Consider the following 72,089-nt stretch of genomic DNA (forward strand, 5'->3'; position numbering starts at 1 on the left):
CTCTTACTATGAGCTTGAGAAAGTGAAGAAACCCTAGCTATGGCTTCCTTCAAGTTTTGGCAGCAATCAAGGATGATGAACACAATTTTTACATCTTTTTCCCTTTTAATTATATTTATTTACTAAATGACTAAAATGCCGTTACTTAAAAAAAATCCTATTTCACTTATCTCATGTCCATTTTTGTCCATCACTAACTAATGGTATAATTACCATATAAGGACCCCTAATTTATAGTTCCATAATAATTAAATACCTTTAACATATAAAACTCAACTTTTTCACTTTTTACAATTTAGTCCTTTTGACTAAATTGAGTGCCCAAACGTCAAAATTTTTGAACGAAATTTTCACGAAATCTTTCCGTGAAATTGTAGGCCATAAAAATATAGTAAAAAAATTTTTCCTCATTGAATTTGTGGTCCCAAAACCACTGTTCCGACTAAGCCTAAATCGGGATGTTACACCTTTAGTCTCACAGGTGGAGATAGATTAAGTGAGCTCCTTGTTTTGGTGAATAGTGTCCTCGTGAATTTTGCAGAGCTAGGCAAGTGATTCCTTATATGAACCTATGGCCCTTTCAAACTCAACTCATTTTACTTTGTTTACATTGAAAGCTTCAATCAGGGCTCAACCAAGGAGTATGCACTCCGTCCCTACAATTTAGAAAGAGTCCATTAATTTTTCAAGTGTAGGTTTTTAGGAATTTTTCTAGGAAGAAGAAGGGTAGGCACATTCTCTCAAGTCTTGAGGCAAGTCCCTCTCCCATTTTTGTCTGACCTTGTAAGGAGAGAAGGGATACTACTCTACACGAATGAGATCTCTCCAAGGGAAGAAAGTATTTACCTCACCAGTTGGAGAAGTTAATTGCAGGAAATTGAAAGGAGAAGTCCGTGGGATGGAGTGGGTTGTACCAAAGCTTGGCTCCGTAGGAAGTGGAGCAGTAGTAGGAATAGGCAGGTGTGCAGGGATGGCAGATTCTGTCTCAGACTGAAGAATTTGAGGGAAATCAGGAGAAGTGGTTCCTCCCTCAGATGTAACTGATTCTTTTTCTTATCCATGGTGAATTAACCTCTCACCACTGCTATCGTTGATACTATGGGAACTTTCCTCCATTCGAGGCCTATTGCGACCACTGCTACTAGCCCTTACCTTTGAGGTAGCAGCTCCTTCACTTACTTGCAAATTGTCTACCATTTCATCTATATCCATTTCGTGTTTGAAGGAGCTGGAAGAACTGGAGAAATTAGAAGAGCCTATAACAAGAACAACAACAATAACCTTATCAACACCACTAATTACTAAAGCAGTAGTTTTTGACTCACCTCTATCACTCGCTGGTAAGGAGGACCAACGGCGGGGATGCATAGACTATGTAGAAAAAAATATTAGGCTCCCTCATCTTCCCTGTTAGAACTATGGCCAAATCATTGTCAACCCTATATGGCCACGCCTGATCTACGGACATCAGCCTCCTAGGATTCACACCAAACATAAGGTTCGCTACTCGAAAACCATTGGGGCTCTTTCCTTCAAAACAATATTGGAAAATGTTTCTAGTGGTTAGAAGTTTCTCTAGCACCAGGGTGTGGCCCATCTTTACTAGATTGTATTGCGCATTGAAAATCTCTGAATTGAATAATTGATGCTGACGACATGTAGATTCCCTTGGGATGAACCACTTTATTGGGAAATCTAGATCACCCTCAGCTTGCTCCTCACCCAAATATCTTCTTGCAGTTGAGGTGGATATTCGAAGCCCAATTCTTGATTATGGGTTCGCCACCCATGCGGGCACTAAAGTGTACCATTCCTATTGAAGCCCCTTAAGTGATGACCATTAATTGATAAAAATATTGGAAGACGTTGAACATGGGTGGCTCTTCCCAAATACAGCAACCTATGAAGTAGGCTACCAAAGTCCAAGATAGGCCAACAAGTTGCTTCTGTGCAATCCCATACTCCTTTAGTTCTATGCAAAAAAAGGGAGATGAAAACCGACCTTCAACAAATAAAGAGGAGTATGAAATCCCATTATGTATCACTTAATCATCTCTCTCCCTGGACGATTTCGAAGTTGTAAGAGAAGTTCACTAGTCGGATTGCTCGAATGGCCAGCTGTAGCACCATTTCAGGGCTCCTCACCACCCTCATTGGTCAAAGTACTTCTATGACCCCGATTAATCCATCCACCATGACCTCGTACTCTACCTTCTATCGCTAAGCATTATGGCTATAGTATTTAAAGAAAGGAAAAATGAAGAGCAAAAAGTTACCTTTGGAAATGATTTAAGACTAGAAAGAAAGCAAAAGATACACTCCAACAGTAAGAATATAAAAAAGTAGAAGAAAATGATTAGACTGAAAAAGAGATTAGGGAATTAAATTTTTGCAAGAGAGAAATTTTAGGAATAAAAGTAAATGGGGTAAGTAATGATTCCACTTCCTTAAATTCAAGTTTTAAACTGAACGTCCTCTCGAATTTTTAGGTTATTAAAATTTGTAAGAAAATCATCCAATGAGTCCAATCTGTGTGTAACACGTGTTAGCATCTCAAACGAGTTATTCTGAAAACCTTTGATATTCTGTTAAGAAAGAGGGGAAAGTATCCATCAAGCGAAGTTCGCAAATCAAGTATCCGCCAAGTGAAATCCACAAGTCACGTATCCGCCAAATGCGCCTATGGCATGGCAGTTGAATGCCTATAAACGTGTTTTTTTATAGTTAAATATCACATCAAAAATATATTAAATTAAATCGGCAGTGTCCGCAAGCGTACGAGTCTAATTGTAATATAGTAAATTTTACAACGAAACACTAATAAGTATTCCGAGGATCGTACCCAAGGGGTTGTAGATTGGAGAAATTAATATTAAATTAATTATATAAAATAATTACTAATATAATCGAGTCACGAATTAATAGTGTTAATCCAAATCAATATTTTAATTAAACTAATTAAATTAACAAACCTAAATTAACCTAATGGACTTTCCTATTCCTAGTGTCAAGAACGCGAGCCTCTAGCCTATGATGATTAAATCCCTAATTAATAAATAGAAGATTAACTAATTTCATAATTTGGGTTTTAATATGAATTAGTTATTAATTAACTAGTATTACCTCCCAGCCTCTACTAATTAATTAATCGGTGAATACTCACTTATCTCCTGACCTTACTTTCTCTGCCAGGATCAACTATGATTTACTCGATTCAACTTATCTCACGATCTCGTTTCTCCTATAATAACTTCCTAGGGTTATCAAGCCTAGGGTTTAGGAACACATATAATATATACCCACTAATCCTATTATGAACCCTTATTCTTTTGTTAATTAATGACATGATTAATTAATTAGTTCAATGATCAAAACATGCAAGATATGAATAAAGCACAAGATTTATTCTAATATTTATACAAACATTAGTTGATCAGGCTAACAAAATACAAATAAAAGAATAAAATAGAAAAGTAGAGAGAATGCTCATGAATATATATATTGAAGCACGAATCTAGAGCAATCTTTGTTCGCTATTGTCTACAAATCGAAATAGAAAATTTTCGACTAAAACACAAAAGACAAGAAAACTAAAAATTGTGTTTGATAGATGGGTTGATGGATTGATTAATAAGATCCCCCCTAATTTGTGTACAGAAGCCTCTTATTTATAGGCTAAATTACTTTGGGTGCATGTAAGAAATAAAATCTCTAAAAATTTTCCAAAATACGATTGTCGATGTCATCATTTTTGTAGCCCACGTTTAGGTTATGGCTCAACACAGGCTACTATGGCTCAACACACATGGTGTGTGTTGCAACATAGACATTGCGTGTTGTGCCACGCAAGGCATTTTGTGGCTTTGGACGTTTTTGTCATGCTTTCACACCCGAGAAGCTTGTGCATCACTCATCCCAAGTTCATACATCATGTGGGCCTAAAATTAAGCCTCATGCACACTTAAATACACAAATTAACCTTACCTAAGGCCCATGTCGACCTAATAGGTCATCAACACTCATAAAATTTGTTAAAAATACTTATTTTTATTAAATTTTAATCTTAAGTCCTAAATACTAAAAATGCAATATTAAATACTAAAATTGCCTAGAAAACAAGCTCCTTAAGTGCGAAATTGACTCGACTTAACTACTACATTTGACGTTAGGTCAAATACCCCCACACTTAAGTCTTTGCTTGTCCTTAAGCAAACTAAACAAAAACAAAATAAAAAGTATAACTAAACAGTGTATTTAAGCCGACTTGATACATGAGTTTAGATCGGAGCACCGACAATAGGAAAATTTGTCTAAATATATAACTCTAGCTAAAAATTTAAACAATTTACAACTATTTACATTTAAATAGATTAGTTCAGTAAATTACAAAGTAAAAAAGTTAAAGAAAATTAAATATAGATCTCCATCAACATGTATATACGAATATAATATTTATTTTTTGCAGGGTATAGTCAGTTCAAATATTTTTTTCAATTTTTTTATCCATGCTTTGAACTCCAATGCAATAATATTTCCCCGATAATCCCTTATGATTATTTTCCTTTATTTGTGCCAATACGATTGAGATTTTTCTCTGGCACTTTTTTATAAGGGTTATACTAGTCATACTGTACTGTTTCAATAACCATGGATTTTAATAAGTATTTTCTTCTTAATTCGAACATCCTATACTTCTACAAATATAAGTACCTATTTGTATCTACATTTATCACGTAATATATTTAATCTCTTTTTCCTATTTACAGTTTAATATACTGAACTAATTAGTCTAAATATAAACAACCTAAATTATTTAATTTTAGGCTAAATTTACAGTTTATACAAACAACCTAGGTATATACTTCTAACTAATCACTTGTATTTCTACAAGCTCAAGCACATAGGAAACATGCAATTAAAAATAAAAAAAACTAAAGAAATAAAATAATATAATATAATGGAAAAAATTGAAAATTTTTCCTAAGTCACTCCCACCACTTTATCGACACATTGTCCTTAATATGTAATTAAAAATATTAAGGAATGAGGTTACTCGATTGGCATGATATGTGCGATACAATTGGCGGGACTAATCCTTTCGATTTTGGCTCACAATCGTAGTGCCGTAACTATGGGGTTCCTACAAAGAAAAAATAAACACAAATTATACATATAATAAAATAAAATCCTAATTAATCTAAAAAATAAAGAGCATCCATAATTAAAATAAGTCTTAAAAATATAAACCCAAAATAAAAATTAAAAATTTTTAGATTTCGACTCCTCCATAATTGGTGCTTTGCCTCATTCACCCCCGTCGACGCTTCAGTACCCCACCTTCTCGAAGTCTAGGCCTGATTGTGATAGCTCGGGTCATGGATCACCACGCCCTTCGTCGATGACAGTCTGGTCGAAATACTCGCTCACAATCTAGTGGCACAAGCAGGGCCTCCTCCTCATCTTCTTTTTCTTCTTTGTTGGCGCCCTCCTCGCCCGGCAGTGGGAATCGCTTGAACATGTCTGAGAGTGGTGTAAGTGTTGGCCATCTATTATGTTCCGCAAAGTGAATCAGAATGTCTCCCATATCTTACATCCATCATGTCTGCCACTTCGAGACGGGCATGCCCATGAGTCCCGTCATCTTTGACATGTGAGCTTTACTTTTTCTCTTTGTCGGCCCTTGATGATCGCTCCTATGTTTAGTTCATTGCTCATTATCCTGGTTTTGTTTTTGTTGGAGCTCAACGAATTGGTCGTAAAGGTTGTCCCCAATCATGCTCCTAGTAGGTCTTGTGAATGACTCGATTGGAGACATAGAAGCTTTAGCTTAGTGGCGTAGAGCGGTAATCAAATGCATAAAATACATACTTTGCTTGCAGCTCCGTATGCACTTTAGCATTTCTTTGTAAATCTAGTGGCTGATAAAAATTTAGTCCTGCTTGAGTTGTTGCTAACAAAGATAGTTCATTAACCGATGTGGAATATAGGTTTGGAATAATAGAAGAGAAATAAATGATGCCTCAAGGAAGAAGAGAAAGAGGGAGAGGTTATTTATAGGATTTGAAGATTGGAAAAACATCATCTCTTATGTTAATGAAGTTTTCTCTCACTAAAACCCATGAAACCCTAGATTAAAAATTAGTGGTTTAAAGGTGGAAGAGGGTTCATGATATGGTTCTCCATGTGTTTTTTTAGAAAAATTAAAGAAAAAGTAAGGGAAAGTGAGAGGAGAAGATGAAAGCCTTTATGGAAGGGATGGCCGGCTAGGGGAAAGATGAATGGGGTTTTTCCCCCCTATTTCCTCTTTAAAGATATCCATCAAGTTGGCCAAAAGCCTAACTCCACATGTTTAAGTCCAAATTTAACAAGTTGTAGGCCATTTCATTAGTACAATATAATGATCTATAACAATTCTAATTATCAAATATTTTATCTAATTAATATTTTCATCATGAAATCTTCAAAAAAAGATTAAAATGTCCTTTTGTGGTAAAATTACCATTTTACCCCTTTTACCTAAAAACTCAATTTCTTCATAATAATAGTATTTATCATATCCAAATCTAATAATTCACATTTATATCTTAATATGGATGCATGGATATAAAAAATTACATATTTACCCTTTTCTAGGTAAAGTTGTTAATTTTTCCATCTAGCTTTTGAATGTCTTCCAATTTTGTCCAAAAGTGATTTTTATCTTACTAACTTACAAGCCAATACATTCCCTACCAAATAATCAATAATAAGTCATTTTCTCATTTTGGTTAAATGTGTATTTTAGTCCTCAAATTTTTTAAAATTTGTGATTTGATCCTTTTGGTCACATTCTCAACTTTAAAAAATTCTTTTCATTAATTTCCATATCAAATATTAACTTTTCCTTCATAAGAATCATTTATCTAACTCATTTTTCAATTTTCTAGTCAATTCACTATATCCGCTTCAATTTCCATATCAAATATTAACTTTGCCTTCAAAAGAATCATTTATCTAACTCATTTTTTAAATTTCTAGTCAATTCACTATATCTGCTTCTTGAATAATGTCATGTGTCTAATAAAAATTTTTAGGTGTTACAATCAATTTACTAGTTAATCTACCCTACAAATTAATTTGTCTAACAATTTTACCCCCTTTAATCCAATAAGAGTCGCGTAAAAGAAAAAAAGAAAACCAAATTGAATGAGATCGAACGGAGCGAATAGCCGGCCAAAGTCTAATCCAATCCCGCACTTTGGAACCTCACTTTCTACTATCGTCTCTCTTCAATTTCATCGACTAACTCATCCAGTTTCCTCCTCTCTTCCCCTCCTCGACGGATTCCCCAAAACCCTTTCCTTTTATTTCTTCTCTGTAACTCTTTTAAATCCTCTTTCTCATTTCCTTTCAAGTTCTTCTCTCTTACAAATCCAATCTCATTTCTTATTCTCTCTGTCGATTGAAAAATAAATGGCCTCTTCACTCTCAACAACACCCTCCGCTGCCTTCGCTTCCGTTGCTAAAACAACCACTGCCTTGCCTAATTCCACTAACCTTCAGCTCTCCACCGTCTCCTTTCGCTTTTCTTCGAGGCTAAACCTTCGATTCTTCTCCAAGGTAACTACATCCTTCTAAATTTTCTCCCTTTTTGTAATTTTATTTCTTTAGTATGCATTTTTAGCTGCTTTCAATCTGTTAATGCCAAATTCCATACTAGGAAGAGATAATATATTTATTCTGTGAATCTTTGCTTAGATTTTTCTCTTTTTTGTTGTTGCTATGAGAGAAGCAGAGTGTAAATTGGTGATGTCCATTGTTTGAGCAAATTTAAGCTTGAATCCTTGCCTTTTTGTTGTTAAATTTAGTAGCAAAGAGAGGAGAAGATGTTTGTTTATCTTTGCATTTAAATTTTCTTGCTTTTATAAATGTGTTCAATGCTGTTTTATTTGCATATTGGCCTCGTATTTTAGGCTTTTTTTTTGTTATTATTGGATACAGAAACTTATTTACATTAACGAATTACAAATTATTTTACCCGTTGTGAAATTGAAAATTGTTTATGTGTGCGACATTTTAGTTATCTCCATGGTTAAACCAAACATGAATTTTCTTTCAGCAACTTTTGGAAAAGTAAAAGCAAGTGTCCAGAAGGAAGATGGAATGCTTGTTTCTCTTTGAGTTTGTAATTAGATGGGTTTTTTTTTCTTGGTCATTTCTCTTCCATGTATTGTGCTAGAAATAAAAAATTAGTTTATCCGATATTATAGGAATAGATAGGAAGCTAGGGGTAGGGGGAGGAAAGCAAGGAAATTCGTTCCTTTTTTTTTTCTTAAAATATTTATACAACAATAAGTAATTTTTGCCATGTCACAGCATGGTCTGATCTTTCTGTCATCATTCACTGAAAGAGCAAAAGACTTGAATGTTTGATGCCTGTGCTTTCATTTGCATGAGTCTCTTATTTGTGAAACAATATGTTTCTTGCGCTAGAAGTGCAGTTTTCTTCATTGCTGGTCAACTGTGCACCTTTTTGTGATAGAAGAGTTTTATGAATAAGTAGAGGAATGAAGGGTTATGTTCTACTGATTCCATTTTAGGCTGAACCTCTGGACCATAACATTTACAACCATAAACTAAGTATTTCTTAGTGTTCTCTCATATATCATATGTTAAAAATATTATCTTGTTATTTTCTGTTTTCTTTTTGTTTTTGGATAATACAACTTGTAAGTTTCAGGTTTTCTTTGGGATAATAGTAAATTGTAATTTAAGCCAAATACGTTTTGTAAGAGTTTATATGAAACTAAATAAAGATTGGAAACTAGCTCTGTGCATGGGAGTTAAAGGAAATATACAAGCTAGGAAATTGACAATTTATAGATATGCAACTGGCTTTGATGCTTCAGATAAACTGAGGTATCATGTGTGGAAATCCAAAGGATGGAAACCAAAGCTTTACTAAGCAAAAATTCATTCTAAAGGATAAAAGCTTTTCTGATTAGTAGGATTAATGGAATTTTCTTTTTTCCGGCAGCTAGGAAATGAGCCTCATTGCCTTCTTAGTTATAACTAATACTAGTTTTAAAATAATTTTAATCTTTTTCATTCTTGGAAGTTTGACCAAAATCTGAGTTATATGTTAAGTGCTAAATCCCATAACAAGGTAAAATGCTTGATGACCTATTTTAGAATACTATGCCGTAGTGGAAATTACTGTTAGAGTATAATGTCCTTTAGGCCCTGCTGACAATGAAAAACAATCATGCAACTTTTTTGTGGAAAGGAGCTGCCCTTTAGAATCACGAGATTATTTGTTGGGTTGCTATTTAGGATTACAATCCCAAATTCAGTAGGCCACTACAGATTGTAAAAAGCTATTGCTATGTATTATTAACCAATTGTTGACATCTAAATCTGATAAATGTTTTAGCCCTTTTTAATAAAGTCTATTGTGTCAGATTCATCATAAATTTGTTCTATCATCTATTCTACCAGATTAACTTATTGTGATGTAGGGATAAATGACATACAAAATATTCCAATCTCAATATTTTCCTTTATGAATTGCCTATAAATCTCAACATGCTTTCTTTTGACATGTTGGATTGGAGTGTAGGCAATACTAATGGCTGCTTTTGTTGTTACAATATAGCTTCTCATAGTCACAAGTCTTCGTCCTCCAAAATATGTTTAAGCCACATCATGTTGCAATCTATGTGCCATGGATCTATAAATTGCTTCAGCATTACTACAGGTCTCCACATTTTGTTTTTTACTTATCAAAGTTGCCAGTGTCCCCAGACGGACGTACGATAACCTGATTTTTTCGATATGTAATGGGTCTTGCTGTGGACTTCATGCTTTGTTGATTGTTCTTTCCGAAAAATAATCCATTCCCGGAAGGGTTTTTTTAGTATCTCAAGATGCAGTAGATAGCTTGAAGATGTTCTTCGGGGGAAATGCTTGAATTGGCTTACAAAGCATACGAAAAATGCAATGTTTGGTTGTGTGATAAATAAATCAACTTTCCAACTAGTTTATGGTATTTAGATGTGTTCATTAGGGCTCCCCTATTGATTTGGGTCAATCAAGCTCTCCAAGTTTTTGATTTGGGTCAATAAGGGTCTTAGTAGGGCAACCACTCATACCAGTTTCTTGAAGTAGATGCATCACATATTTTTCTTTTTGTGGCATTGCAATCTCTTTCCTTGATCGAGCGACCTCCATACCAGGAAAATATTTTAGTAATCCCAAGTATTTGATTTCAACCTCAAAAGCTAGGTAAAAATACCATGGAGGCCTCTGCATTAGGAGTTAGATTGCATTTTACCTCTTCTACTTAAAAAATGGGCAAATTAGTCCATGTATGTTAGACCAAAGAGCTAATTGGTCTTTACTATAAAAAATTTCATCCATTTGTACTGTTAAAAATTGGTGTCGTTGATGGAATAACTAGACAGTGACATGTATCGCATGTATCTTATGCTGCTATACAATGATCAGTTTTTAGCAGTAGAAATAGATGAAATTTTTAATAGGACCAGTTTGCTCTTTGATCTAACATATAGGGACTAATTTGTCCATTTTTTGAGTAGAGAGGGCAAAATGCAATCCGACACCTAATACAAGGGCCTCCATGATACTTTTACCCAAAAGCTTAGCACTTCGTCAATCTCTTCATTTCACTTGTCATCTCCTATGAGAATAATATCATCAACATACAGTATCAAAGCTGCTATCTTCCCATTAATTGAATGCTTTGTGAACATGTGATCTTTTTATCCTTAAGTATAGCCTTGTTTCTTCACAAACTGAGTAAATCTTCTCAACTAAGCACTTGGTAATTGCTTCAACCATAAAGGCCTTTTTTAGTTTACATACCTTTGATCTATATTTCCATTCAAAACTTGGGAGTGGATCCATGTTAATTTCTTCCTTTAAATTACCATTGAGGAATGCATTCTTTACATCTAGTTGTTGGAGCGACCAATCAAAGTCAGTTGCAATTGTTAGTAGCACTCTTGTTGTATTTAGTTTTGCTACGGGTGCGAAGGTTTCAAGATAAGAAGTGCCATAGGTTTGGGTAAACCCTTTAACTACTAATTGTGTATTGTAAATATTTTGGACACTAGATGAATGTGAGGAAAACACAAAGAACATTCATGACAGATTTTTGTAGGAAACAAATTTTGAGATAGGATACTTAACACAATTTCATGCTAGACTCAAAATGAACTAACTTAGAACTAGGGAAACTCATGTGGATAGATTTAACATGAGGATTACCTAGAACTTCAATGAGGTTTGAACAACGAAGTATATACTTTTGATAGTGTTGAGAAGTTCCAGTCCACTTTCTTTGCCTCTGGTATGTAGCAGTCGAAGGAGCTTCTCCCCATAGATATTTAGGAACCCTATTAGTAAACGACAATGCCCTAGTGACTTCAAGAAGGTATTTTTCTTTTAGTTATGCCATTTTGTTGGGGTGTGTTAATGCATGAGCTTTGATGTACTATACCATTTTCTGAGAAGAAATCCCCTAATACCTTATTAAAATACTCTTTACCATTATCACTTCTAAATAATTTTATTTTTTCTTCAAATTGTGTCATTATCATTGTATGAAAAAGCTTAAATACATATTTTACTTAAGATTTATCCCTTAATAAGTGTACCCAACTAAACCAATTATGATCACCAATAAAAGTAATAAACCATTTTTTACCAGACATGGTAAAAATCCTATATGGTCTCAAAACATATCGTTATGAATTAGCATAACTTGTTGTGAGGATTTATAAGGTCTAGGGGGAAAGGATGATTGGTAATGTTTAGCCAATTCACTGATCTCACACTGATATGAAGGCACCCTTTTAGTGTTTAATAAATTAGGAAGAATGTGTTTTAAATAATAAAAATTTGGATGTCCTAATCTGTAATGCTAAAGTGTAACATCATCAGAAATGGACAAAAGGTCTCCACTTTCCCTAGCACTGCCAGTTGTTCTCCTTGAGGCCATGTCCTGAAACTCATGTCGAGAAGGGTAAAACTTAACACCACACCTGAGATCATTAGTTATTTTAGTAATGGACAGAAGATTACAAGAGGATTTAGGGATGTGAAGGACATGATGCAAGGTTATAGATGGGGATATCACAATGGATTTGGTCCTAGCAATTGTCAAGAGAGACCCATCAACAATCTTGACTTTTTTATTCCCTACTCAGGGAATGTAAGTGGAAAACAATTCGGAGTAGCTTGTCGTATGATCAGTTGCTCCAGAATCTATGATCCAAGAACTTGTTTAGCTAGGATTAACACTGAGTGCATAAACAAAATTACCTTTCTGAGCAAAAAAATATAAGGAATTTGGGGAATTTACTTGGAATTGTGGAGATTGGAAAGTATTGTACAGGTCCTATTGTTGTTCCTTTGTACAATGAGACAATTTTGGAGTATTTTGCTGCCCTTGCTCTTCATTTGGTGCTTCAAAGGCACAGCCACACTAGGGTTTTCTCTTGCTGCTAATTTAAGCTTCATTTTCCTTTGAAACATGGGCTGAATTTTCACTTTTGTGAAATATGGTGGTTCTGTATATTCTACCAAGAGTGGAGCTTTCTGCCTCAAGTATTTTTCTCTCCACGATGGTTGTTTCAACCATAAAAGAAAATTAAGCTAGCTTTGATACCATGCGGATTTAAGGGAAAAAAAGTTGTGGACAAAAGTTAGGTTTTAGACTAGAAACTTTAGGACAAAATAAGAGAGTTTGGAACAAATGGTTGTAATTTTCAGAATAATTTATTCTGAAAAAGTTCAACATAATATATAGGGAAGCATACCACACCACTGATTAGGTATGAAATTCCCTTAATTGATAGAGATCATTGATTCTAGGCTAGGGATCTCTTTATTAAGACTTTACATAGCAAAAAAAACCTAACCTCCTAAATTATCTCCAAATCCCTATTTGAAATCCCCAAATCTCTTATTGACAGATTATATTAATCATCCAGGTCTATCATATTTTATTCCATAATTCTATAAAGTTATAAGTTAGTGTTTGTTGTAGTTTTTACTAGATGAAACTATAATATGGTTCTTGTTTAACATAAGGACATGTCTAAGAGACAAGAAACTACTGCAATTTTAATTGCATAGAGCTGACACTTTTTGCATAATTCGGAGGAGGATAGTTTTGTTAGAAGGACCAGGCCCGAACATTTAGAATAATCTGTCACCTCCACTTGCAGACATGGTGATCATACATTACAATGCAAAGTTAAATGAATTCCTTTAGGACATTCTTAATGCTTTCATGAATGCAATTAAGTTCACTCCTCAGTGGTGATTTAACACTTTCCGATGATTGGCTAAACTATGTGAAGAAAATTCATGCAGTTATACATATCATGGTTGACTGGTGGTTACCAGATTCTTCATTGCTTGCAAAATAATGTGGCCAAGGTTTTCATTAAGTCTAAAAAGAATTTTTTTCTCTCACCTCACTATTAATGGAGTTATTTGGATATAAACAGTTGGTTTTTTAGTCTCATTATTTATTATGGTTGTCATCCATGCAATGTAATATGAGAGTGTGAGGCTCATCAATGGTTGAAAATTGACATCTTTCTACTTGTGCAGCTCTCAAACATTTTGTTTTTTGCTATGAATTATAGACATATAATAAAAAGAAAAACTGAAATTTTATGTTTTTCTGTCAAGTGCACTTTAACTGCTGATTTTCTTTGTTGAATTGAAAATGTTTCTAGTCTTTACATTGCAGAGTTTGCAACATGGTCAGAACTCTAAAGCAGTGGTGAAAGCCCAACTTAATGAGGTAAACCTCTTTTAAATGATTTTGGTTAGAGTATCAGTTTCCAAGTTTTGATTCAATCCTAAACATGCTTTTGGAATCATCTGTTGCCTTCAAAGGTTGCCATAGATGGATCATCAAATGCTTCTGCTGCACCTACAATCAAATCAGGGGCACCAACAGCAGAAGCAAAGGATGCTAAGACATCAAGCGATGTATCTCCTCCAGCTATGGCCACAGAAGAGTCAATTGCAGAATTCCTTAATCAAGTTTCAAGTCTAGTAAAGTATGTTTCTTTAAGAGGTTTTTGGCTGTTTTTCATTTCCCCTAAGGTTGATCAATTTCATGGTTATTATATGTTTTCTTCTAGGCTAGTTGATTCACGAGATATTGTGGAGTTGCAGCTTAAACAACTTGACTGTGAACTGGTAATTCGGAAAAAGGAGGCCTTGCCGCAACCACCATCTGCAGCTCCAGTTGTGATGATGCAGTCACCCTCTCAACCACCAGTAATGCCTCCTGTCCCATCTGTCCCTGCACTTCCTCCTGGTCAAGCATCTGCTGCCCCAACTCCAGCACCTTCCCTAGCTGCTTCTAAGTCAGCCAAATCATCACTTCCGCCTTTTAAATGTCCAATGGCCGGTACATTCTACAGAAGTCCGGCTCCTGGTGAACCACCATTTGTGAAGGTTTGTATTCCATGTTAGGTTTTATTGTTTTAATGCCATTGGTATTATGTCTATCCTGCAGTTGATTCTCTTTGGCTCTTTGGACTTATGCAATCTGTAGGTTGGAGACAAGGTGCAGAAGGGTCAAGTTTTATGCATCATTGAGGCAATGAAGTTGATGAATGAAATAGAGGTAAGTTCTTATTCTTTCTGCCTAGAAAAGATATAATGATTTTAGTCATACAAATGTTAGTGTTCCTTTACATTTTTTCTCATTATTTTAGAACTTCGATATTCCTGATGTAGAATAATATTGATATATTTAAGTCTGAACTTTTAAAGAAAGTTTGAAATAAACTCTGAAGCTCTTAGAGACTTGAAGTGTCTTTTAATAAACTTGAGTGTTCCAAGCAACACAGACTGGAATTTGATAACAAATGTGCTCATGAAGGTTTCTAGGTATCTTTTGGCTTATGAGGCAGAGATCACCCTAAACTCATCATATGCTTGACGGTCCAAACTATTGGGATACCAAGTCCCTTGCAGAGCCCCTTAGGCCTGCTTGCAGCATGTCTGCACGCAGGTTTTTGTGCTGCTAGCTTAGAAAATCAATTCCCTGCTAACTAACAGCTGTAGCATTTGGTCTAGTGGTTGAGACTTGATCCTTAGAGATGTTATTAGAGCTAGGTTGCAGGTTCAGTCTCTCGGGTGTCACCAGGGGATTTGGGTGGACTGAGATTGTTGCCTTATGGGGGCCAGTGGTCACTTTAGTCTCATCAGGTGCTTGACATCCCAACCTGTTGAGGTAGTAAGTGTTCCTTGCAAAATTTCTTAGGCCCACCTGTATCACGTAAATTTCATGGGGTTCTGTGCTACAAAGTACAAGCTTAAAAGGAAATAAAGTTCCTGCTAACTTACATCTATAATTTTTGGTCTATGGGTTGGGGCTTGATCCTAACATTATCTGCACAGTTGTTGTGCTAATAATCTTTTTAATCAGATGGAATAAAGGTTTCCATCTTCCAAATGTCAAATAATGTCTTGCAACAATCCAAGAACCTTCATATAAAAGAAAGTTATAATCGTCCTGGTTATTAACTGTTACCAGAAAGAAATCATTTCCAACATATACAAGAGGAAATTCTCCACCATTCTCCAGATTTGCCTTAGTCCGTTCAATAAAAATTTGAAAACCACCTCCATAGTTCAAACTGTTCAATTCTTCTGAGACTGGTTGTTTTGGCTGCAAGGGAGTTGATGAAATCGGCGCTTCTCAATCTTCCTCAGTACTATCATTGTACCATTCTCGAGAACATCCTCCCATGTCAGCTTAGAAGGATACCTCTCATTCAAAATGGGATCTTTGAAGCTGCAGGATTCCCCACACAAAAGTGGTTATTTGCTCTTCTCCATTTGGCTTCACCCTTCATCATTTTCATTCTCAATTCTCCTCCATATGTCGTGTACTTTTCGCTGCTGGTTAGCATAGAGGTAGCAAGCCCAAATGATAATAGGAGTTCTAATCTGCACCTAAGGTTCCTGTATCGTGTGCCTTGGTAAATTTACGAGTCAATTGCTCTTTTCATGTTTTTAAGAGTATGCTTTTAACATTGGCAAAATGGGAGGAAAAGATTCATTTAGTTGACATCAAGAGTTTTGTTTCTAATTCTGGTTAGGATATTTGAATGTGAAAGGCATAAAGGTTCAATACTCCAACTAAAACGGCTAGTTTGACGAGTACTTTCTGGTTATTAGTGTTTGACGCTGCTGTAGGTTTTCATTTAGATGGCCAGTTATGTTTCCATTTTTTGAATTGACCGCTTATGCTTCCTTGATAATAGTTTAACCTTAACAAAACTTTGATATTTACCCATCAAAGGTAAAATGTTCCAAACCATGTTTATGAATATGTAAACAGTTTTTATAATAGATGGGTAGTGGTTGAGGTTCATTGCATGCATTTTTGTGTTCTCTGTTGTATCATATATTGGGAAAAATTTGTGAGTAGCTATTGCCTTAACTACTTGGTTAATTAAAGCTGATGTAGCCAAATATAGGCAAATTGAGATTCAGCCAGTGGAAGGCATGGGTACCTATTAGTTTTTTGTATCGGAGCACTCTCAACAACTAACCAGAAAGCTGCATTTTGATTCCCTTTGGTGATTACAGCCCATAATTGCAGCTGTTGTAGTGGCAGACTGTAATGTGTTATATGGCCCCATAATCAAGAGAATGTTTTGTTATATTCACCATCTATGAAATTGTCAAACTGTCTCATAACTGAAAAATGCTTATTGCTTTAGGCTGATCAGTCGGGAACCATAGTTGAGATCCTTGCAGAAGATGGCAAAGCAGTCAGCGTTGATATGGTGAGTATTCTGGACTTCCTGGATTCCAAGTAATATATATTGTAAATTTGAAGCAATTTGATTCTATTTCACCCTGTTGCTCTGACATTTTGTTTGTTATCCTTTAACAGCCTCTATTTGTGATTGAACCTTGAAACTGAGTAGGCAAAGCCAAAACGATGGAGTAAAATCTAGGGAGGGCATGTTGAGTTTGTGTTTTTTTTTGGTAAACGTTGTGAGGCATTGTTTTGTTGTGAGATAGTGATTTGGTAGAGATGCAAATAACCTGTTATCATAATGATAATGAAATAGTTGCGTGTGATGAGAATTTATCGCTGCAGTTGGGAATAGTAGTTTTTACCTTTTTTACGCATTTAAAGTTTTGGATCGGTTCAAAAAAAAGAAAGTTCTGGATTGGTTAAATTCTGAGGATGGTCCCTGTACTTATCGATTTGTGCGGATTTAGTCCTCTACTTTTATTTGCTCCAAATTGGCCCCTCTACTTTTTGATTTGCTCATTCAGCCCCTCTGTTCCCTCTGTTAACTTTGTTAAAAATTTTGGTATAATCATAAATTTAGCCCTCAACCTTTGGAATTGTTATCAGTTTGATCCTTACTCTTTTATTATATTATAAAAAATTTAAAAAATATTTTTAAAATTATAAAATTGTGTTAAAAAATTACAGACTAGTTAAAAACTTTTATAAAGCTTTCTGAAGTGTGAACAAATAAACGATAAAAAAACACTGAAATTTAATAACTAGATTAAAAATCATTATTCAATTATGAGTTTATTCTTACTCAAATAGAAAAAAATAGTTTTCTTAATAATAAGCTTTGAAAAAAAATTCCTCTCTTCAACTCCTCACGTTCTTTCATATTTCTTCAACTCTCATAGCTTTTCCTAGCAACCAAAACTAACAAAACTTCCTCATTTAGGAAAAAAAAAAAGAATCTCATAAAGAAGGAAAGGAAGTTTCATGTCCCTTTTTTTTATTATTTTTGCATGATTTCTTTTGATTTTTCAAAGACCACAACCTTCCTTGGTGCAAGGGTCTTGAACTTGATGAAACACCATTTTCATTGAAGATTATCATTCGATTTTTGTGGAAAATATAAAATTTAACTTTTGTTTATGATTTTTCAAAATTTTTTTCAAGAACTTTATTTTAAAAAAAATTGTACTCAATGAAATAACGACATGCAAACCAAAAAAGAAAAATAAGTGAAAAAAAGGTGTATCCATTTCGAATGTCCTTGTACATATTTTTAACTGTTCATCCCCTCTTATAAATCAAATTCAGAGTCACTTTTAAAAGCAAAATTTTCAGATTTACTTCCCAACTCATCCAATCCAAATTCTCACCCAAATCTAACTCCTGCTTCAATTCATACTTCTGATTTTTTTTTCATTTTAAATTTGTTCATTTTTTTAGTTATTTACCTTTTTATTTATTTTAAAATATGTATAATAATCACCTATATGCAAAAGTTGGCAAGATTGTATATTTCAGAAATAGTGAGACTGCATGGAGTACCAGTATCTATCATTCCAAATCGGGATTCTCGTTTTACATCTTGGTTTTGGAAGAAGTTGCATGAGGCTTTTGATACTCGACTAGACTTGTAACAGCCCAATTTTGACCCTAATCGGAATAGTGGTTTCGGGACCACAAATCCGAGTCTAAAAAATATTTTAATATTATTTTGTGTGTTTATGATGTGTGAATTTAAATTTGTGAAAGTTTCGTGAATTAATTTTGTTGTTTATGTGTTTAATTGACAAAAGTATCAAATTGCATAAAATGTGAAATTTGATTATTAAGGTGTAAAGTGCTTATTTGATGGTGGCTTTTAAATATGAGGTTCTTAAAGGGCAATTAGCCCATTTTAAAAGATAGTGGACGGCAATGATAGTTAATATATAGTTTTTATATATTAAATATAAAAGTTATAATAGTAATAGTATAATATTATATTATTATATCATTAAAACATAAAAGAAATAAGTTTTTTTTTCTTCATTGTTTGTATCACCGAAAACAAAAAGAAAGAAACTTTGTTCTTCAAGCTTTAGCATTCGGCCATCTTAGGGATTTCAATTCAAGGTTAGTTTGATTTTAGTTTTTGATAATTTTTACGTTTTTGTGATCGTTGCTTTGAATACTTCAAAACCCATGTCTTAATTTTGTGAATTGTTGATGATTTGAGAAATGCCATTGATGAATGCTTGAGCTTGTGATAGCTGATGATGAAATATGAAATATATGTGAAAGATTAACATGCTTTTTGTCTTTGAATTTTTGATGAATTTGAGTAATTAGGGTTAAGTTGTAAAAATAAAATTTTTGAGGGACTAAAATGTGAAATAAATGAAATGTGTGGGTTTGTATGGACACTAGGAATATTCGGCCCTTAAGGAGTGTAGTCAAATTTTGTGTATCTTGTATTTTCAGCAAAAAGGACTAAATTGTGAAAATGTGAAATATTAGGGGTAAAAATGTAATTTGCTCATTTATGTGTTCTTAGACTAAATTGAATGAAAATATGTTTAAATGAGATTTATTTGAATATGTTTAGATCAAGAAACCAAGAAATCGGATTTAGATCGGGGGAAATCAAAGGTAGTTGAGTAGCCGATTTATTAGTCGACGATATCCGAGGTAAGTTATTAAGCACACATATTTGTGTCGTTTTAAATTATCTTAACATCTACGTAATTATGTTGAATTGAATTGATATATATGTAGTGATACGATTTTTGAAATATATCGTATTGAGTTGTTGACCTCCAACACTAAGTGTGCGAGTATAAAAATAAACGATAATGAGATTAGCACTAAGTGTGCGAGTTTAATTGAAATGCACTAAGTGTGCGAGTATAATGTAAAGCACTAAGTGTGCGAGTTTGATTATTAAGCACTAAGTGTGCGTACTTATTAAATATTTTCGAAAGATTATTAATATCGAGTATTTGACTTATCGAGAAATCATGAGTAACAAAGTGAGTAATAATTATTTTGGTGGTATTCAAGATTAATTTTTGTAAGTATCAAACCTAAGTGGTGATTATAATTGGAATCATATTTATTTAAGATGATTCATTATATTTTATGATAGTAAAATGCATAATATACTTGGCCTTGTACTTAAAGTTGAAGAAATGCTTATAGTTGTGTTATTATATTGATTTTTGTTAAATCATAGTATGAAGTGAATAATTATATTATGCTATGGTAAGCTAAAGGTAAGATGATTTAGAAGTATGAATTGGTTAAATATTATTCTAGATGTTAAGTTAAATTGTAGAGTTTATTTGCTTGTAACTTACTAAGCTAAATTAGCTTACAATGTGTTGGATTATTGTTTTGATGTATAGATTTTGGTGATCGCTACGTGTTCGGGGATCGTCAGCTAAGTTCATCACACTATCGGTGTCTCCTTTTGGTATTTTGCTAAATTGTTTTCAAGTATATGGCATGTATAGCATAGTTAAAAATGTTGATTTTGAAACCAATGTGTTAGTGTAATTAAAAGCCATGCGAAAATGGCTTATCTCTTTTTATTTGAATTTGATTTTGATACATATAGTTAATGGACAACTTGGGGTATATGCTTATGTATCATGTGCATGATTAATTAGATTTAGATAATGTATATTTTTGGCTTAGATATAAGTTCAATAATTATTTTCTTTTTAAAGATGTGATGACCGATTGTGTGGTACAGGTTTGATTTAGTGTATGCATATTAAGCATGTAAATTAGGTACAAAATTAAAGGTTAATAGTGTATAATATGGTGCAAGTTGTCAAGGTCATATGAGCACATAACGGTAGTGAGAAAGTAGGTACATTTTTGTGTTATAATTTGATGTATAATGCTATTCAATTAAAGCAATTTAAAGCTGCCAAATTTGATGTCCATTTTGAGTATATTGATGCTGTCCATTTTAATGTATAATGCTGTCCAATTTTGAATGTATTGATGCTGTCCATTTTAATGTATAATGCTGTCCAATTTTGAGTGTATTGATGCTGTCCATTTTAATGTATAATGCTGTCCGATTATGAGTATATTTAAGCTGTCTAATTTGATGTATAATGCTGTCCAATTTTGAGTATATTTAAGCTGTCTAATTTGATGTATAATGCTGTCCATTTTGAGCAGATTATTGCTGTCCAATTTGTTGAATAATTGCTGTCCAAAACAGGGTTGGTTCTTTATGGCTGTAGTATGTTACATAGTTAATCATTTATTAATGAAATAAATGTATGCAAATAGTAGTTTTAATATTGGCTCGGCATATGATATGTAATGATAAATGTTAATTCTTAAAATGTTTTAAGTGTTTGAATGATATAAAATTATTAATTAATAAAGCATGATTGATACTTAGTGTGGATTGTTAATTACTTATATTTTTGGCGAATAAATTGTTTTTGATAATTAGGTGAAATAAATTAGGGTCTTAAATATATATATTTACATATTCAAGACACATATTTATATACAGCTTGATATTTGGTTCATTCTGTTAAGTGTAATGTTTCAATATTTAGTATCACTCCTTAATCCTAATCCGACGGCGGATATGGGTTAGGGGTATTACAAGACTTTAGCATGACTTTTCATCTGCAGTTTGATAGGTAGTCTATGTGGGTTATACAGATCCTTGAGGATATGCTGAGGGGTTGTGTAATCGATTTTCGTGGTAGTTGGGAGGAACATTTATCGCTATTAGAGTTTGTGTATAATAATAACTTTCAATTGAGCATTCAGATGGCACCCTATGAGGCACTGTATGGTTGATAACTCTTGAAAAGAGTTATATTTCAGGCCTCGAAACTGAAGTATTTGCTTGTAATTAAGAAAATATGTTTGTATTTTAGACTTATTACTAGAGACTTACGTACTAAAGCTTGGATTGTGTTTTAACTGTAAATTTATGTTACTTTTAATTACTGAAAAGAGGTTTGGTAGTCTTTGGTAGTAGGTGCAGGTAAGATGAAATAGGCAAGAAGAAGGAAAAGAGGAAGAAGGAAAAGAGAACGAAGGAGGTGAAAGATTGCCATGGCAAATGGTGGGATAGATTGCCAACAGAAATGCCATGGAAATTCTAAGAAGATGATGTAGCACTCAATCCACATCACTCTCAGCCAACTTTAAGTGTACTAGACAAATTACCCTAAAAAAGAGGAGCAAAATATGTGTGATGAGAGGGCCAGATCTACCCTATAAAAGGAGAGAGAAGAGAAGAAAAGAGATACTGATTGTGAGGAGAAAAGAAAAAGAAAGAGAGCGGTTACTCTCTCTGAAACAAAATTGTATGGAAAAACTATGTGGAAAATTCAGAAGAGAAGAAGGGGGTAAAAGCTAAAAAGAGGAGATCATAGATGCAAAGAAGGGGAAGAGAAATCTGCCTTGAGTTTTGCGTAAAATCTTGAGAAGAAGTTGGAGTGCAGTGAGAACTTCCTGCAGTTCTACCTCTGTTTTTCTTGGTTTTTAATTTTTGTGATTCATAAAATTGGAAGAATGTTGATGAATGATTTAATTTCAGATTTCATTGGCCAAACCATGTGCTAATTATCTTTGGGTTGGAATTATTTAGGTGAATATTGAATTATCTGTAATGCCCATGATATTGTTCTGATTAAAATCATTGTTTCATTCGATTCATGTTTATTTTGCATGCATGCATGCAAGCTCTAGACATAGTTGACTGCATGATATGTTCCTAGATGGATTTGAATCTGAAATGATTAAATACATCATTTTATTAATCGATTGATATAGGCGAGTACTCGAAAGAATATTCGTAGCACTCTAGACATAGAAGCTGCAATCTGTACAGGTGAAGAACGTTAGTGTGGTTATCATTCGTAAGTCTTATATACATACACAAACTCAAAATAATAACTAAAATCTAACTCTCGAAAGAAGTAGACTGTAGTAGTAATTTTCTGGGCACTAGTTTAGTCAAAATTTTGCCATTGCATTATTATGTTTTGAAAATATTTCATTAGTAGTTCCAACTTTTATCATTCAACAACAGAAATACTTTCTACTTATTCTTTGTGAATTGCCACGACGTTTAGATTACTTTGTCATTTTTTAGTTATAATTGATATTATTAGTTCATTCATTAACCCCTTTCATCAATTTATACTCTGTTTCTTTTGTATAGTTTCATTAGTTAAATCTATAGTAATAATACTTACTAATTCTAATCAATTTTCGATTCCTGTGGAGACGATACTCATTTTTATTATATTACTTGAATCGACGTGTACACTTGCACATTTGCATTACATATTTACACGCAACAAGTTTTTGGCGCCATATCCGGGAATCGACAATATTAGTTAAAAATTAGTTTGTTATTATCTGTTTAATTTTTGTTAGTTTAGTTTAATTAGTTGTTTTGAATTTTCTTTTTCAGGTCTGTGCTAGAGAATACAAAGTATTTTTTTTTTGGAAGTCTACGATTCATTCAGGTAGCAAGGTGTTCCTGAAGATGCCTTGCGATTGAAGTTATTCCCTTACTCATTGCGTGATCGTGCCAGAGTATGGTTAAATGCATTGCCGTCAGGTACGATGGTGTTGTGGAATGTGCTGTGTTAGAGGTTTATGCTAAGATATAATCCTCCTAACATGAATGTGAAGTTGAGGAGCGGCATTACATCGTTTAGACAATCAGAGGATGAAACATTATATGAAGCATGAGAGCGATTCAAGGAGCTACTGAGAAAATGTCCGATGCATGGTTTCCAACATTGGACGTAAATGGAAATGTTTACAATGGATTGAATGCTTATAAAAGAATGATTGTTGATGCATCTGCCATTGGAACTTTACTTGATAAATCATACAACGAGGCTTATGAAATTCTGGAAAGGATAGAAGTTAACGATTATCAATACCCCACTACTAAAATTGGAACTGGCAGAAGAGTTGCAAAAGTAATGGAGCTTGATGCAATTACATCTCTAATAGCTCAGGTATCATCTTTAACAAATATGATTAAAACATTGAAAAGGTTATCTGCAGTGCAAAAAATGAAAGCAACAGAGTTAGCATGTGTTTACGGTCGAGAAGATCATGTTTTTGATGAATGCCCGTCGATCCCAGCCTTATTTTATTACATGGGGAATTTGAATCTCAACAACAACAACCCATACTCCAACACATACAATCTGGGGGGGGGGGAACAACATCCTAATTTCAGTTGGAGTACTCAAGGGGTGGGAAATGCCAGTAATGACATTCGACAGAATGCCATGAGTGTACGACATGAGTACAATCAATCTTTGCCACAAAAAAATGCCCAACAAAATTTAGCTTCAAGTTCTTCATCTATGAAAGCTTTATTGAAAGAGTATATGGCCAAGAATGATGTTATCATTCAGATCCAGGCTACATTTTTAAGAGTTTTGGAAAACCAAGTAGGGCAAATTGCCACTACATTGAATTCCAGACAACAAGGAGCATTGCTGAGTGACACTAAGAGTTCTTGATCTCAAGGGAAGGAACAGTGCAAAGCCATTACATTGCGAAGTGGTACTCAACAACTAGGAGTTGCGAATGACACCATTATTGACGAAGGAATTTCAACTTTTGCAAATGACAAGAATTTAGAATTAGTAGGGGAGCAAGCGAAAAAGGAAAAGAGCAACCAGAAAAAGTCTGAAGTGGATGCAACTTTTATTGCCGATAAAAATGCCATGGTAAAACAATCTCGACAAATAGAAGAAAGGCCACCACCACCTTTTCTTCAGCATTTCCAAAAATCGAAGACGTGTTGGTAAGAGTTGACAAATTTATTTTTTCAGTAGATTTTATTATTTTGAAATGTGAGGCTGATAAAGAGGTACCAATCATACTTGGGAGACCTTTCTTAGCAACTAGTAGATCATTAATTGATGTCCAAAAAGGTGAATTAACTATGAGAGTTAATGATCAACAATTAACTTTTAATGTCTTTGATGCTATGAAGTGTGCAGATACTGATGAAGAAAACCATGCTATTGAGATTATTGATACAACAATACAAGAAAAAAATGAAGATTTTTGTTCTAACAATTTAGAAAATGATACAGATGTATGTGAGTTAATTGACACAAAGATGATTGCAGATCTTGATAAACTGATGGAAGTTCAGCAAATTGGAAATGGATCAAGGAGAAGTTTCGAATTATTAAATCTATCCGACCGTTCGTTTAAACCTCCTCAACCATCCATAGAAGATCCCCCTATGCTGGAATTGAAGCCTTTTCTAGTACACTTGAAGTACACGTATCTGGGAGATAACAACACATTGCCAGTAGTTATCTCTACTGAGTTAACAACAGATCAAGAAGTTCAATTGTTGGAAGTTTTAAGGAAAAATTTGAAAGCCTTGGGGTGGTCAATTGTAGATATCAAAGGAATGAATCCAAAAATTTGCATGCACAAGATAATACTAAAGGATTGCCATGGAAAATCTATTGAGCAGTAGAGGAGACTGAATCCCATCATGAAGGAAGTGGTGAAAAATGAGATTATTTGTAACAACCCGTTTTCAATAAAATTAGAATAGTGGTGTTGGGACCACAAATTTGATGTTGAAATATTTATTTTATTATTATTTTATTGTCTACAGCATGATAGTTGTACCGTATAAAAATTTCGTTAAGAAATTTTATCGTTAACATGCTTAATTTGATAAAAAGGACTAAATTGCATAAGGTGCAAAATTAGAGTTCTACAAGTAAAAGTGTCAAATTGCTATGAAATTGGAATATGAGTGGCCTTAAATGGTAATTAAACCATTAATGTATTTAGTGGACAAAGATGGACATCATTAATGTAATTTATAAAGGTTAAAAGTAAGGTTAAATTAGTAATTAAGTAAAATAAAACAAAAAAAAATAAAGGTGTCATCTTTCTTAATGTGAAACACCACCGAAAATTGAAGGATAGGAACCCATAGTTAGGGCTTGAAGCATTTGACCAACCTTGGTGTGTGCATGTAAGTGCATTTTGTTCAATTTTTAATGATTTCTATGTTTTTGGAGTCGTTGTAGCTTAATCTATTAGCTTGGGGACTAATTTACAAAACTGTTAAAAGTATAGGGTTTTACCATGAATGTATATTAGTTTTTTTGATGTTTGATGGATGAAAATGAATGTTAAATGATAGTTGAACAACTTTTGTAAAGGGAATTTTTATGAATTTGTCAATTAGGGATTAAATTGAAAAATAAAAAAATTATTCGTGGTGAAATTGTGAAATAAATGAAATGCAGGACTTGTGAGGGGCCTAAAAAAATCAACTATAGTGGGTTGGTACCAAATTGCATGAATTTCATTTTATAAACATAAGGACTAAATTGTAATGAATCCAAAATTATAGGGGCAAAAGCGTAATTTTTCCAAAATATGATTTTTGGTTTTAATTGAATAGAATGAAGTTTGAATGAATTAAATTTTATTATTTAGATCAAGAAAAGCAGCGTACGAATTTAGATCGGGGAAAGGAAAAAGTGTTAGATTACTCGATCGTATTTCTTTGGTTGTGATTGAGGTAAGTTCGTACATTTAATTCAAGTTGTATTACACTCGATTTACATGATTTTAATTTATATTATGGTATTACATCTCTACGGAAAAATCCAACAAAGTTTCGGTGACTTTCGGATCCCATTTGAACCTTAGGAATATATAGGATACAAATGACATGTCATTAGGGGTTATCGTATTTCGGGTGTTGGTCTTGTACGTCCTACCGATGGCTGAGTTTTTGACATGTGTTGCGGTTACTTGACAGCATGTGTGAGAAACACTGTGTAGGTACGTCCTAACTGATAGCTTGTGTGAGCAGACCCACTTATGGCTCGAGAGAGAACATTTATATGAGATAAGAGAAAGTAATGGTTTTGATCATATGTTAGCGCATAGTGTGTGAGATTTCCACATATCTGATATTATTCTAGTGGTTCAACGGGTATACAGAAAATAAGGATCGACAGATATTGCGATAAGTAATACTATGAAAGTATGAAACATGTATGAAATGATGATGCTTTAAATATGCTTAGCCATACTCATGAAAGCAGGAATGATTATAAGATATGTGGATAAAAGCTATTATGTTTTGCAATGAGTTGCTAAGTTATGTGGTTATCTAACTTGAAAGGTTGTTCTTGCTTAGGCTTGTGTTAAGCTATATTGGATTATCTCATAAATTGCTTTTAAGCTTATATATATTGAAATGGTAAGCTTTGTTTATGAATTATGAGCTTACTAAGCATTATATGCTTACTTCGTGTATTTCTCTTACGTTTTTAGATAATTGGAAGCTCGTTTGGTTAGAAAGCTTGTCAGAGATCCATCACACTATCCATCGGCTATCTCGGTAGATTTTGATGATTTTGAGTCATGGTTATAATGGCATGTATAGGTGTCTTTGTTTGATGAAATTAGCCATTATGTGTGGCTTGTATATATGTTATTTTGGTTAATGATATAGTTGATATGATATCATATATATATATGGTATTTAAAGTGGTTGTCATTTGGCATCTAAGTACTTAGTGATGATAATTGAATGGATGAACATTAATGTAAGCTATGAGATGTTGTTTTGGAATGAGATAGATAGTGCCTTGAAGTGTTAATGGTTAGTTTTGGTAGCCTTGAATGTATATTGGCATTTGGTATAGTTATTAATATTAATAGTATATGTGGAAATGACCATAATGGTATTTGTTGTGCATGTAATTTGTATATGAACATTATGGCAAATGTGGAATTAAAGTTGTTCAATTGGTGGTTTGAATTATGAATGAATTTAGTAGGTGTTTAGTCAAGTTTGATTGTTGAATTTGAGGTGCCATTTTGGCATATTGGTTGAATGGTTAGTTTCTACGATGATCTAGTTTGTGTACATTTATATTAAGTGCCATTTTAATGCATGAAAATAGGTACATTTGGTTTGTGGAAGTGGCTCGTTTTTGGGTGACACAAATGGCTTGAAAATGACCTATTTTTCGTCCACACGGCCAGAGACATGGGCGTGTGTCTTAGTTGTGTGTGAAAGACGGCCTCGCACACATGTCTGAGGCCATCTTGAAGGGTACACGGCTTAGCACAAGAGCATGTGGCTTGGCCGTGTGACCCAAGTCAGTGAGTTACACGGGTATGGACATGAGCTAGGACACGGCCGTGTGTCCCTGCTTCAAATGTCCACACGGCCTGGCCACATGGCCGTGTGACCCCTGCAGTTTGAAATTTTGCATCTTTTTCCATATGATCCCATATGTTTCTAATTTAGTCCGGATTCATTTCTAATGTTTTGAGGGCCTCGAAGGCTCGTAAAAGGGATTATAAGCATGAGTTTGGATATTATTGCTATGATTTATGATGTGATTTGATTATGAGAAATAAATGTTTGTTGTATGATGTTACCTTTTGGTAATGCTTCGTAGGCCCAATCCGGTGATGAATGCGGGCTAGGGGTGTTACATTATCAAATGGCTAGATGCTGGAATCATATACCCAATTTTTGATAGTTCTTGGGCGAGCCTTGTTCAATGTGTACCCAAAAAAAGGGTGTGACTATGGTAAGCAATGATAACAATGAACTTATTCCCACTCGTACTGTCACGGGATGGAGGGTTTGTATGGATTATCTAAAACTCAATGAAGTAACAAGGGAGGATCATTTTCCTTTGCCATTTATCGATAAAATGTTGGATAGACTAGCAGGGAAAGCCTTCTACTACTTTCTGGATGGGTACTCCGGGTACAATTAGATTACCATACCTCCTGCTGATCAAGAGAAGACCACATTCACATGTCTGTATGGAACTTTTTCATTTTGAAGAATGCCATTTGGATTTTGTAATGCCCCTGCATCTTTTCAGCGTTGCATGATGACACTATTTTCAAACATGGTGGAAAAATTCTTAGAAATCTTTATGGATGATTTCTTGGTGCTTGGCGATACATTTGAAGAATGTTTGCAAAATTTGGAGTTAGTTCTTTGTCGATGTCAAGAAACCAATCTTGTTCTAAATTGGAAAGAAATGTGACTTCATGGTTTGTGAAGGTATTGTTTTGGGACATAAGATTTCACGGCAAGGAATTGTCATTGGCAATGAAAAAATTGAGGTTATTAAGAAATTGCCACCACCTACTTCAGTAAAAGGTATATGGTGCTACCTTAGTCACACAGGATTCTATCCTCGATTTATCAAGGATTTTTCCAAAATATGTAAACCTCTTTGCACTTTATTGGAACAAAATAGATCTTTTAATTTTGATGGGCCATGCTTGTATACATTTGAAGAATTGAAGAAGCGATTGATCACAGCACCAATAGTTACTGCACTAGACTGGACCTTATCGTTGAAATTCATGTGTGATGCAAGTGACTTTGTCGTAGGAGCAGTCTTGGGACAAAGAAAAGCCAAGGTATTTCATGCTGTATATTATGCCAGCCGTACGTTGACAGATTCATAGCTAAATTACACCACCACTAAGAAGAAGCTGTTAGCTATAGTATTTTCCTTCGACAAATTCAGAGCTTATCTCGTGGGCACTAAAGTCACAATGTATACAGACCACTCTGCTATTAAGTACTTGGTGACCAAGAAAGATGCTAAACCCAGATTAATTCGATGGATATTGCTACTGCAAGAATTTGATCTAGAGACTAGAGATAGGAAGGGCACAAAAATCAAGTGGCTGATCATTTATCACGCCTGGAAGCAAGAAATGAAGATGGTAAATTTCAGATGATTGAAGATGAATTCCTTGATGAGCAGTTGCTAGTTTCCATGGCATTACCATGGTATGTTGATATTGTTAATTTTCTGGTTAGTGGATTGCTGCCACCCGAGCTCTCTAGTCAAGAAAGAAGGAAATTCCACCACAATGTTAAGCAGCACTACTGGGATGAGCCATTCTTATTCAAGCAGTGTGTAGACCAAATCATTTGAAGATGTATTCTGGATGATGAAATCCAGAATGTTCTGCATCACTGTCATTCAGCACCATATGGAGGCCACTTTGGCAGTATACGAACTGCTGCAAAAGTTCTCTAGTTTGGTTTTTATTGGCCGAGCATGTTTAAAAACGCTCATGAATTTTGTAAGGCCTATGATCGCTACCAAAATACTTGAAATCTATCCAGGAGATATGAAATTCCCTTCCAAAATATTTTATAAGTGGAACTATTTGATGTTTAGGGAATTGATTTTATGGGGTCATTTCCACCATCTTGGGGCAATATCTATATACCGGTCGCTGCTGATTACGTCTCAAAGTGGGTTGAAGCTGCTACTCTACCAAAAATGATGCCAACTCATTCTGAAATTTCTTTATAAAAATACTTTTATGCGATTTGGTACCCCTCGTGCTCTAATCAGTGTTGAAGGTTCACACTTCAATTGCAAGTTAGTTGCCAATGCTCTTAACAAATATAGGGTGTGACATAAAATTGCCATGGCATCTCATCCTTAGACGAATGGACAAGCAGAAATCTCTAATAGAGAGATTAAACAAATTCTGGAGAAGGTAGTCAACCCCAACCGAAAAGATTGGTCAGCAAGACTGGATGAAGCTTTGTGGGCATATCGAACAACTTTCACGACACCATTGGGTATATCACCTCTCCAGCTTGTTATGGTAAACCATGCCACTTGCCTGTTGAACTGGAACAAAAGGCATTTTGGGTAACAAGAAACTGAGTATGGATTGGAAATCTACTGGAAAGAATTGCTTACTGGAGCTGAATCAGATGGACGAATTTCGAACTCAAGCCTATGAAAATGCCAAGTTGTACAAAGAAAAGACTAAACGATGGCATGATAACAAAATTTTTCCATGGTAAAGTGTTCTTGGATAACAAGTCTTGTTTTTCACTTCCAGGCTTAAATTGTTTCCTAGCAAATTAAAGTCTCGGTGGTCGGGTCCATTCAAAGTTATCTAGGTATATTCTCATGGAGCGGTAGACGTCAAAGATGAAAAAACGGGTTTACTTCCAAAGTCAATGGCTAGCGGTTAAATAATTTCTTTGGTGCTTCTATACTTTGTGATAAAACTTCCATCATTTTTTCAAACTGATTAATATTTCTCTCCTACACAGTTTATTCAATTATTTTATTTTTAATTTCTTTGTTTCAGTTGATTCAATAAATTTAATTAACTTTTATTTTCTTTTTGTTACTGGTACGGTGCGACCTATATTTGTAGGCCTCAACCCACTCATTTTATTAGCCATTTTTGTAACAACCCTTACCCGAGACCGTTGCCAGAGTCGAGCACGAGGCGTTATCTGGTTTAACTTACCAGTTCGGAGCATAAAAATTTTATTTTAAAATTAATTCGCTCACGTTCAATCAATATGCCCCTAAAAATGACCCTCGAGACCCTAAAACATGCAATGGAAATAATTAGGGTCCAAACTAGAAACACTATTCACAGTAAAACTGTCCACTCGCATGATAGTCACTAATTTAATTATAACTTGAGTTACGAAACTCAAAATTTAGATGCGCTAATTTTACCTAAAACTAGACTCATATATTATCTTACCATAAAATTTTCAGAATTTTTGGTTTAGCCAATTAGTATATTTTATTCATTAAATTCTCCTCTGTTTCACTGCCTGATGGTTCTGACCTTTATTCACTAAAAATAAGTTTTCTCATTGTATGATTTTCATATGGTGTTATCACTTATTTATATAGAAAATAGACTCACTAAGGAATCTATACATATAAATTATATCTCATAATTATTTTTTTTACAATTTTTAATGATTTTCTAAAGTCAGAACAGGGGACTCCAAAAACCATTCTTACCTTGTCTAACCAAAATTCAAATATCTTAGAATATAAAATTCCTTTACCCACACCGTTATTTTTCTATGAAAATAGACTCAATAAAATTTAATTATATATATCATTCACTCTCTAATTAATTTTATACTATCCTTGGTGATTTTTCAAATTCAAGTCACTGTTGCTGTCCCAAAACTGTTTCATTGCAAATTTTTACTCTTTGATAATTTCTAGGTATAAACTATCACCTAGGCATTCATATTACCAAACATATTCTTACTTAGCCATTTTAATAGCTAAAATTTATCCCATATTTACATATCGTCCTTTAGCAATATCATAAGGACATACATTCAAAATGACTAAGTCCCTATACGTGCCATAGCTCAATCATTGATCATCATAAAATACCGAGTTGTTGTTGTTGATAGTGTGAGCACTCTCCGACGTCTTTAAAATTCCCGACTTTGCTTGTAATAATATAAAAGAAGGGAAATAAAGGAAGTAAGCATAAATCTTAGTAAGTTTACAAGCAAATAAATAACAACATTTAATACAAATAAATATACTCAAGTGTCATGATCTCTAATTTCCTCTTTACTTAATCTCTTACTCGTTCACTTACTTGTTTACTTAGATAACTAATGATTATAACTTACTTTTCTCTTGCTAAAATGTTAGCTCTCAATTGATAACGTAATATGTTCTTAAATCTTATAACTCACCTAAATTTTCTATTTATTCTTTTACCTGAACATTGATGGAACATAATTTGTTTACTAGCCCGTTGAGCCACATTGGAATAATAAGGATACTTGGGTCTCTTTTCTGATAATAACATGCCAAAGCCATGTCCTATACATGGTCTTATATGGGATGTTTCTTATACTACCAACGCCATATCCCAGATATGGTCTTACATGGGAGTTCTCATATCGGTGCCCATGCCATGTCCCAGACATGGTCTTACGTGGGACCTCTCATCTCGGTGCCAACACCATGTCCCAGACATGGTCTTATGTGGGACCTCTCATAATCTCAAAGATGCCAATGCCATGTCCCAGACATGGTCTTACATGAGATCTCTTTACCCAAATGTCATGACCTTTGTATCCGATACATTCCTTATGTTTCAACGGGACTTTTTAACACTAATTCTCTATCATCTCATATTTGAGTCAACATTAAATAATTTCATAAAATAAATGCATAATTGCTGGAAAATAGAAACATTAATAATAATTATTGAAATATTGTATTTATTTACCGTAAACTTACCTCAGTACAAAATATGGCCAAATCTATCAACTTAGCCTTCAACATTTTTCTTTCCTCGGTCTAACCCCAGATTTCGTTCTTCTTGATCTATAATAGAAAATTTAGTTTATTTAATACTCACATTTATCAAAACAGCCCTCGACTCTAACTTTGGCAAAATTACAATTTTGCCCTTAAACTTTTGCATATGTACAAATTTTCCCCAAAGCTCGGAAATTAAACTTCATCCCATATTCTTATGTTTTATAACATGCTGGACATTTTTCCCTTCTATGGCAACATCGAATTCCCACTCTAACACTTACTTATGAACATTAGGTGTTTTTATCGATTATGTCTTTTACTCGTTTTCACTTAAAATCGCTTAGCAAAAGTTGTTTAACGTAATTTAAAGCTTCATATTCTACCATAAAACATAAAAATAAATACATTTCACCTATGAGTATATTTCCAAATATAAACCCTAGGTTAAATTATTGCTAGAATAAGCTAAATCAAGTTACCGGGACTCAAAAAACGTAAAAAACATTAAAAACGGGGCTTGGAATCACTTACTATGGAGCTTGGAAGCTTGAAAACCCTAACTACGCTTCCCCCTTGCTAATTTCGGCAAAATGAAGAAGATGAGCATATTTTGCCATCTTTTTCCCTTTTAATTCATTTTAATTACCAAATTTCCAAAATACCCCTAACTTAAAAATTTCCTATTTCACTTATCTCATGTCCATTTTTTCCATAACTTAACCAATGGTCTAATTACCATATAAAGAACTCCAATTTAAAATTTCATAACAATTGGACACCTCTAACATGTAGAACTCAACTTTTACAGTTTTTACAATTTAGTCATTTTGACTAAATTGAGAGCCCAAACGTCGAAATTTTTGAACGAAATTTTCACAAAATCATTCCGTAAAATTGTAGGCCATAAAAATATAGTAAAAATAAAATTTTCCTCATCGAATTTGTGGTCCCGAAACCACTGTTCCGACTAGGCCCGAAATCAAGATGTTACAACTTTTTAGTTTATTAAATTTACTAAACGGGCCGATGGATAGTGTGATATAACTCCGATTTTATCACCCACATCACAGATTCTTTCCCCTCAAGTTTTTACCCTAGTCGATTCAGTTTCCTCTTCACTGTTACCTTTGCTTTATTTCTCTGTTATTTTTCTCTCTGTTTTCATCCTAAACTTTTAAAGGTTTCAGCTTTTTCACTCTTATAGTTGCCATATTCGTTGCAATGGCTCGTCAAGCACCATCTACTTCGATTGCTGCACAGTCGTGAACATTCTTCAATAAGGCAGCGAAAACCAAATACCACCAAAACATATCTAAACACCCTCTATGCATGGAAAATAGATTCCTTTTTCAAGATGCCCCTTTAATGGGCTATACTGAAGCCATTTCCTCAGTTGTGGAGCAACATGGATGGCCAATTTTTCATCTCTGTAACACCCCTAACCCGTATTCGTCGTTGGAATAGGGTTTGGAGCATTACCGAATTTTACAATTCAAATGGACAGAAATTTATAACATTTAATATCATATCAATGAACATATTAAAACCAAGTCAAATAATACGTATTGTCTCTTATACGAGCCTTCGAGGCCTTAAATATGCGTTAGAAGCAACTTGGGACTAAATTAGAAATTTAGAGAATTTTTCAGGAAAGAAGGAAAATTTTTAACACTGCAGGGGTCACACGGCCGTGTGACACGCTCGTGTCTTAGGCCATGTGGGCATGTGAAGTAGGGACACACGGCTGTGTCCTTGCTTCTATCCGTGCTCGTGTAATTCACTAACTTGGTCACACGGCCAAACCAAACGCTCGTTTGCTAGGCCGTGTACCCTTAAAAGTAACCCCTCACGCCTATGCACTAGGCTGTGTAACAGCCTGACTTGCAACCCTTAGAAAGCTACAGGGGACACACAGCTGTGTCATTTGGTCGTGTGTCACACAAGGTTGAGAGACACATTTGTGTGGATGAAAATATGCCATTTTATAGGCCATTTTCTCACCTAATTTGGCATTTACCTGCACTCAACATTTCACATACTTATTCATGTGGTATAACTTCATACAACCAATATACCCTCAGGCACCTCAAATGAAAATATGCAAACATGTCCCTATAAATTATGCATAATATATGCATATTCACCTATCATTTCATCTTCCATCATTCAACTATATTAAGTCATTCATCAACCATTTTAAGGCTACTTATAAACATATCAAAATAAGCCAAAACACAAGCCAAATCAAATGGTCATATTCACAACAAAACATGTAGGCCAACATTAGCCAAAACACCTATATATGCCATTATAACCAAAATTAAACAACCGAATGTACCAAAAGAGCCGATGGATAGTGTGATATAACTCCGACAAGCTTCCAACTCGAACGAGCTTTTGATTCACTATAAGACACGAAAAATAGCACAAAGTAAACATTTAAGCTTAGTAGGTTCGTATAACATAGAATTTAACTTACCATTTAGTCATATAATAGGTAAGTAAACAAATCATATCTCAATACAACTTAGCCAAATGCCTAAGCACATATACACCAATCATGTTAGCCATGTAAATACATATATAAGCCAATAAACATGGAAGAACACAACAATTGATCAAGTTCTATATACATGCATCATCCATTTCATGTTTTCATGTACCATGTAATAAGATTTCCATGTAATTCATGTATCCCGATAATGGTCTGTATTGAACTCTTACCATTTTGTATTAGAGTATTACTCGTTGAACCATTTAGAATAATGTTGGATGCCTGGGATAGCTCACACATATTGTGCTAAGTCATATAACTGTAAACCATCAATTCATGTACATGTATGCTCATACGAGCTGTGAATCGGTATGCTCTCACGAGCTATAAATTGGTATGCTTACATGAGTTGTGGGTCAGAACGTAGCTACATGATGCGTCTTAGACAAGCTGTGGAGTGTACGCATGCAGGACCTCAGCCATTTGTAGGACGTCCAGGACCAGTAGCAAATCATGTACACCCTAATGACATGTCATTTGTATCCTACGGATTCCTAAGGTTCAAACGGGACGCGGTGATTGTTGTACTTCATTGGATATGCACTTAGTAATTATGTATGACAGTTGATAAGACATATATATATCAATTAAAAATATATAAACACGATTTAATTACACGAACTTGCCTTGACGAGTATACGTAGGTATAGAGGCGATTAATATGAGATTTTCCTTTTGCCCTGATCTAACTCTGTAAGAGGTTTAGCTTAATCTATATGGATAAATTTAACTCATTCACTTTAGCCCAAAATCATATTTTGGTAAAATTACCATTTTGAACTTATACTTTTAATTCTTTGCAATTTAGTCCCTAGCTCATAAAAATGGAAAATTATGCAATTTCACCTCAACCCACTATGGCTAAATATCAACTAGGTCCCTATCATGTCCTATATTTCAATTATTTCACAATTTCACCATGTATAAATTTCTATTTTTCAATTTAATCCCTATTTAACAATTTCATAAAACATCTTTTAACAAAAGGTGTTTATCTAACAACCATCTATTTTCTATCACCAAACATCAAAACTCATGTATACTCATCAATGGAAAAACCCTAACAGTTTAACAGTTTCACAAATTAGTCCCTAGGCTAGCTAGATTAAGCTACAACGATCTCGAAAACATAAAAATATTTAAAAAGGGACAAAAATCATACCAATTTAGCAAAGATGAAGGTGGCTGAATACCTAGCTTAGAAGAAAAAGAAGTTTTGGTGGTGTTGTGATGAAATGAAGAAGATGAAAGCATTTTACTTATTTTTAATTATCATTTAATTACAAATTTACTTAAGTAACCTTTAAATTTTTTAAAATTACACAAATGCTAGGCCTAAATATTCCACAATCTTATTTATGGTCTAATTACCATATAAAGACTTCCACTTTAAAGTTCTATAGCTATTTAATACCTTTAGCCTATAGAGATCCACTTTTACACTTTACTCAATTTAGTTCTTTTTATCAAATTGAGCAGGTAAACGGTAAAATCTCTTAACAAAATTTTTATACGGTAATACTATCATGTTGTAAGGAAGAAAATAATAATAAAATAATTTTTTTGACTTCAAATTTGTGGTCTCAAAACCACTATTTTGACTTCACTAAAAACGAGCTGTTACAACTCTCTCTTTAACGGGATTTTCGTCCCCGAAAATCTTACCAGAAAAAAGGTTCAGATATTGTTTTCTCATAGATTCCTTAGGTTCCCAATTGGTTTCTTCTATTTTGTGTCATTGCCAGAGAACTTTTACTAAAGCTATGTTCTTGTTTCTCAGTTGTTTTACCTTTCATGCTAGAATTCTTATTAGTTCCTCACTGTACGACATATCAGGCTGAATCTCGACGTCTATTGAGGAGATAACATGTGAAGGGTTAGATTGGTACCGTCGTAGCATAGACACATGAAAGAAATTATGAATCTTTTCCAATTTTGACAGTAAAGCTAATCGATACACAACAGGTCTAATTCTTTCAGTAAACTCATACGGCCTGATAAATCATGGATTTAGTTTTCCTTTGCGACCGGATTGAAGAACTTTCTTCCAGGGTGATACTTTCAAGAATACTTTGTCACTAACTTGAAATTCTTTATCTTTTTGTTTAAGATCTGCATAAGATTTTTGACGATCAGAAGCTGCTTTCAGACTACCTCGGGTCACTTTTACTTTTTCTTCAGCCTCACGAATCAAATCAACCTCGTGTATCTTTTTCTCACTGAGCTTAGTCCAGTATAACAAAGTTCAACATTTGCGACCATACAAAGCCTCATACGGTGCCATCTTTATGCTCGATTGAAAACTATTGTTGTACGCAAATTCAACCAATGGTAAATATTTATCCCAGTTGCCTTCAAACTCTAAAACACAACAACAAAGCATCTTTGAGAATCTGAATTACTTGTTGGGATTGACCATCGGTCTGAGGGTGAATTGCAGTGCTAAAATTCAACCACGTATCAAGAGCTTCTTGTAACTTTTTCCAGAATCGTGATTTAAACTACAGATCTCTATCCGAAAGAATAGAAATTGGCACCCCGTGCAGTCTGACAATCTCAGAAACATATAACTCAGCTAATCTCTTAAGGGAGAAATCCGTATGTATCGAAATAAAATGTGTTGAATTCGTCAAACGATCAATAACAACCCGAATGACATCTTTCTTTCTCAGAGATAAGGATAAACCCGATATGAAGTCAATAGTAACTCGATCCCATTTCAACTTCGGTATCATCACCGGTTGTAACAATCCAAAAGGTGCTTGATGTTCAACTTTAACTTGCTGACATACCAAACAACTAGATAGAAAGTAAAAAATCTCGCGTTTCATCCCTGGCCACCAGTACATTTGTTGTAAGTCACTGTACATTTTATTACTTCCCAGATGAACAGATAAGCTACTACTATGAGCCTCGTGCAAGATTGTCTGAATGAGCTCTGGATTCTTCGGTATACAAATTCTATCTTTGAACAATAAGCAATCATCAATCCTATCTGAAATTCTGAATCGGAAGTCGACTCACGCTGTGCCCGCTTAGCTAGCAACTCAACATCACATTTCTAAGCTTCGTAGATTTGTTGTAGAAACATCGGTCTAGCTTTCAACTCAGCTAAGATCTAACCATCGTTAGATAATATCAGTCGTGTGTTCATCGCTCGTAGAGAAAATACAAACTTTCTACTCAGAGTGTCAACAACTACATTCGCTTTTCCCGGATGAGAATCAATGATCAAATAATAATCTTTTAATAGTTTGAGTCATCTATGCTGTCTCAGATGCAAATATTTTTGAGACATTAGATAATGCAAACTTTTATGATCGGTAAATATATTACATTTTTCGTTGAACAAATGGTGTCGCCAAATTGTCAACGCAAACACAATAGCTGCTAACTCTAGGTCATGTGTCCGATAGTTCTTTTCGTGCAACTTTAATTGTCTGGAAGCATGAGCTATTACTTTCTCTTCCTGCATAAAAACATGACTTAGACCATTTAAAGATGCATCACTGAAAATCACAAACTCTTTACCTGATTCAAGCTGAACCAAAATTGGTGCCCTGGTTAATAGTACTTTCAACTGATTAAAACTTTGCTGACATTTTTTGAACTATTCAAATTTCACATCCTTCTGTAAGAGTCGCATCATCGGTGTAGCTATAATCAAGAACCCATTAATTAACCTTCGGTAATAATAATCTAATCCCGAAGAACTGTTGACTTCGAATGCGTTTCTCGATGGTTTCTAGTCAACAACTGCTGAAATTTTACTCAGATCAACTTTGATGCCTTCAGCTGATACTATATGTCCTAGAAAATAGATTTCTCGAAGCAAAAACTCATATTTGCTAAATTTAGGAAAGAGTTGTTTATGACACAAAGTTTGCAACACAGTTCGCAAATGTTTAGTATGCTCAGACTCATCTCGTGATTATATCAGAATGTCGTCAATAAATACTACAACAAATCTGTGTAAATACGGTCTGAAAATTTTGTTCATCAAATCCATAAATTTTGCAAGTGTATTAGTTAAACCAAACAGCATTACAAGAAATTCATAATGTCCTACTTGGTTATAAATGGAATGTTCAACACATCTGAATCTTTCACGCATAGCTGGTAGTAACTAGAACGAAGATCAATCTTTGAGAATACTGTGGCACCTTTCAACTGATCGAACAGATCGTCAATTCAAGGTAGTGGATATTTGTTCTTGATTATAACATTGTTGAGCTAACGGTAGTCTATAAACAATCTCATTGATTCATCCCTTTTCTTATCGAACATAACCGGTGCACCCCAAGGTGAAAATTTGGGTCGAGCAAAACCCTTATCTGTCAACTCTTGCAGTTGTGCTCTCAATTCTGTTGGAGCGATTCTGTAAGGTACTATCAATATCGGTGATGTCCCCAATACCATTTCAATAGCAAACTCAACCTCTCTGATTGGCGATAATCCTGATAACTCCTTCGAAAATACATCAGGATACTCACAAACCAATGGTATTGACTCAAGCTTCGATTCTGACACTTTAGAATCTAAAACATGAGCAAGATACGCATCGTAACCTTTTCTCACATATTTTTGCACTGATATAGCTGATATAACAATAGGCAACCCACTCGGACTATCTGACTCAACACGAAGCGTCTCACCATTTTGACATTTCAATACAATAAGCTTTCGTCTACAGTTTACAATAGTGTCATGTAGAGTTAGCCAATCCATGCCTAAAATCACATCAAATTCATCAAACGATAACATCATCAAATCAACCAAAAAACGATAACCCTGAGTCGTCAAAGGATAATTTTTGCAGACTTTATGAACTAGCACATACTGACCTAGGGGGTTTGGCACTTAAACCACGAAAGTAGTGGACTCAACAGGTAAATTCTTACTAGACATTAAATTCGTGCACACACAAGAATGAGTGGATCTCGGATCAATCAAAGTAGTAACATTAGTATCAAGCATAGAGAAAATATCGGTAATAACAGCTGACGCAGAAGTATTCTTTCATGCGTGAATAACATAAGCCCTAGCTGGTGCTTGTGCCTCAGATCTCACGGTAGAATCTTTCATTACACCATGGCTATCACTCACATTTCCAGGATTACGAGGTGGTCTATCTCTCGAAGCAGTGGTCTGAGCCTTCTCTTTCTCAGATTTCTCTAGGCAATCTCTAAGATAGTGATCTAAGGAACCAGACCTAAAACATGCTCCATTCTTCAGTCGACAGTCACCATAATGTGGTCTTTTACAGTTCTTTCACTTGGGCCAAACATCTCTAACACTACCCATTCTTGCTACAAATGTAGCCTAAGGTTTTGGACTCGAACGTCGGGTACCTCTATCTCTACTAGAATAACCCACAAAAGCTGTAGAACGGTTGTGATGTTCTTTGGATTTCTTTGATGCTGACTGATATGACTTCCCAATCAATCTCTTTCTCAAATCTCTAGCTTCAAAATTAGCATGTCTTTTCTCTTTACTCAGCTCCTCAGCTTTATGTGCTCAATCGACTGGTACAACAAATTCTTTCAACTCAAGAATTCCAACTAGAAGCTTATTATCCTCATTTAACCCTTCTTCAAATATTTTACAGAAAGTAGTCTTGGTTGGAATACACTCCCAGGCATATTTGCTCAGTTTAACAAATTCCCGCTTGTACTCTGACACAATTATGCAGCCCTGTTTAAGCTCAAAAAATTCTTTACGTTTTTGATCCAAAAATCATTGACTAATATATTTCTTTCAAAACTCAATTTGGAAGAATTCCCAAGTGATCTGCTCTCTCAGCACAATAGAAATCATCATAGTCCACCACTGAGAAGCTGAATCTTTCAACAAGGATACTGCACATTTAACACTTTTAGCCGGTAAAGAACATAATTCATCAAAAACCTTGATTGCATTCTCTAACCAGAATTTAGCTCTCTTAGGATCATCTTTAGTAGTAGCTCAAAATTCTTCAGCCTTGTATTTATGGATCTTATCAACAGACGGCTTACTAACTCGAATAGGTTCTATACCTTGAGGAATAATAGGAACCAGTTGAGAAGTAGGAGGGGTAGAGGTTGTTGAGCAGCCGGGTTTGTCCGTACAAACTCAGTAAACCTTTCGTTCACTATCTAGAAGTAGGTTTCCTTAGCCTCTCCTCCCCGACCCTCAATTACAGGCCTTGTACCGCTCGATGCTACTTCGTGAACAGAGGTTTGAGCATTACTCTCTACTTCATAGGAGTCAACTCTGTTGGATGTCATTGCTATATGAAAACATGTTTCAAATACTTAGGAGATATCACATTAGCACATGTTATATAATGGCATGTATAGCTAGACTCGTACATGCTACGTTTTGTCTAAGAATCGACTAAATCATAGCTCTGATACCAACAAATATAACACCCTAACCAGTATCGATCTTTGAAACAGGGTTACAGAGCATTACTGAAGTTTACAATTCAACGAATAGGAATTTCAAACATTTCATATCATATCAATGAACATATTAAAACCAAGTCAAATCATACATATTGTCCCTTAAATGAGCCCTCGAGACCCTAAATATATGTTAGCAATAAGTCAGACTAAATCGAAAACTCAGAGAATTTTTCAAGAAACAAGGAAAATTTTCAATAATCCAGGGGTCACACGGCCATGTATCAAGGTCGTGTGAATCACACAGCCAAGAGATACGCCTGTGTCTATGGATGTGTGGGCATTCGAAGTAGGGACACATGGTTGTGTCCCAGCCTGTGTCCGTGCCTGATTAGCTATTTAATGTCGTATAAATAATGTGTAAACATACACTGTTGAAGTAAGTATATTAGACAGATGTCAGCCTGTCGGATATCGATCCCTCATGGATGATAATCTTTTGTCTATTAATCTCGGTGTAATAACTAGATATAAAAAAGATAAATTGTAAGGATAGTTTTCTATGTAATAACTTGAAAAGAATAAAATAAAATATGATAGTGACAACCTGGGATCCCCAACATGAATTTTCGGCAGAATACTAAGTGCTCACAAGGTACAAAAGTATAGGTGATTATCGAGGCAATATGGAACTATTAAGAACAAGTGGACTAAATTCCTCTAATCCTCACTCAACTTCCATTGTAATGCTTGTTGGCTCAAACTGTCACTGCACTTTTCAGTGTTTGTGACAGCAATAACACTTCCGTGTTAAAAACCATGCAAATCCCAAGATTAAATAATAAAAGTAAGATTGAATAAGATAACATTTAACTAAGAATTCATGTGTACTTCCATACAAATAAAACTCAAAGAGTAATCACTAGCATTTAGAAAGAAATAAGAAAGAATCGAATGGAGAATACTATCCTCAGACAACTTGACTGAATATCTCTATTCCCTCTTTTCTTGCACTTAGGTTTCCTCGTCAAGAGCTAGTCTGTATCTGGTTTTCACATTGGCTCACTCGTGAGAAACTTAAGCTGCCATGGCTGCAAGTTTCAATGTAGGATGATAAAGATGATGTTGGAGAAAAGAAGTTTTCCTCTCTTTCTCCTTTGTTTTTTCTCACGTCCATCTTTTATGTCCTCCTCCAACAGTACATGTGTCCTTTCCCCAAAATGATTCTGTCCTTGTACGTATAGGTTAGTTATACTAGACTGAACAGCTCGCACAATTTTAGTTCTTATTTGGACAACTGTCAGGTGCGGCAACAATTCTGGACGCAATCTAGAATTAACTCATGTAGTGACATTAATGTAAAAAGATAGCAAAATTAAGGATAACATAGGCTAGGATTCACTGAGTTATAAAATGCAATTTAATAAACTGAAAATGCTAAAATGTATGCTAAGGATAACTAAATAAGAACAACTTAACCAATAAGTAAGGGGGAAAACCTGTGTTCTTTCTAGTACTATCACACCCCTAAACTTGAGTTTTTACTTGTCCTCAAGTAAAACAAAAACTAGCAAGGCTATAAAAAAATTACTAAGGCAATTGATCATTCTAGCAATTTGAACCCTCTAAATTCCCAGTGGATGAATCACGTTCAGATGAAAGAATATTTCATCGACAATTCATAAGCATGAAAGAATAAGGTTACAACTTCATCAATGGTAGCATCATGCTTCAAACCCTAAGTTCTATCTACCATTACAACGTTTATTGTACAATACTAAGGATATATACATTTGTTTTTTTACAATAAGGGATATCGTTGCATTACTGTACCTTTTTTCCTGAGAAGTAATGATGGGGTGCAACAAACTCCTAGGGAGTACGTAATTGCGCCAAGACACACTCATGCGGAGACAACCTTTAGCCAGATTGATTTTTCTAATGCTTGTATTAGAGTGTTTCCTTTTAAACATTCTATACTACACTCATTTTGGAGTGTCAAAAATTTATAACTATATATACATATATAAGTAGCTGTAAAAAATAGATTCATTCAAGATTTAAGGAATGATAGCAGTCATCCGTTACTAATGGAACTTAATCCATTCATTAAAGAGTTGAAGCTACAACCTTCTGTCAAATTTATCCAACTCATTCATTGATAGTTCACATGATTCAGAATTTAGCATCGAATGTAATAAAATTTTTTGAACAATTTTCATTACTTAAAACTTGCATGATTCAAAAGAAAAAATTAAAATGTGGGTGCATTTCCAATCCCCATGTGCAATTCCCCAAACTTAAAGTTTGCATTGTTCCCAATGCACTAACATGAAAATGTAATGACAATAAAAGAAATGAAATGACAATGTATATTGATCAAAATAAAACCTACAGCTACATGCAATGCATGAATACTATAACTAAAGCTTAAAATAAACTAACTAAATTATCAGTAGCCGTTGATGTGGCTGCATGATGTTTCTTTCTCCTCTTTCTTTCATTTTTTAACCTTGGAGCGCTTCCTTTTCTTTTCTTTGGGCATTGCAAGGTCTTCAAATTGCTCCTCAGTTCCCGGCTCTCCCCCGCATCATTGACTGCTATTTGTGTAGGAGAGGCCACTTGGAGTGGTCAAGTGCAATGACTATTGTCAATGAATTGCATTGTTCCTCATTGGTTACCTCAGCTTCTTCTGGTGGTCTCGCTCCAGTTCGCTCCAAATTATCAATATTCACACCCACAGACTCGGGTGTGGTGACAATCTTTTCAACAAAATCTTCTTTTTTTTCTTCTCATTTTTAGAAACTTCTTCTTCAGCAACAACTTTCTCTTCTGCAACAACAACTTCTTTATTAATAGTAGTGCCCTATTGACCAGTAAAAATACCGTCCTCAAATAAGCTATCAATCTTTCGCAGGCATTCTTCAATGTCCCTGGATTCCTCTTTTTTCTCAGTATCAGAGATTTGCACAATGGGACGGGATGCCACCGATCTATCCCGGTCTTTTAAGTCGTCATTTGAGGAAGAAAGGTCATAATTGTGAATGATTGGTGGAAACATAGGGAATTTCGGTAGTTGGGATGGGATCAAATGGCCTAATGTGGCTACAATAGAACTATTTCAGGCTCTGGTATAAGCATAAAACAAATTTTGGGATTTCTCCATATTGTCTGCAGCGATAAGCCTGATCTACCTGTTGTTGATGGAATTTGCCATTTTTTGACATCCTTCAGCTTACACCATAGTGATGTCTCTGCATTCAGGTGTATTCCTTTTCTGTTGGCTTTGGCTTTGCCCTTTCTTATCTTACTGGTCTCCGTCTCCGTCTCCTTCAGTATCAACATGTCCTTCTCACGAGCCATTCTTCTACCAAGGCTTCATTGAATGGGTCCTTATTCCCAAAGACTTCCTCACCAGCACGGGGCATGATTCCACTTTGCTGGCACAATAACATCACGAGTGATGGAAAAACCAAGATCCTAGTCTACCTTGCAATGCAGTCAGCTATTTCTTGGTGAAGTATTACACCTACATCAATTTTTTTGCCCCTGACAATAGAATGTATCCGACACATTCTGTCTAGGGTGGCTGTGGTGCTGTGATTGGAGGGCTTTAGCTTGCAGTTGACAAAATGAAACCAAATTTTACCTTGAAGTGCTTGGAAGCGATAGTGCATCGTGTAATTCTTTTGATGGGAATTTGTCCATACTGCCCTCTTGATAGACAAGTCTCTCACCAGCAGGTATCATTTTTCATCTGTGATGTCCTCGATAAACTCAGAGTGTTCGTCGACATTGACCTTGGTGTTGTACAACTCGTTGATGTTTGTAGCATCCTGTGGTATTAAACCTTCTCTAATGAAAATGAACTCTAACTCATGATCATAGAGATTAGCATAAAACTCACGTACCAGTGAATGAGAGTAGCTGCCGGGGTGGGTGCAAAAAGTTTCCCATTTTAATTTTGAGATGGTTTTGGAGACTTGTTTACCCAAGTCTTGTTATGGTGAAAGGGAAATGCCCTTCTCGGGATGAAATTTTCGCTTTAGTATGTTGTCATGAAATTGTTCCTTTGTCACTTTATTCAAAAAGGTTACTGGCTCCTTTGTTTGCACTGGCCTAGGGTATTCTGATTCACGGATTGTGGTAGCAGAGGACACATGTTTTCCAGTAGATTTGGTGGCTTTCTTAACCGAGGCTCTTGTTTTGGCCATCTTTTGCTGAGGGAGAATGCTTTAAAGGTAAAAAGAGATGATTTTAAGAAGAGAAAGAAATAAAAAGTTGTTGCTTGAATGTGTTACAGTTGGTACAGTGGGAGAGGATTTATAATGGGTAAAAGAGGAAGATGGAGAGGCATGTTGTTTTTGTAGAGAGATATAAGGCTGGCGGGAAGAGTTGTGTCCAATAGAAATTGTGCCCACTCAGAAGGATCAAACGATTGAATGAGTTTTGATCCAATGGTGGAATCTGAATTTCTTTGAATTCTGATGAATTATAGATGGTAGTACAGACTTATGGAATGCGTTGACAGTAAGATTTCAATGCATCGATAATGGTACCTAATTATTATGCAAAAACGAAGGAAAACAAACTTTAACAAAAAGTAAATAAAGTAAACTAGAATCAAGGAGTACTAATTAAAAATTAGAACTTTTCGACGAATTAAATGGTCTCTGCCTGCTTTTGATCATTGTTGTCAAAATAGTGTTTCAGCCTCTGTCCATTTACTTTGAGCTGGTGTCCATCACGTAAATCTTGAATTGTGATTGCACCATGAGGAAATACGATGAAAACTTCAAAAGATCCAGACCAACGTGAACGCAATTTACCTGGGTGCAATTTGAGTCGAGAATTGAATAATAAAACTTGTTGACCCACGATAAATTGTTGTTGTAAAATAATCTTGTCATGCCATCATTTGGTCTTTTCCTTGTAAATTGCAGCATTTTTATAAGCATTTCTATTAATCTTTTCTAGTTCAATGATATCCAACATTCTTTTCTTTCCAGCTGCTTCATAGTCCATGTTCACCTGCTTAATTGCCCACATTACTTTGTGTTCCAATTCGACTGGCAAGTGACATGCTTTCCAAAAACCAATTGATACGGTGACATCCCTAATGGAGTTTTGTATGTTGTCCACAATGCCCATAAAGCGTCATCCTATCTAGAAGACCAATCTTTCCTCAAAGGGTTTACAACCTTATCAAGAATGTTCTTAATTTGTCAATTTGATACTTCAGCTTGTCCATTGGTTTGCAGATGATAAGTAGTAGCCATTCTATGATGAACTCCATATCACTTTAGTGCAGTTACCACTTGGTTGCAATGAAAGTGTGTAACCTAATCACTAATCCATGTCTTTGGTGTGCCAAAGTGAGTGAGCGTATGCTTGTGAAAAAATTTTAACACTGTCTTTGCATCATCCTTTGGAACCGCAATAGCTTCAACCCACTTCGATACGTAGTTAACAGTTACTAATATATAAAGATTTCCAAATGAGCTCTAAAATGGTCCCATAAAATCCATACCTCAAACATCAAATAATTCAACCTCTATAATTGGCTGTAGTAACATTTCATTGCATCGGGATTAGAACCGGTGCGCTGACACCTATCACACTGATTCATAAGATTGTGGGCATCTTTGAATAATGTCAGCCAGTAGAATCTTGATTGGAGAACTTTAGTAGCAGTTCTCATACCACCGAAATGACCTCCATAAGGAGTATCATGACAATGCTTTAAGATTAAAAGCATCTCCTCTTCCAAAACACAACGTCAAATGATGTTGTCATTGCATACTTTGGATAAATACGACTCGTTCCAACGATACTTCATTATGTTACAGAGAAATCTTTCTTTTTTATGGCCTGTGACACCCAATGGGAGTTTTCTACACACTAGATAATTAACAAAATCCGCATACGAAGGAGTTGGATCTATAGAAATAACTTCTCATTTGGGAATGCATCGACAAATTGAAGTATGTTTCCATCTTCGCTACCAACTTTTAATCGAGACAGATGGTCTACAACTTTATTCTCTGAACCCTTACGGTCTTTTATCTCGATGTCAAATTCTTGCAACAATAATATCCAGCATATCGGTCTTGGTTTGGCATCCTTTTTTGCAAAGGGATATCTCAACACTGAATGATTAGTGAATACAGTAACCTATGCACTGACAATATAGAAACAAAACTTGTCAAAAACAAATACTACAGCCAGCAATTCTTTCTCTGTAGTAGTATAATTGAGTTGAGCCTCTGTAAGAGTTTTGCTAGCATAATATATGGCGTGAAATATTTTTCCCTTTCGTTGTCCTAAAACTGCACCCACAATAAAGTTGCTTGCATCGTATATAACTTTAAAAGGTTGAGACCAATATGGTGCAATGATAATAGGTGCATTCACTAGCTTCTTTTTTAACTGAATAAAGGTATCCAGACATGCATCGTGAAAGAAGAATTTTTGATTATGTTCCAGTAATGAGCACAAGGGCTTTGCAATTTTAAAAAAATCTCTAATAAACCTTCGGTAAAACCCTCATGTCCCAGAAAACTGCAAATACCTTTCACATTTGTTAGTGGAGGTAATTTCTCAATGATTTCCACTGTAGCTTTGTCTACTTGAATGCCTTGACTAGAGATCCGGTGTCCTAACACAATTTCTTCAGTTGTCATGAAATGACATTTTTCCCAATTCAGGACAAGATGTGTGTCCTCACATTGCTTCAGTACTTTATCCAAATTGTCAGTGCAATGATCAAAATCATTCCCATAAATTGAGAAATCATCCATAAATACCTCTAAAAGAGTCTTCGATCATATCTGAGAATATTTCCATCATGCACATTTGAAATGTGGTTGATGCGTTGCAAAGAACAAAAGGCATACGACGAAAAGTGAAAGTACTAAAGGGGCAGGTGAAGGTTGTTTTCTCCTGATCCTCCGGTGCAATAGCAATTTGATTGTACCTAGAATAGCCATCTAAAAAGCAATAATAGGCCTTTCCAACAAGCCGATCCAGTATTTGGTCGATGAAAGGAAGTGGGAAGTGATTCTTCTTTGTGGCCGCATGCAATTTGCAATAATCCATGCAAACTCACCATCCTGTGGGAATGCGTATAGGAATTAATTCATTCTTATTGTTGTGAACCACATTGATGCCACTCTTTTTACGCATGCATTGCATTGGACTTACCCAATTGCTATCAGAAATCAGGTAAATAATTCCAGCATCAAGCGATTTTATGATTTCATTCTTGACAACTTCCTTCATCTTCTTGTTTAATCTTTTTTGCTATTCAATCAATTGCTTGCCTTCATTTTCCAACTTGATCTTGTGCATGAAAAAAGAAAGACTAATGCTTTGAATATCGATAATACTCTAAGCAATAGCTCGTTTATGTTTCTTGAGAAGATGTACCAATTTCTCTTCTTGAGTTACGTCCAGTGTCACGAAAACAATAACTAGGAGAGTATTGAGATCACCTAGAAAGACATATTTAAGATGAGGAGGTAGTGGTTTCAAATCCAGAATAGGAGCTTCTTCAATAAATGGTTTGAAAAGTGGGGTTGTTTATTGGCTAGGTCTAAGGATTCTATTTGCCTATGCTTGAGTTCAAGATTATTAGTTTCAACCACGCTATCACAATCGTCTAGGCATTGGCATCAGATGCCACTGCATACTCTTCAAAAAGTGCTGTGCTTTGGTCATTGAAGTTTTCCTCAATTAGAGCATCTAGCATATCGACAGTATGACATTCTTCTTTGTCCTTGCATTGAATAGATTCAAAAACACTGAAGGTGACTTGCTCATCATTAAGCTGCATTGTTAGTTTACCTTTATAAACATTAATGAAGGTTCGACCGGTGGCTAGAAATGGTCGTCCCATGATTATGAGAACCTCCTTGCCTGCCTCGTAATCAAGTATGATGAAATCAGCCAGAAAAATGAATTTATCCACACGAACTAAGACGTCTTTTATTTGTCCTTAAAGTTAAGCCAATGATCAATTGGCTAGTTGTAATGTGATTTCAGTAGATTTCATGTGACCAATTCCCAACTTTCTAAAAGTAGATAGTGGCATTAGGTTAATGCTAGCTCCCACGTCACAAAAAGCCTTACCCAAATAATGATTGGCAATTAAACATGGAATGGTAAAGCTCTCAGGATCTTTCAATTTGGGGGGCAACTTGTTTTTAAGACAGCACTACAGCCTTTTGTGAGTGCAATAGTTTCAATATCAACGAGCTTTTTCTTCCTGGACAAGAGGTCTTTCATAAATTTCACATAACTCGTAATTTGTACCAAAGCATCTACTAAAGGAATGTTGATCTGCAGTTGCTTCAATGTGTCCAGGAACTGCTAATACTACTTGTCATGCTCATTATTCCTGAATCTTTGTGGGAAGGGTAAAGGTAGAGATCTATCTGCTTGTGCCGACATCTTTGATTGCGTCAACAGTTTTGAAGGTCGGACATTAGGCATATGAGTGACAATTGTGGAACTTTTGTGTCTGATGCATTGAAAAATTCTTCAAATTCAACATTCTCATCAATGATCACTCCATCCGTATCGTGAGGTGCTACAGTAGAGTTGATAAACGCTTCGCCAGTTTGTTTACCACTCCTAAGAGTGATAGCCTTACAATGTTCTTTCCCTCTCGGACTAGGTTTTTCCGTGTCATTACGTAATAAGCCTAGTGGTTGAGTATTCAGATTTGAAGCAAGTTTTCCTAATTGTGCTTCCAATGCTCGAATAGAAGATGAATTCCCTTGTATGATAGCTTCCATGTGAGTAATATGCTTTCGCGTTAATGCCTTAAGAGTTGCTAGCGGGTTGGAAGTAGAAGCTTGAGTGGATGTTTCTAGCCTTGTTGTGGATACATCTGAGTGTGCTGATTGGAATTCTCTTGCTATTGATTGTAATTCCCTTGTTTGAGATTATAATTGCCCTGAGTAAATGTATTCCCATATCTGAATGTCGTAGCATTTTGTCCAGCATTCTGAGTTCCCTAAAACGGTTGGTTGTGTGTAGAGTGGTTGTAAGAATTTCCATAAGAATTGTTGTAGATGTTACTAATATAATAGGAATTCTCTTCATGTTATGGACAATCTTCATAGCTATGGTTGTCACTACAAATCTGACAACAAAAAGGAGGAACATCAACTTACTGAGCGACTTGGATAGGTGCAACGCCACTTGTCCCTTGCATATTTTTAATCATGTTTGTGAAAGAAGAAACTTAAGCACTTAGTGTGATTATTGTATCCAATTCAATAACTCCTGAAGTAGTTTTTGCATGTGTAGCTTTGGAGATAGGGTATTGATAATCATTCTGAGCAAGTCCTTCAAGAATTCTCATAGCATCATTATAAGTACAATCCAGCAGAGGTCTACTGGCTGATGCGCCAACAAAATTCCTTTTATGTGAATTCAGCCAATTATAAAAATCTCAATTTGTGTTTTTGATTGAATGTCGTGCATGGGAAAACGTCTGAGTAAAGATTTATAACATTCCCATGTGGTGTGAAGATTTTCATCATCTAGCTAATGATAGGCAGTAATATCATTTCGAAGACGAGCATTCATTATTGGCGGGTTAAATTACAAAACAAACTATGTTGCTAGTGCATCCCAAGAAGTAATTGATCCGACAGGTAGTCCAAAAAACAAAGTACAGGCTCTTCCCTGTAAGGAATAAGGAAATAATTGCATCTTCAAGGCATCATCAGGAACGCCTTGTTGACTAAAGGAAACACAGATCAATAAAAAAGATTTAAGATGTTCTCGCGCATCTTCATGTGAAAGTTCGACATATTGTCCATTAGAATTCAACATTTGAAACATTATTGGCTTGAGTTGAAAATTCCCAACTTGGATTGCTGGCCTAACAACTCCTGATTGTAAATCATCAAAGACAGGTACTACAAAATCTTGTATAGTCCTATTTTGCATGTGAGCATCTTGTGGCAACAATGGGTTATTAATATTTTGCTGTTGCATCGGTGGTATGCCTGTATTGTTCCCTGGTAGAGCCATATTTCTTTGTTCTTGAAGTCTATTCCGAATAGTCCTTTCAATTTCTGGATCAAAATCGACAAGAAAATCATACTTTCTTTGGGTCATAAAACTCCTAAATTGAAATTAAAGAAATAGCAACAAAGAAAATCCAGTTAGTGAATATTAAATATTATATAAGAAAAATAAAGTTCAAAAACACAAAAACAAAAATAAACATCAAACAAATGCCATCCTCAGCAACGACGACAAAAACTTGATCAGCTGTTTAACGTCACAGCAATAATGTGCAAGCGTACACTGTCAATACAAGTATAGTAGACAGATGTGAGCCTGTCAGATATCGATCCCACAGGGATGGTGGTCTGTTGTCTATTAATGTTAGTGCAATAACTAGATATAAACAAGATAAATTGTGAGGATAGTTGTTAATGTAATAACTTGAAAAAAATAAAATAAAATATGATAGTGACAAACTGGGATCCCCAACATGAATCTTCAGCAGAATACTAAGTGCTCACAAGGTACAAAAGTATAGGTGATTGTCGAGGCAATAAAATTCAATGTATATCTTACCTAGCGTTACTCCTCTATTTAATCTGAGACTTAAACATGCATATTAACCTCACCTATCTTACCTAGCGTTACTCCTCTATTTAATCTGAGACTTAAACATGCATATTAACCTCACCTTCCGATGATGGCAATATGGCACTATTAAGAACAAGTGGACTAAATTCCTCTAATCCTCACTCAACTTCTGTTGTAATGCTTGTTGGCTTAAACTGTCATTGCACTTTCCAGTGTTAGTGACTGCAATAGCAATAACATTTTCGTGTTAAAAACCATTCAAACCCAAATATTAAACAATAAAAGCAAGATTGAATAAGATAATATTTAACCAAGAATTCATGTGTACTTCCATACAAATAGAAATGAAAGAGTAATCACCAACATTTAGAAAGAAATAAGAAAGAATTTAATGGAGAATACTATCCCTAGACAACTCGACTGAATCTCTTTATTCCTTTTTGTCTCGCACTTAGGGATCCTCGTCAGGAGCTAGTCTACATCTAGTTTTTACGTTGGCTCACCCGTGAGAAAATTAAGTTGTCATGGGCGCAAGCTTCAAGGTAGGATGATAAAGATAGAGAAAAGAAGCTTTCCTCTATTTCTCCATTCTTTTTTCTCACATCCACCTTTTATGTCCTCCTCCAACAATACAGGTGTCCTTTCCCAAAAATGATTCTGCCCATGTACATACAGGTTGGTTATATAAGACTGGACAGCCCAAGCAATTTTAGTTCTTATCTAGACAGCTATCAGGTGCGGCGATAATTCTTGACACAATCTGGAATTGACTCATGCAGCGACATTAATGTAAAAAGATAGCAAAATTAAGGATACAATAGGCTAGGATTCACTAAGCTATAAAATGAAATTTACTAAACTGAAAATGCTAAAATGTATGCTAAGGATAACTAAATGGGAACAATTTAACCAATAATTAAAGGGGAACCCTGTGTTCTTTCTAGTACTATCAGTGCCCGTGTAACTCTCTGACTTGGTCACACGGCCAAGCCACACGCCCATGTGCTAGGCCGTGTACCCTTTGAAGTAACCTCACATGCTTGTGTGCTAGGCTGTGTACTAGGCCGTGTAATAGCCTGACTTGCAACCTTTAAAAAGCTGCAAAGGACACACAGCCGTGTCACCTGGCTATTTTTCACACAAGGCTGAGACACAGGCCCGTGTCTTTGCTCGTGTGGACGAAAATAGGCTCTTGTACAAGCCATTTTTCTCACCCAATTTGGCATGCACCTACACTCAACATTTCTCATACTTATAAGCCAGATCAAGGATTCCAAATCAAGCATAAAAAAGTCATATACATGTGGTATAACTTCATACAACCAATATTCCCTTAGGCACCGTAAATGACAATATGCAAACATGTATAATCATGTATTCAATTTGACCAAATAATAAACTAACTTGCATGCATATTTGCATCAACACATACCATATAATTTTCTTACCAAAACACAATCATTTGGTACCAAAATGCCATTCTATAATTAACATCAATAGTCATTTAAGCTATTCAAACAAAGTACAAATTCTCAACAAGTCACAAGCCATATATATTATGCATATTCACCTATCATTTCATCTTCCATCATTCAACCATATTAAGTCATTCATCAACCATTTTAAGGCTACTTATAAACATATCCAAATATGCCAAAAAACATGCCAAAACATGTAGGCCAACATTAGCCAAAATACCTATACATGCCATTATAACCAAAAATAACAACCGAATGTACCAAAAGAGCCGATGGATAGTGTGATATAACTCCGACAAGCTTCCAACTTGAACGAGCTTCTGATTCACTATAAAACACAAAAAATAACACAGAGTGAGCATTTAAGGTTAGTAAGTTCTTATAACATAGAATTTAACTTTCCATTTAGTCATATAATAGGTAAGTAAACAAATCATATCCCAATACAATTTAGCCAAATGCCTTAGCACATATACACCACGCATGTTAGCCATGTAAATACATATATAAGCCAATAAACATGGAAGAACACAATAAGTGATTAAGTTCTCTATACATGTATTATCCATTTCATGTTTCCATATACCATGTAATAACATTTCCATGTAATTCATGTTTCCCGGTAAAGGTCTGTATTGAACTCTTTCCATTTTGTATCAGAGTATTTCCCGTTGAACCATTTAGAATACCGTTGGATACCTGGGATAGCTCACACATAATGTGCTAACTCATATAACTGTAATCCGTCAATTCATGTACATGTATGCTCATACGAGCTATGAATTAGTATGCTCACTCGAGCTGTAGATCAGTATGCTCTCACGTGCTATAAATCGGTATGCTCACACAAGCTATAGGTCAAAGTGTAGCTACACGATGTTGCTCACACGAGCTGTGGAGTGTGCACAACACAGGTAGGACCTCAGTCATCGGTAGGATGTTCAGGACCAGTACCAAATCATGTAAACCTCAATGACATGTCATTTGTATCCTACGGATTTCTACGGTTCAAACGAGACTTGGTAATCCTCATACGTTGTTGGATATACACTCAGTAATTATGTATGAAAATTGATAGCATATATATATGATACAAACTCGCCTAGGAATTCAATTGAAGCTAACCAAGATGCCATCAAGCTGCCTAGTGGACCGATTACTCGTGCTCGTGCCAAACAATTCAATGATGCTATTTTACTATGGTGGAACAAGTTTGGAAAGAAGATAAGAAGGAACTCATGAATCAAGTGCTGGACGGTTCAGCTAGGGATATCTACAATCTTTTGGAAACACAATTTGAGATTAATTAGCTAGCTAGTTCGACTGCAAATTCTTTAGACATTTTAATTACTTATTCTAATTTAATTATGATTTAATTCCTATAGTTTGATTAGTTGTCTGAGTGTTTTTGTGTAATTATTGTTTGTTTTTAATGAGTCTAAACATGCTGCATATTTAAGTTGTCTTAGCCTACTACATAGTAAAATCATGTCTTGACCGACCATTAAATATGTTCAAACTAGGATAGATTTAATTCATGTTTTTGTCTTAATTCAATTACATATTTATTAAGAGTGTTAATTGTGTTTGATGATGTCTTGACCGAATTGTTAATGTGTCTTAACAGAACAGATTGATTAAGGTGGCTGCTGGACATGCATGAATTTGCTGACCCGATGAACACATTTAATGAGGACCATGCATTCAGCCATGCATGCACTTTGAAGATGAACTTTCCAACTCCTAGATGACTATTCGACAAGGGGATGAATTTGTTGTTTTAATTCTTCAATTGAATAGCCAGCAAACTCCAATGACCATTCAGTTATGGCTGTTCACACACAAAGGCTCTTCATTACTGTATGTTCACACCATGACCACTCAAATGCTACAACAAGCTGTGCATGCATGCGGCAACTTCTATGAGCCTTTAATTCCAGCCTTTATTTCATTAGCTGAACATTGCTAGTTTTAGCTTAAGCATTAAGTCAATAGCCAAAGGTTGTTTGTGGACATCAAGGGACCCAACCTTTAGCCTCTTCGTGAACACCAATAGACAACAGCACAAAGGCTGTTCGGGCATCTAAATGGACAGCCATCATTTATTTTGTTCCATGAATTTTCTAGCTGAAAACTAAGTTAATTTTAGCTTCTTAATTATAAAGTTTCCAGCTGAAAACTAAGTTCAATTTAGCTCATTAATTTGTAATCATTAGAGGCCATTCAGTTGGACTTAGTTAAGCTTATAAATAGCTCAAATGTTACCTATGTTAAGAACTTTTGATTCTGAGTGAAACTTTGCTTATTTTGTGAGCTATTCCCTCTCTTAGTTCTTCAAGGTTCAAATTGAGTTATCTAGCATCTAGTGGCGTCAATCTGAATTTGTTTCTGAACTTATCACCATTTCAGGTGTGGTATTCAACCCAATACCTAAGGTTCCTATCTCATTAGATAGCAGGTCCTGGTCCATTTTCAATCCATCCGCTTTAACTTAAAACCTATAAGATTCGGGTCTTTAACCCTTGTTAAAGGTTCTATCTTGTTTTAAGCCTACCATCCATCATACTATCACTTTTTAATTTGTTTTTAAACCCCTGCTTATACATCTATTCCGTTTTAATTTTAGCCAATTTGTTAAACGAAGCCAACTACTTAATTTAACGATCGGGTATCCTACGACTCGGTTTTCAATCTTATTATGAGTTCGTATCAATATATTTCAATTAAAAACATATAAAAACAATTTAATTGCACGAACTTACCTCGACGAGTATATGTAGATACGAAGGCGATTAACCTGAGAGTTTTCCTTTACCCCGATCTAACTTCGTACGAGGTCTATCTTGATCTATATGGATAAATTTAACTCATTCAATTTAGCCCAAAATCATATTTTGGAAAAATTAACATTTTGCCCTTATAGTTTTTATTCTTTGCAATTTAGTCCCTAGCTCATAATAATGGAAATTTATGCAATTTCACCATAACCCACTATGGCTGAAAATCAACTAGGTTCCTAGCATGCCTTATATTTCAATTATTTCACAATTTCACCATGTATAATTTTTTAATTTTTAATTTAATCCCTATTTGACAATTTCATCAAAAATATTTTTAACAAAAGTTGTTTATCTAACAACAACCATCCATTTTATATCATCAAACATAAAAAATTATGTATAAGCATCAATGGAAAACCCTAAAAGTTTAACAGTTTTACAAATTAGTCCTCGGGCTAGCTAGATTAAGCTACAATGATCCCGAAAACATAAAAATTTTTAAAAACGGGACAAAAATCATACCAATTTAGAAAAGATGAAGGTGGCTGAATACCTAGCTTAGAAGAACAAGAAGTTTTGGTGGTGTTTTGATGAAATGAAGAAGATGAAAACATTTACTTATTTTTAATTATCATTTATGTAACACCCTAAATCCAGTCTAAACATTATGACCGAATCTAGCGATGTCACATTGTAACACCCTTTACCCGTTCTCAACGTTGGAATAGGGTACGAGGCATTACTAGAACACATACACTTATAAACATGTTAAACTGAGTTATAAAATTTCATTCAAATTTAAACTCTTCAAATTTTTAACATGCTTTTATAAATCTTCACGTTATAACTTTAAAATACTATATTTGTAACAAATAGGGCTTCCGAGACCCAATACATACTCATGCAATTCAATACTTCATTTCCATTTCATTTAATTCACGATTCTCATTTTCACGATTCAATTCAATTTCTCAATCCAATATACATTTCAATACCACAATAATTCATTTAATTCAAATCATATCATTTGCAATTTCCATTTAATTCACGTACAATTCAATTTCATTAATTTCAATACTAATACATATTTATCGTTTAACTTAACGTCCCCTTTTTGCATCATTTTACACTTCAAGCATGAACCTAGTATTTCATTTCATTTCCACTCTCTTTTCCTATGCATATCACACAAGATATAAACATTACACTCAACCATAGTCGCAAGCTAGTCTTTTTGAAGACTAACCACATGATAATCCATTTTAATAAAGATTACAAACTTTAAACCTTACCACCCTTTTATGATCACAAGTATATTTTCATCTAGACATTTACCATCTCAATGCATAATTTTATAAATTTAATGTGGCATAATCCACCCACAACTTGGCCAAAGCCTAAGCATACACACCAAACATGCTAGCCAAATAAATATATAGTATAAGCATTATAATCATGGATAAGCACCACATTTTTTTATGTATCAAACTTATCAACATAAGTTAATTCATAAACCATTTTTGACATTGCTACGTACCAAATCATATACCAAGTATACCACATATACATACTATGAAACTTTATTTTCTCACATGAACTTTAACTATAACTAATAGTGCACAATTATAAACATCATTTCTTTTCAATTGTTTATCGATTATAATCGAGCATATGGCCAATTATACACAAATCATTCATATGTTTTTCCAATTTTCCTCCTCCTCTCCATTCCACATCCTTAATGTGTACAAGACACTTAAACAAAATTAACTACAATTTCACTATTCTCTCACATGTATATTCAAAGCTATCTATTCAAGTCAGAGTCACTAAATTATTTTTACCCAAAGATACAGAACTCCGAATTAAGATCTATAAATTTTCCCCAAAACTAGATTCACATATCTTCTTACCATAAAAATTTGAGAATTTTTGGTTTAGCTAAATAGTACAGTTTATTCTTTAAATTTCCCCTATTTCACTGCTCGACAATTCTGACCTCTCTTCACTAAAAGTTAATTATCTCATTGTACAGAATTTGGATATTGTTTCCGTTTGTTTCTCTTGAAAATAGAGTCACTGAGTATTCTAAATATATAAAATTTATCCTATAATTATTTTTTTTTACAATTTTTGGCAACTTTTCAAAGTCAGAATAGGGGATTCCAAACTCATTCTGACTCTGTCTAACTAAACTTCAAATATCTCAAAATATATAACTCTTTTGCTTGCTCTATTTCTTTTATGTGAAAATAGACTCATTCAGCTTCAATTTCATATATTATTCTCCACCATTTTGGTGATTTTTCAAAGTCACACAACTGTTGCTGTCTAAACTTTTTTATTGCTAAATGTACTCTTTCATAATTTCACTTTTCACTTTCCATCACAATTCTATTCAAAATTTACTTTTCCATTTCTAAGTCGATGTTCAATTAAATTCCACACCTATATTCATTATATAATTACACTTAGCCAATTTCTCGATGAGCACTTCGGAATAATAATAGATACTCCATGGATTCAGCACATAACAACTACCTTATTAATCAATGATGTCTGGTGGAATCAGCACATAGCAACCACCTTACTAATCAATGATGTTCAGTTCACATAGTAGCCTGCACATAGTACTACACATGTGACCATTACCATCCAATACACGTAGTAGCCTGCACATAGTACTACACACGTGATCGAAACTATCCGGTACGCATAGTAGCCTACACATAGTACTACACATGCGACCTATCATTCCAGTGCACGTAGTAGCCTGCACATAGTACTACACACGTGACCATCACTTTCACTTTTACATTGTGGCCTACACACAATCCGTGCCACACATGTGATCATTTCTCTCACTTCATTCGTATCCCTTTTTATTCCAAAGGTTCATTCGGGAATTTTTCACTTTTTCTCACTTTTCTTTTTATCGATCAATTTCAATTTCTCGTCTTTCTTGATTTATAACAATACATTTAACTTATATAACCTTCACACTATTCATTCTAGTCCAAAAATCATACTTTGGAAAAATTACATTTTTGCCCCTAGGCTCGTAAAATAATTTTTATTCAATTTCCTTGCATTTTAGACCTAGTTGAACCATTTTCATAACTATAGCAGTCCACAATACTCTCTTATTCACACACTTGTTACATATTTTATAACTTTTACAAATTAATCATTTTAGGCATTTTGATCAAAAAATACTTAGTACAAATCGTTTATCACACTCCAAAGATTCATATTCTTCCATAAAACATCAAAATACATGCATATCATTCATGGGTAAATTTTTAAACACAAACCCTAGTTCAAAACAATGGTAAAAATAGGTAAATCTTGTTACAAGGATTTCAAAAACGTAAAAATCATTAAAAACGAGGATAGAATGGACTTACAATCGAGCTTGGAAGCTTGAAAAACCCTAGCCATGGTTTCTCCATGTAATTTTCAGCCTAGGGGTTAAAGATGGACAAAAATTGGCTTTTAATTTTGTTTTTAATTCATTTTAATAACTAAATGACCAAAATGCCCTTAATGAAAAACTTTGGAAACATGCCTAACCATACCCATTTTTGTCCACCAACTTAACCAATGGTCTAATTACCATATAAATACCTCCAATTTAAAATTTCATAACAATTGGACACCTCTAACATATAGAACTCAACTTTTGCACTTTTTACAATTTAGTTCTTTTGACTAAATTGAGTGCCCAAACGTCAAAATTTTCGAACAAAATTTTCATGAAATCATTTTGTGAAATCATAGACCATAAAAATATAATGAAAATAAATTTTTTCTTGTCGAATTTGTGGTCCCGAAACCACTATTTCAACTAGCCCCAAATTCGGGTTGTTACAATTTAATTACCAATTTACTTAATTAAGCTTTAAAATTTTTTAAAATTACACAAAATGCCAAGCCATCATAATCTACTATCTTATTTATAGTCTAATTACCATATAAGCGTCGGAATGCCGACACCCCCACGGCGCGCAAAAATTAATACATCCGACGATCCAAACCATGGATCCATGTGTGAGGAACGAATTGGGGTGAAATAAGGTTTTGAAATTATCGAATCTTTAAATTGAATAGACAGCGACGCCTCGGCAATGGGTATTCTATTCTACTATCGAACCAAGCCGCAACCTTTAGTGACTCCGGCCTTTACGCAATCCACCCAGTTGACAATGAACAGAAGAAATCCCCAAAACTATTTTTGAAAAAGGCTTTGCTTGATGGCTGCTAGACTTTCAAGCAAAGGAAAAACGAGATTTTATATTTTTTTAGGGTTTTAAAAAAACTGTCTAATATATCCCTCTTATAATTGGTATATATAATGAATCATAATTTATTAAATAAATCAAATAAATATATTAATGTTTTAAACTGAAAACTATAATTACATTAATTATAATAATTTCGGTAAACTATATTTATTTGAATTTATATACGAACCAAAATCATATAATATGTTCTCATTATGTGTACAACAACCTTGTACATATAATATGTTTGATATTTGATTACCCAATTAAATTAATTCTACAATTAATTTAATTCATGTGACAACCAAACACAATGCCAACTATGTTTTATTCCGTTCATTTCAACCATAGAGTGTGACCCTGTAGGTTCTTGTAACGTTAGCAGTAATACTAGAACGATTCTAATGTTACAAACAATGAGTGGCATCTAGCAATGCATCATTGCTACCTAAGTTACCAGAAATCATGATTCGACATAACCTTTTTGCGATTAACCTTTCATGCATTAATCCTTAAGTCCTTTATCTCTGGGTTGGACACAAGTCATGAAATAGTCACACTTGCATAGTCCATCCCATGTTCCTTGATATCTTGAGTGGACTATGATGTACAAATAAGTACGACATCTCATATCAGCTTATTTGAGCATGGCCATGCATTTCTAGTCCCACTCAATCAAGTGGCCTAAGATATTACTCCCATTATGTAGGAGGGACTTATCCTATATCGATCAACCATATCCCTCTACATATATCATGGTATATCCAACATCAGCCTTTATAGAATAACCAGTTATGGTGTACATTTGACTGTATCAAAATATACAACTCACAGTGTTGGATCTCTAGCCTGAGGATCATATACATATTAATCACTATGAGTAATGTTGTGACAATTACATAATAATCCAAGAAACATACTCATAACGGGTCAGTCCAATATGTTGTTCTCTAACATACATATTCATGAATTGATTTTGACACTCAATATCAATGACAACTCTTTATCATCAATCAAGTACATGTTAGTCATAACGCATTATTGTTGTCCTAGCCAACAATAATACTTGGCTAAGGACCCTTTTTAAGAATAATCATATTATTCTCAGGACATTATTATAAAACAGTTTATTTATACACACAGAAAAGAAACTAAAATAATAATGATAACGCCTTGTATTAATAAACATGATAAATCAAATATGTTATTACAACCATCTCATGATTGATCTTTGGGCATACTCTAACAATAAGGACTCCCACTTTAAAGTTCTATAGCTAGTTAATACCTTTAGCCTATAGAGCTCCACTTTTACACTTTACACGATTTAGTCCTTTTTATCAAATTAAGCACGTAAACTGTAAAATTTCTTAACAAAATTTGTATACAGTAATACTATCATGCTGTAGGAAATAAAATAATAATAAAATAAATTTTTTGACTTCGAATTTGTGGTCCCAAAATCACTGTTTCGATTTCATTAAAAACGGGTTGTTACAATCTCCATCATGATGATGTTTTCCTTCAAGTAGTAAAGAAGTTCTACGTTCACCTTACATTCGCTGAAAATGCATTTATATATGTGTGGGGTGCTTCAATACTATTTGATGTTGACTCGGTAAATGCATAATATGAGTTGTCTGATGGTATTGATGAGTACATTAATTTTTTCAAGACAATGACAGTAGAAAAATTAAATCACGTGCTTACTGATGTCTGTGTTTAGGGCACAAAATGGACAGTTTTAGGGAATGATTATTACACCATTGAAAAGAACTTTGAACCCCACTGTAGGGTTTGCTATCATTTCCTCAAAAATTTTCTCATTCCATCCACCAATAATTATACAATCTCGAAGGACCATTTATTGCTACTCCATTCGATTATGGTGGTACGAAGGATAAATGTTGGGAACATTGTCTTTGGAGAGGTCCACTGCTGTGCTTAGAAAAATACCAATGATTTGGACTTTTCGTCACTTACCACTGCACTTTGTTAGAACGTCAAAGTTCCTCTTCAAGTTAATGAAGACCGAACCCCGAACAAAGGTGCTATCACTAAGCACATTGCTCTAAAATTTTTTGGCAAGGAACTGCTACGGCATTCGTGTCATTCCTCGAGATCTTCTCCACCTAATCCTAATGATGTTACTCCATCAACCTCTAAGAATGCATTTGAGCAGAAGGTGGTCAAGACTATAGAGGTCTTGTAGCAACAATTTCAGAAACTAGAAAAGTAACAATAGATGGTGGCCATTGATCTTGGCAAGCTCAAGAGGAAATGGCCGTATTCTGGGGCTATGTTAGAAGAAGGGACAAAGCTATTAAGATGTCCCTTAAAAATAACTTTACTCATCCATTTCTTGCATTCCCTATTTTTCTAAGGAGTTGTTGATGGAGCTTGAGGAGGAGGATGACAAGGGTGAATAACTTACTACAGAGAAGCAAATCAGTGAACAAGAGAGAGACACAGAGAAAACTGAATCTGCCCATGTTGAATTTGAGAAGGAAAATAATGATGTGAGTCAAGCTACTGCACCTGCAGACACTACCACTACCACTACCACTACCACTACCACTACCACCACACTGAGATCGAAAGCACCTATGACCGCTCTAGAATGTGTAGTTCATCAACTGATTAATGAACTCACAAAATCAAATTCTGATGATGAAGAAGAGGTGCCTATTAATCAGCCTAAAAGGAAGAGTTACAAGACAATTGCTGGAAAAGTAGTCCAAGCTGATAATGGTGAGACAGAGAGGTAGCAGCGTTACAAACGTGCAGCCAAGAAGTCAACCATACCAAATTAAGAGTAACAAATGTTCTGTCCAAGCTTTTAATTCTAATTCATGCCTTCATTTTTGTCTGTCATTGCATTTCTATATTTGTAAATATGTGTTTTGTTTTCTGACATTTTTCATTTTTTATGCATTGAGGACACTGCATCCCTTAGGCATGGGGGTGTGTTTTGCATATAGGTTGCATTAGAAATGTATGTTAATATCTATGTCATATCATTCATTATGCCATGACATACAATTGCCAAATAATTGCAAAACTTTGCTAAGTATATTTTTGTCTATGATGTTTGACAAGGATAATAACTCTTTGATAAATTTAAAAAAATTGTGATAGTTGATTAGGTATGTGTAGCTTAGGATAGTTGTTTAAAAATCGATCCTTAAAAGTAAAATTCCCTAATTATAATTGCAGTTAGTCTATAGTGGGTTTCTTTTAATGCAGTTAGAAATTCTTGAGCCTAAGATCAGGAAATTAACAATGTGTAGTAATAAATACCACGACAAAGTTAAGGGTAAATTAATAAGAAAATTAAAAAGACGTTATGAAGCACTCCAATGTTTGAAATTGTTGAGTAAGTCACTAATACACTATTTTCTCCATTGAATTATTCATCAGAAAAACAAGATCAAATAAGAGTGAAAAAAAAGAGAAAATAGTTTAAGGGCACTTCATTATAATAGTAGGCTGAGTAGCTAACGGGGTAGTTGTTTGCTCCATCTATCTTTTTTTGTCAAAAGCCTTAGCTTCATGAGTGACTTACATTCAAATTGTAGCGTGACGTTATACCTGACAGTCTAGTGTATGCTTCACTGAGATTGTCAAGTAAAGAAACCATATGACAAGATGAATTACCTAGAAAAAATATAATTAAAGTATACAAGAATAGAATAATTATGAGAAGAGACACTGAGTTTTAGTATAAAGATAAACTACGTACATTAGAGGGTGCTTGCTATAATCAGAATTGCATGAATATTTAGGAAATTTTATTTTTAGGTAACATTTTCTACACTTCATATGCTAAACAAACCTATAAAATTTGAACCAATTTTCTAAGATAGAAGACTACTAAGAATGGAGGTATAAAATATACTCCACTTAGTTTAGTAGTAAATGAGGAAATTGTAGTGTTATGGCAAATTCCTGCATACATGCATTCATGCATACTCATACGTATTTACTTGAGGACAAGTAATAATTCAGGTTGGGGGGTGTGATAACTCTTGAAAATAGTTACATTTCAGGCTTCTAAACTAAAGTATTTGCTTGTAATTAAGAAAATATGTTTGCATTTTAGACTTACTACTAGAGCATTACATACTAAAGCTAGGATTGTGTTTTAACTATAAATTTATGTTACTTTTAATTGTTGGAAAGAGGTTTGGTAGTCTTTGGTACTAGGTGCAAGTAGGATGAAAGAGGCAAGAAGAAGGAAATGAGGAAGAGGAAAAGAGAACAAATGAGGTGAAACATTTCCATGGAAAATGGTGGGATAGATTGCCAACAAAAATGCCATGGAAATTCTAGGAAAATGACGCAAAACTCAATCCACATCACTCTCAGCCAGTTGTACGTGTACCAAATAAATCACCCTAAAAAGGAGGAGCAAAATATGTGTGCTAAGAGGGATGAATCTACCTTATAAAAGGAGAAGAGATGAGGAGAAAAGACACACAAATTGCGCGGAGAAAAGAAAAAGAAAGAGAGAAGTTACTCTCTCTACAACAAAATCGTATAGAAAAACTGTGTGGAAAATTCAGAAGAGAAGAAGAGGGTAGATGCTAAAAAGAAGGGATCACAGATGCGGAGAAGGGGAAGAGAAATCTACCCTGAGTTTTACGTAAAATCTTAAGAAGAAGCTGGAGTGCAGCGAGAACTTCTTGCAGTTATGCTTTTGTTCTATTAATCTAGGTTTTAATTTCTGTGATTTATAAAACTGGAAGAATGTTGATGAATGATTTAATTTATTTTTTCATTTCCCAACCCATAAGCTAATTATCTTTGGGTTGGAATTATTTGGTTGGATATTGAATTATCTGTAATGCCCATGATATGATTCTGATTAAAATCATTGTTTCATTTGATTCATGTTTATTTTGAATGCATGCATGCAAGCTCTTGACATAGTTGACTCCATGATATGATCTTAGATGGATTTGAATCTAAAAGGATTAAATAAATCATATTATTATTCGATTGATATAGATGAGTACTTAAAAGAATATTCGTAGCACTCTAGACATAGAAGTTGCGATCTATACAGGTGAAGAATGTTATTGTGGTTATCATTCATGAGTCTTGTAGACATACACAGACTTAGAATAATAGCTAAAGTCTAAATTTCGAAAGAAGTAGACTGCAGTAGCAATTCTCTGGGCAGTAGTTTAGTCAAAATTTTGTCATGACATTATTATGTTATGAAAATATTTCCTGAGTAATTCCAACCTTTATCATTCAAAAATAGAAATGTTCTCTACTTATTCTTTGTAAATTGCCACGACGTTTAGATTGCTTTGTCATCTTTTAGTTATAATTGATATTATTAGTTTATTCATTAATTCCCTTCATCAATTTATACTTTGTTTCTTTTGCATAGTTTCATTAGTTAAATCTATAGTAATACTAACCAATTCTAATCAATTTCCAATCCTTATACAGATGATACTCACTCATCATTATATTACTTGAATCGACTTTTACACTTGCACATTTGCATTACATATTTATATGTAACAATGATCGGAGGTGTTGGACACCTTTGTGTTGGACCGAGTTAGGTGAGAAGAAAATGTTGGGTCCAAATTTAGTTCAAGATATTGAGGGCATTGTTAAGCTGATTTAGGATAGATTGAGAGCGACATCTGATTGAAAGAAATCATATGTTGATTTGAAGAAGAGGGATATAAAGTTCAGCATTGGGGATTAGGTAATCCTTAAGGTATCACCGTGGAAGAAGGTTTTGAGATTTGGTCGAAAAGGCAAGCTAAGACCAAGGTTTATTGGACCTTATAAGATCCTTAAGGGAATTGGACCAGTGGCCTATAAGTTGGAGTTACCTCAAGAGCTGGACAATATTCATGACGTATTCCATGTCTCTATACTTAGGCGGTACCAATTTGACCCATCTCATGTAGTTCCAATTGAGAAGATTGAGTTGAGACCAGATTTAACTTTTGAGGAAAAGCTAGTTCAGATCTTGGATCGTGAGGTTAAGGTATTCGAGGACGAAATTTATTTTTAAAGAGGGTAGAGTTGTCACTATTTAAATGTAGTTATCGTTAATTCATGAACAAGTAAGGATTCTACCCTATAAGAGCAAGCTAAATTTCCCTTGTGACCCAAGTTTGATTCCCCTCTCCTTATTTTTATTTTTTATTTTTTTTGTAAATTCAACATTTAAATTTTGGCAAAACCCTCTATTTTTGTGTAACAGCCCGTTTTTAGTGAAATCAAAATAATGATTTCGAGACCATAAATCTGACGAGTAAATATTTATTTTATTATTATAGTGTCTACGGAATATTCGTAAGGTCGTATAAAATTTCTGTTAAAATATTTTGACATTTGCATGCTTTATTTTGTGAAAGGGACTAAATCGTAAAAGGTGTAAAAGTAGAGTGCTACTAGTTAAAGGTATCAATTAGCTATGAAATTAAATTTTTAAGGGATTTATATGGTAATTCGACCATTATTATAAATAGTGGACAAAGATGGGCACTAAATAAGTGAATTTTTATGTCATAACAAAGGTTAAACTAGTAATTTAATAAATAAAAGAAAATTTGTAACGCCCCAAAATTCAAGTCTTTGATTTTTGCATGATTTGTCACAAATTTCTTGTTTGCTTCAGTGCTTAAGCAATTTGGGTGTGTTTGGGAGTGTTTGAGGAGCCTAGGTTCAAGTCTTAGCCTTGGCAGAATTTTTAGTTTTTCCCTTAAATGAATCTGGACACTGGCACATAGGCTTTATAAATTTTAGTGCTTGTTTTATGACAAAAAGAGCCTAATGGTCTAGTGGTAGGTGGCGTGTGAAGTACTCTTAAGGTCTGAGGTTCGAGTCCTGTGTTGCACTGTGGAGTGTTTATTTTTATCACCTGTGCAGTGAGGTGGTAGAGTTTGACTGAAATACTGTGAATTTGAATGGAGGAGTGAGTCATGGAGAGAATAGTGGGGTTGTGATTGGGTGGAGGAAATCAAAGAGGGATAAGGGGAGGATTTTTAGGAGAAAATGAAGGAATTTGAGAAGGGGGAGTATGTGTCGTTTGGGGTAGTTCAACCCTTGAGATTTTGGTTAAGGGTTAAAATTTTGTCATTTTCGGCATTTGGAAGAACTTCTTGTGGTAGCATCTGCCGAATTAGTATTTAGGTACTAAATATTTTCGATTTTGGGTCAGTTTCGTGTTCTGCTGTTAGCTTTTGGTGTCGATTTTTGCTAAGTCTTGGGAAGTACCTTTCGGGTTGCTCACTTTTCTTTTTTGCTCTATTCTTCTCTCTTTCCCTCTCCTCCTGTGTCGAATCCTCTCATCTCTCTTTCTCCCTTTTTCTTTTCTGTTCTCTTCTCTTCTCTACTCATCTCATCTCTTCTTCTCCTCTTCATTTTAGTGTTACAAGTGTTGTCGACTACTGGTAAGTGTTATACTTTTCACTCTGTTCATTTCTTTCTTTTTTCCTAAAACCGAATACCTTCCTTCGTAATCTTTGATTACCGACTGCTAATGCTTTTTCTCTCGATGTGCTGTTTGTTGCGATTTTAGAGTTTTCCTCGAGGAGTGGTATAGTGTAAGCGTTGTTAGTCGTCAAAATCACTCTCTCATCCCTCGATCAAGGTAAGTAGGCTAGTCATCTTTTAAGTGTAGGCCGAATGTTCCTATGGTTCTATAAATGATCATGTGTGGATTTCAACCACATGATTAAATAATACTGTTTAATGAAGTTCGTTGTATTGCAAATATCCGTCAAAAAGAGTGAAGTCAATCTTCATCGGTTGTAAAAGTGGGCTAAGCCACTTTTATCAGTCGAGGCAAGTATTAGTTTAATTTTGGTTAAGGATGTAAAAGAAGGAGAATAACCCTATTGTTAGTGACTAATGGAAAACTTGTATGAATGCAGATTTTGGGTATTCGTGGATCTTAGTACGTTTTCACAAACAGGTGTGTAATCACCCACTACAACTGTAGATCGACGAAAAGCCAAAAAGCCGTAAACACGACGTTCGAGACCACACGGGCGTGCAATCGCTCAAGTGGCAAGCCCAATTTGCGATTCATGGGCAAATAACCGAAATACCCGCAAAGGATAAAATGACCAAAATGCCCTCAAAGGGTAAAATATTCGAAATACCCTTGAAGGGTAAAATGACTGAAATACCTTTGAAGGGTAAAATGACTAAAATACTCTCGAAGGGTAAAATGACCGAAATGCCCTCGAAGGGTAAAATGACCAAAATACCTCTAAAGGGTAAAATGACTAAAATACCCTTGAAGGGTAAAATGACTAAAATACCCTTAAAGGGTAAAATGACTAAAATACCCCAAAAGGGTAAAATGACTGAAATACCCTCAAAGAGTAAAATGACCAAAATACCCTCGAGGGGTAAAATGACCAAAATACCCCATAGGGTAAAATGACTGTTATACCCTTAGGAGTTGAAATAAGTGTATGATCAATTTGTTCTATGTTATTTATATGACTGCTACTGAGTATGACATGCTGCATACACGTATGATTTATGACATGACATACTGCATGGGGTTGGGATTCTGATATAGGGGAAGTATATTGTACTGGTGGCTTTGCCACATATACTGTTACTGGCAGCTTTGCTGCGTTACTGTCACTGGGCAGCTTTGTTACGTCACTATTACTGGCAGCTTTACTGCAATATTGGTGTGTTGGCTGGGTGGGTCGATTTTATCCCCACATGGTGTGTTGGTGGTACGGAGTGGTGTGTTGGCTAGATTGGGATGGGTTGCATTACTGCATTGCACTGATTATTGTATTGGGCTAAGGCTCCCACTGTTACTATATTGGGCTAAGGCACACACACTGTTACTGTAATGGGCTAAGTTCCACACTGTACTGATACTGTGTAGGGCTCAGGCCCAGACTGATTCTGCATGTTGCATAGTGATTGTCTAGAAGGGGATTACACACTGAGTTTCGTGAACTCACCCTCTCTTTTAATTGTGCAGGTAATCCTCAGCCATAGGCAATTAGGTGCTGCGAGGGACTCAGAGATGGCCACACAATCACTGCTTTTCATATTTGCTTTTATTTTAATTTAAATAATAAGATGGGTTTTGTTTTTGTAAAAAGACCTTTAAGTTGGTTTAAATTTTTAATTGGGCTTTTGCTTTCATATTTTTTCTGCTAGTTTTGGAAAAGACGATTTTTAAAATAATTATCGTTTTCAAAGACACGAGTTTTAAATAGTAGGATTCAAAAAGCTTTCATGATTTTAAACTAATTGATTAAATTAATATCAAATAATAAAACAAATGTTTCGACTAATTGATTTGCTAGTTAATAACAAAAGAAGGTTTACCACTCAGAAGCAAAAGGGAAAAAATATTTTACCAACGAGTTTAAATTTTCGAATGACACTTTGATGTGACACATCAGATTCAACCATAACGTTTACGCCGAGTTTAGGGTGTTACAAAATTAAAACATAGTAAAGATGGTATTATCTTCTAATTTGGTTTCTTCCACTGAAATATTGAAGAAAAACACCATTTTTGGTGCTTTGAAGGTTCGACCAAGCATTCTCTTTACATGTAAGTGATTTTTAATCTCGTTTTTAATGATTTTTATGTTTTCGGGATCGTTGCAGCTTAATCTAGCTAGCCCAGGGACTAATTTGCAAAAGTATTAAAGGAATAGGGTTTTTCCATGAACGTGTTTGTATGGTTTTTGAAGTTTAATGAAAGATTATGAGTCATTATTGTTAAATAAATAACTTTTGTAAAGTGATTTTTGATGAAATTATCATTTAGGGACTTAGTTGTAAAAATAGTAAAATATCATGATAAATTTGTAAAATTTTGAGTTTTATGAGGTTGTATAAGTCCCTAGGTAAATCAACTAGCATGAAAGGTGGATGAATTTGCATAAATGTCAATTTATGAGCTTAAAGACTTACACCATGTTTGGTTGGGTGTATTGGCTATGCCAATACACCCATAATCGGTGGGCCCCACCTAATGCGACTGTATTCCATCGTTTGGTTTGATGTATTTCTAATACGGGTGTAATCCTTTACCTTCCTAATCGGTGAAAACCACCGATTTCTAATCCCCCTCTTTTCTGCAGATTAGTTGCCCCTTCGGTTTCCCCTCCCTGTTTTACCCTTTCTGCCGATTTGCTCCCTCTGTGCGCCACTCAAAATTCATTCCATATCCTAAAACCCAATTCTCTCTATCTCCCTTTCCTCTCTTTCAACCATGGACGCCTTGCTTTCTGCCCCGGAAATCACTTCTCAGTCGCTCTCTACCTCTCCAGGTTCTTCTTCCTCTTCTTCTTCTTTAACTTCGAATGATGATTCTGAGTTTGTAACTAGTTCAGTAAGTGAACGTACTTTGGAAGATAATGGGAATGGTAAAACTAATGATAGTAACGAGAATGGTGAGGGGAAGTTTGAAACAGTACCCGAGAGGCCATTTATGGCTGACCCTGATGAAGTAATTCCGACCGTGAGGGATGTTAGTGATGCCCCTTTTGTTGGTTCTGATGGTTCGAATGTGATTTTGAATGAGGACTCGTTTGGGGATGGCGATAATGGTTTAGAGGAATATAGAGGTGAGGGTTCGATGGGGAAGGTTGATGTTGATAGTGTTGGTAATGGGGAAAAGGACGATAAGGTAGAAATGGGTTCCATTGGAGAAGTCGACCAATCTGTTTTATCAATGGAAAGTGGAGAGGAAGGTAGAATTGGGATTTTTGAGAATAATTTGGTGTTAGATGGTGGAGCTAAGGGTTTCAATCCTATGATTGTAGAAACAGTAGATCATCAGGTAGTTGAAGTCGATGGTTCAAAATTTTCTGGCGAAGAGGAGTTGGCTGTCGATGCGAAACCTTTGACTGGAGCTGCTTTAGGCATTGAGACATTGGTGATGAAGGAGACAGAGGTGGTTCCAGTTGACGATAATGCGAGCTTGGATAACGACTTGAATCATGCTGATGGTTCGAAGTTTTCCGGCGGAGACGAGTTGGCTGTTGATGCTGAGAATAAAGCTGATATTGCCAGTGGGG

The 72,089-nt window shown here is 34.8% G+C and overlaps 1 protein-coding gene, 1 non-coding gene and 1 pseudogene across 2 annotated transcripts; 2 read left to right on the top strand and 1 right to left on the bottom strand.

Moving 5' to 3' along the window:
• Positions 1-7,160: 7,160 nt before the first annotated feature.
• On the top strand, positions 7,161-17,234 carry LOC107901772 (biotin carboxyl carrier protein of acetyl-CoA carboxylase, chloroplastic). Its single transcript, XM_016827919.2, has 7 exons — positions 7,161-7,599; positions 13,766-13,819; positions 13,915-14,081; positions 14,166-14,484; positions 14,585-14,656; positions 16,767-16,832; positions 16,943-17,234. Exons 1-7 carry the CDS (start codon positions 7,453-7,455, stop codon positions 16,964-16,966), a joined length of 849 nt encoding a protein of 282 aa, XP_016683408.1. The 5' UTR covers positions 7,161-7,452; the 3' UTR covers positions 16,967-17,234.
• Positions 17,235-23,473: 6,239 nt separating this feature from the next.
• Positions 23,474-23,580, bottom strand: LOC121218891 (small nucleolar RNA R71). Its single transcript, XR_005915373.1, has one exon. It is a non-coding gene; the product is annotated as a small nucleolar RNA R71 (small nucleolar RNA).
• Positions 23,581-71,707: 48,127 nt separating this feature from the next.
• The window catches only part of LOC107900125 (translocase of chloroplast 159, chloroplastic-like), a 1,821-nt pseudogene continuing 1,439 nt past the window's right edge, over positions 71,708-72,089 (top strand).

This window comes from Gossypium hirsutum, chromosome D06 (genome assembly GCF_007990345.1).
Source record: "Gossypium hirsutum isolate 1008001.06 chromosome D06, Gossypium_hirsutum_v2.1, whole genome shotgun sequence".
NCBI classification, from domain to species: domain Eukaryota; kingdom Viridiplantae; phylum Streptophyta; class Magnoliopsida; order Malvales; family Malvaceae; genus Gossypium; species Gossypium hirsutum.

Excerpts from the sequence above, each read along its gene's own strand:
- LOC107901772 (XM_016827919.2), top strand. The coding sequence starts at position 7,453 with ATGGCCTCTTCACTCTCAACAACACCCTCCGCTGCCTTCGCTTCCGTT. Across the intron at positions 14,082-14,165 it reads CAAGTTTCAAGTCTAGTAAA|GCTAGTTGATTCACGAGATA; the intron begins GTATGTTTCTTT and ends GTTTTCTTCTAG. Across the intron at positions 14,485-14,584 it reads GTGAACCACCATTTGTGAAG|GTTGGAGACAAGGTGCAGAA; the intron begins GTTTGTATTCCA and ends TGCAATCTGTAG.